General features: G+C 44.3%; 1 protein-coding gene across 1 annotated transcript; it reads right to left on the minus strand.

Moving 5' to 3' along the window:
- Positions 1–17,458: 17,458 nt before the first annotated feature.
- Positions 17,459–27,031, minus strand: LOC141244782 (cell division cycle-associated protein 7-like). The gene is made up of 7 exons (XM_073669018.1): positions 26,788–27,031; positions 25,920–26,000; positions 23,969–24,130; positions 23,145–23,288; positions 21,705–21,854; positions 19,746–19,882; positions 17,459–17,501 (listed from the first exon to the last, which is right to left on the minus strand). The coding sequence occupies exons 1-7, from the start codon at positions 27,028–27,030 to the stop codon at positions 17,459–17,461; spliced, it is 960 nt and encodes a 319-aa protein (XP_073525119.1). The 5' UTR covers position 27,031.
- Between the last annotated feature and the right edge of the window lie 45,058 nt (positions 27,032–72,089).

Consider the following 72,089-nt stretch of genomic DNA (forward strand, 5'->3'; position numbering starts at 1 on the left):
GAGATGGGTCGTGGCTGGGTCTTCCAGCATGACAATGACCTGAAACACAGCCAGGGCACCTAAGGAGTAGTTCCGTAAGAAGCATTTCAAGGTCCTGGAGTGGCCTAGCCAGTGTCCAGACCTGAACCCAATACCAAATCTTTGGAGGGAGCAGAAACTCAATGTTCCCAGCAACAGCCCCGAAACCTGAAAGATCTGGAGAAGATCTGTATGGAGGAGTGGGCTAAAATCCCTGCTGCAGTGTGTGCAAACTTGATCAAGGACTACAGGAACCGTCTGACCTCTGTAATTTAAAACAAAAGTTTCTATTAAGTTCTGTTTTTCTATTGTATTACATACTTATTTCATGCAATAAAATGCTCATTAATTATGTAAAAAAAATTCATACAATGTTATTTTCTAGAATCTGTCTCTCACAGTTGAAGTGTGCATATAATAAAAATGACAGACCTCTCCATTCTTTGTAGGTGGGAAAACTTGCAAAGTAGTCAGTGTACGAAGTCCTTACCTGCGATGCTTGGCCGTCCATCTGTAGTGGCTGCCACGGGATACTGCACATCCTCCTCCTATTGAATTGAATGGGAAGCGGATGTGTAGTACCCTGCGGCAGCCACTACCACTTGACAGCCAAGCACAGCAAGTAAGAACTTCCGGGTGGCGGCACCGATAACATCTGATTGGCGGGGGTGCCGCATGTGACGCGCCCCCTGGGACATATTCCTTTTTGAGGGGAATACCCGGCACCGGATCAGATGGGGGGTTGTAGTCTCCGAGCGGCTGAGACCCGGTCCCGTGCCCAGGGCGTCAAGCTATGTGTTATGTGGCAGTCCTTACTGATGTTATAAGAGTTCTTTTGTGTCGACTACGCCACCCGTTGTAATGCGGTCACTGTGGCCGCCGCTGCAGCAGGGTCCGCTGAGGCTGATGGTAGATGTGCAGCTTGGTGGGATAACCCCCAACGGGAGGGGTATAGCCTCAGAGGGGACAGGCGCAGAGGATGGGGGTTGTGGTGGTGCGGTGCAGCCGGCAATGAAGACAGACTCGGGTTGTGCAGTTAAGGGAGTTTACTTACTGCTGATGTTTCGGTCACTCCAGCTGTTAGTGACCACCCGAGCCGTGCTGCGTCCACCAGGTCCTGGATCCGGCCAACCCCCAAACAAGTCCGGAGCGTGGCCCTGAGCTCTCCCTCTGTCCTTTCTTCAGCCGTCCCCACCAGTGATCCACCTAGGTCCAGCTCCCTCGGGCCTTCTGTTGGGCAACCCTTGGCCTTAGGTTCCCTGACCCTCCATGTGGTATGCCTTCAGGGTGGATGTAGTGGGTGGCCGTGGCAGATGCTGCCCACAGCCTCCGGTCTCTGGCTAGGGATGTTTTTGCCCCCACCAGCTTGGGTTCCGGTACCCTTGTGCTGACTCCTCACCCGGTGCTCTAATTTGGGTTCTTGGGTCCCTTCAGTCTTCCCCCTCTGGGTCTTTCTCTTTCTTTCTCCTCTCTCTCTCTCCAGGGCTGCTGTTTCCTTCTCTCTCCTCTCCAACTGACTTGTTCTCAGCGTCTGACCCTGATCTAAGTTGGTGCCCTCCTTATATATCCCTCTATGTGTGAGCTCAGGTGACCAGCACCCAATGAGCTCCTATCACTACCCAGACTGCTCCCCCTATCTGCCCCTACACTACATGGGATGTACCACCCCCCTCCCACTCCAGCCAGGAACAGGCTCGGTTGTACCTGCACATTTCTAAGTGGGAGTACCGTCGGCCTGCTCCTCTGGAATGGGATGTATGTAGTGCATGCAGTCTATCTGAGCTCAGTTCCACACTCCTTCCTTACCCGGGAGTGGAATATCACACCTCTGGGTTGAGGTGCAATACCCCTGTAGCAGCCGAATCCTCAGGGTGCTACATTCCCCCCTGGTAAATCACAGCACGTCCTCGGGCTGCAAGACAAAACACCAAAACATACAAAATTTTTATATGAACATATAAAACATGTAAAACATTATATATATAAAAACTTTTTCATATAAACATTCTCGTCGTCTCTGGTTTCAGGTTCCTCCTCCGGACACTGTGCAACGTGTGTCCGGGAAAAGTGCGACAGTCTTTCTAGAAAAATGGTTTCTCCTATAAAACCGGTAGGGGGCGCTTTAGGAAGCGCAACTATATACAGGGAAAGTTGAAAGTTGGCCGCTCTCAGTCCTCGGCCAGGTAAAGGGAAAGGGATGGCTGCTCACAGTCCTCAGCCTGGTTTGGGTAGGGGACACACGGGTTAAACTGTTCACTGGTCCCAACGGGGACTAAACTTTAAAGCAGCCACGGTTACTTGGGTACCCCGACAGGTAACTATATACAGTCCTTTGTACTATCTCAGTCATAGTACCTTCTAGCCTTGAACCCGTCCGGGTCTTCTGGCTCCTCCTCCCTACACCGCAACTCCTCCTCTGTCAGGCGATGCACGTGGAGGGCGTAAGGTCCCTTGGCACACTTGTGCCGGGTGAACGTTACCTCGTCACCGACGTAGAGGTCACGGCCTTTGTGACCCTCTGGCAGGTGGGACTCGACGTCCCGTCGGGTAACGAAGACGTCACCCATGGTGTTCCGGTCCTTTATGAAGCCCCACCCATGCTGCGCATTAAACTTTATTACCGTCCCGATGGTACGGGGACGATTTGCTGCATAGGGGTCCCTTCTGGTCCGACTCTTTTGCTCCGCGCTGCGGGTCTGGGCCCATTGCTCTCTGACCCGCCTCTCCTCCCGTTCTCTCTGAAACTCTGCCAGCTGTTGACGGCAACACTCTGTGCGTTCAGCTGCAGCTGCCCGAGTCTCTCCGGTGAACCCCATCAAATCTTCTCCCGTGGGGTCCCACACGAATTGGGCTTCTTCTAGTGGAGGCGAGACCCGAGTCACGGGCTTTGGAGCCGGGATCAGGGGCTCACACAGGGGACCTAACTTCTTTTGTCGCTCCAGTTCCAAGAATTCTTCGGGCCAGATGAAAGGCCGCCCGTCCGGCCACGCCAGCTGGCTGAAGGGGTCCTCTCCCAGATATGGCACCCTTGGTGTTTCGGGTGCGGGCGTGATGGTGGGGGCGCCCAGGTTACCCAGGCCTTACGGCCAGGCCGGGGGCATCTGGAAGGTAAATGGAACTGTTAACACGGCGGCGCCCTGGGCTACCTGGCCTTGCGACCAGGCCGGAGGCTCCGCGGAGGTAGATGGCTCTGCTGGGGATGCGGCGCCCGGAAACGCTAGGCCCTGCGACCAGGCCGGAGGCTCCTCTTCCTTCGCCACGCTCCGGGTCACGACGCGTGACGTCACCGGGGTCGCGACGGCGGCTTCCGGTCGGGGCCTAGTCGGTGGCGGTGTCATGGCGGTCTCGGGTACGGCCGGGGGACCTTCGGGCTCTGCGACGGGGAGCTGGGGCAGATAAGCGGTCTTCCGGTATGGGGTATTGGCGTCCCCCTTACCTGCTGCCATGCGTCTCGCTCCCTCTTCTGCGCCGTCTCCGGCCTTGGGTCCTCCCGCGTCATCCGCAGAGGCAGTCGGTGTCTTCTTCCAAGGGAGCGGGTTCCGTGGACGGGTTCCAGCTTGCTGGGCCATCTCCCGGCCCCACTCCGCCAGGATCTCCCTCTGCACTCGGGCCATCCTTCCCGCGAGGCCCTCCAGGGCACTCCGCGCGCACTCCCGATCTCGGGGAAGCTGCGCCAGGATCTCCGCTAAGCCTAGCGGGGTTGTTGACTCCAGCAGGCTCCTGACCATCGGGTCGGTGCTGCTCTGCTCTCCTCTTTCTTCTTCCAGCAGGCTCCTGGCCAGCGGGCCGGTGCTGCGCTGCTGCCGCTTCATTCCCGGGTCTATTCTTCCTCTCCTCGACTCCGGGTGCTCTCGCTCTGGACACCTTGCCTCCGGGTGCGCTCGTTCTAGACTGCTCCAAGCGACACCCATCTTTTCTCTTCTCTTTCGTCTCCTCCCACTTCGAGGGCGGTCCCGGGGCAACTCAGTGACTGTCAGCTCCAGGGGGAGTTCTTTCACGCTGACAGACACCTCCAGCATCACAGTCTCTGTTGGTGGGGGCGGTTTCCACTTTTGGCGCCATTTTCTGTCCTGGCCCACGATGGGAGGTGGCCTCTTGCCCTCCTTTGGCACGCCCATAATGGCGTCCGCTGCTCTTCCAAGGCGGGAAATCTGCGGTTTTGGCGGGAATCGCTTCCCAGTGGCGGGAAACTCTGCAGATGGCGGGAACAAGCTGGAAATGGCGGACAATCGGCGGGAAATGACTGATGATGGAGTCCGATGGCGTGGACCCTCCGGAACCGGCAGGAGTCTTCTTTCTGAGGTAAACTTGCACTTTTCTTCAGGCACGCAGTACCCGGGTGTTGCGGGCACGTAATCCTGCCTACTACGCCAAAGTTGACGCGCCCCCTGGGACATATTCCTTTTTGAGGGGAATACCCGGCACCGGATCAGATGGGGGGTTGTAGTCTCCGAGCGGCTGAGACCCGGTCCCGTGCCCAGGGCGTCAAGCTATGTGTTATGTGGCAGTCCTTACTGATGTTATAAGAGTTCTTTTGTGTCGACTACGCCACCCGTTGTAATGCGGTCACTGTGGCCGCCGCTGCAGCAGGGTCCGCTGAGGCTGATGGTAGATGTGCAGCTTGGTGGGATAACCCCCAACGGGAGGGGTATAGCCTCAGAGGGGACAGGCGCAGAGGATGGGGGTTGTGGTGGTGCGGTGCAGCCGGCAATGAAGACAGACTCGGGTTGTGCAGTTAAGGGAGTTTACTTACTGCTGATGTTTCGGTCACTCCAGCTGTTAGTGACCACCCGAGCCGTGCTGCGTCCACCAGGTCCTGGATCCGGCCAACCCCCAAACAAGTCCGGAGCGTGGCCCTGAGCTCTCCCTCTGTCCTTTCTTCAGCCGTCCCCACCAGTGATCCACCTAGGTCCAGCTCCCTCGGGCCTTCTGTTGGGCAACCCTTGGCCTTAGGTTCCCTGACCCTCCATGTGGTATGCCTTCAGGGTGGATGTAGTGGGTGGCCGTGGCAGATGCTGCCCACAGCCTCCGGTCTCTGGCTAGGGATGTTTTTGCCCCCACCAGCTTGGGTTCCGGTACCCTTGTGCTGACTCCTCACCCGGTGCTCTAATTTGGGTTCTTGGGTCCCTTCAGTCTTCCCCCTCTGGGTCTTTCTCTTTCTTTCTCCTCTCTCTCTCTCCAGGGCTGCTGTTTCCTTCTCTCTCCTCTCCAACTGACTTGTTCTCAGCGTCTGACCCTGATCTAAGTTGGTGCCCTCCTTATATATCCCTCTATGTGTGAGCTCAGGTGACCAGCACCCAATGAGCTCCTATCACTACCCAGACTGCTCCCCCTATCTGCCCCTACACTACATGGGATGTACCACCCCCCTCCCACTCCAGCCAGGAACAGGCTCGGTTGTACCTGCACATTTCTAAGTGGGAGTACCGTCGGCCTGCTCCTCTGGAATGGGATGTATGTAGTGCATGCAGTCTATCTGAGCTCAGTTCCACACTCCTTCCTTACCCGGGAGTGGAATATCACACCTCTGGGTTGAGGTGCAATACCCCTGTAGCAGCCGAATCCTCAGGGTGCTACACATGCGCATCAATGTAAAAATAGTGGACAACCCCTTAAAATTGGACAGTGTCAGCTTTAAAGGACTTCTGGAGAATCCATCATTTACAATTCTTATTTCCAATTAAAATACTTTGTGTTTGGTGATGGCTACGTACATTACCTTTCTTCTGGGAGTGTAATAAAATACTTGTTGCTTGGGATCTAAGGGCAGACACGAATTGTACACTCAGACTCTGGCTGTGTGTCATTTTCTTTTCTCCAATGCATCATATGTAATTTGAAACAGAAACGGCAGATTTGAAGAATTTGTATCTCAATCCAAATTAGCTCTTCTTGGAAGGGGCTACCACAACAGGAAAATTTGGATCACATTTATCTGGTTCTCTACGCTGAGCACTTATATCGGGGTTTCCATCTAAATCTTCGAATGACGTGATTCAGATGAAACCCCCAAGGGATCCATTCACTATAATAAGGCAGCAGAGTTACTCTGGACTCAGTCTGGCCTCTGTTCAGTGTTGTCCTTTTCAGAAGTGCACAAAACTGTGGCCGACATCACTTTTATGCACTCCTACAACCCCTGGCAAAAATTATGGAATCACCGGGCTCGGAGGATGTTCATTCAGTTGTTTAATGTTGTTGAAAAAAAGCAGATCACAGACATGGCACAAAACTAAAGTAATTTCAAATGGCAACTTCAGGGCTTTAAGAAACACTAAAAGAAATCAAGATTAAAAATGTGGTACTCAGTAAGGGTAATTTTTTTAGACCAAGCAGAGGGAAAAAAATATGGAATCACTCAATTCTGAGGAAAAAATTATGGAATCATGAAAAATAAACACACAAAAGAACACTCCAATACATCACTAGTATTTTGTTGCACCACCTCTGGCTTTAATAACAGCTTGCAGTCTCTGAGGCATGGACTTAATGAGTGACAAACAGTACTCTTCATCAATCTGGCTCCAACTTTCTCTGATAGCAGTTGCCAGATCAGTTTTGCAGGTTGGAGCCTTGTCATGGACCATTTTCTTCAACTTCCACCAAAGATTTTCAATTGGATTGAGATCCGGCCTATTTGCAGGCCATGACATTGACCTTATGTGTCTTCTTTCAAGGAATGTTTTCACAGTTTTTGCTCTATGGCAGGATGCATTATCATCTTGAAAAATGATGTCATCATCCCCAAACATCCTTTCAATTGATAGGATAAGAAAACTGTCCAAAATATCAATGTAAACTTGGGCATTTATTGAAGATGTAATGACAGCCATCTCCCCAGTGCCTTTACCTGATATACAGCCCCATATCATCAATGACTGTGGAAATCTGCATGTTCTCTTCATGCAGTCATCTTTATAAATCTCATTGGAACGGCACCAAACAAAAGTTCCAGCATCATCACCTTGCCCAATGCAGATTTGCGATTCATCACTGAATATGACTTTCATCCAGTCATCCACAGTCCATGATTGCTTTTCTTTAGCCCATTGTAGCCTTGTTTTTTTCTGTTTAGATGTTAAGATGGCTTATGTTTAGCTTTTCTGTTGTAAATCCGATTTCCTTTAGGCGGTTTCTTACAGTTTGGTCAGACATTGACTCCAGTTTCCTCCCATTCGTTCCTCATTTGTTTTGTTGTACATTTCCTGTTTTGGAGACATATTGCTTTAAGTTTCCGGTCTTGACGCTTTGATGTCTTCCTCGGTCTACCAGTATGTTTGCCTTTAAAAACCTTCCCATGTTGTTTGTATTTGGTCCAGATTTTAGACACAGCTGACTGTGAACAACTAACATCTTTTGCAACATTGCGTTATGATTTACCTTCTTTTTAGAGTTTGATAATCCTCTCCTTTGTTTCAATTGACATCTCTCATGTTGGAGCCATGATTCATGTCAGTCCACTTGGTGCAACAGCTCTCCAAGGTGTGATCACTCCTTTTTAGATGCAAACTAACGAGCAGATCTAATTTGATGCAGGTGTTAGTTTTAGAAATGATAATTTACAGGGTGATTCCATAATTTTTTCCCTCTGCTTGCTCTGAAAAAAATTACCCTTATTGAGTACCACATTTTTAATTTTGATTTCTTTTAGTGTTTCTTAAAGCCATAAAGTTGCCATTTGAAATGACTTTAGTTTTGTACCATGTCTGTGATCTGCTTTTTATCAACAACATTAAACAACTGAATGAACATCTTCCGAGCCCGGTGATTGCATAATTTTTGCCAGAGGTTGTAAAAAGACGGACACTACCGGATCACAAGCCAGATGGCATCCACAATGCCTTATTATAGGGAATCTTCTGCCGGGGGTTCCGTCTGAATCACATCTCTTAGAGATTTATACGGAAACCCTGGTGTAAGCGCTCAGCGCAGGATAAAAGTGAGCCAAGCCTTACTGCGATCTTTGGGGGGAGGCAGAATGAACAAGTCAACAGCAGGTGAAAAATTGGATTTATTTTATGCCATTCCTCGTGCGGTATAAGTGATTAGGCTACTTTACTCTTCGGGTCGGTGCGATTATAGCGATACCAGATTTATATTGGGTTTTTATGTTTGGCTTCTGTCACATACTAAAAGATGCTTTTTATTGCAAAAACAAGTTTTTGCATTGCCATATTTGAGAGCTATAATTTTTCCATATCTCGGCTGTCAGTCATATGTAAGGTCACGTGAAATTTTTTAATAGCTTTCTATTCTGCTTTTTGGGAGGCAGAATAAACAAAAAACAGCAGTTCAAGAATTGTTTTTTGTTGTTGTTGAGGGGTGTGGGAGAGGGGGGGGGGGGGAAGAAATATGCTGCGCCGCGTGTGGTAAAATTGATAAGGCAGCTTTATTCTTCGGGTCAGTATGGTTACAGCGATACCACATTTTTTTTTTTTTTTTTGTGCTTTGGTGCTTTTATACAAACTATTTTATAGAAAAAAAATAGTTATTTTTTTCATCGCTTTATTCTGAATGCTATAATTTGTTTTTCCGCTGATGGAGCTGTGTGGCGGCTTGTTTTTTTTTGCGGGACAAGATAACATTTTCAGAGATACCATTTTTATGTACATTTGTCTTTTTGATAGTTTTATTCCACCTTTTGTTCGGCGGTAGCATGATTAAAAAAAAAATAAAAAATAAAAAAAAATAAAAAAATCGCTGCTTTAACGGTGTTCACCGAAATCTCTATTTTTTTTCTTTTGCTCCATTTAGTTTACCTTTTCACTTTGTCCCACTATGGGACTTACTTTTTTCAGCTTGACTGCTTATAAAGCATAGGGATAATAATAATCTTTATTTATATAGCGCCAACATATTTCGTAGCGCATTACAATTCAGAGGTTCATATTCAACAGTCATAAGTAACATAGCTAAAGAGAATACAATAATTAAAGCAAAAATAATAACGACCCTGCTCGTAAGAGCTTACAATCTACGATGGAGGTGGGGGTGACACAAAGTACAGGGGCTTATTTACAATTATGGTATAGCCATCTGGAGGGGATGAGGGATAGATAAAGGCTGCATGAACTCATCACCAGCCAGTATCTGCAGTGCTTTTGGGTTCGGTGGAGACTTATGTTTGGAGAAATAAGAGATGGGCTATAAGAATATAAAAGGACTTTGATTAGGGAACATGATAGGCCGCCCTAAACAGGTATGTTTTTAGAGAGCGCCTAAAACTGTGTAAGTTGTGGTTCGTCCCAATTTCTTGGGGGAGAGCATTCCAAAGAATAGGTGCAGCTCGGGAGAAGTCTTGAAGCCAGGAGTGGGAGGTACGAATTAGTGCGGATGTTAGTCGAAAGTCACTTGCGGAGCGTAGAGAATGGGTAGGCCAATAAACAGAAATAAGGTAAGAGATGTAGGGGGTTGCTGCACTGTGGAGAGCTTTGTGGGTGAAAACCAGCAATTTAAATTGGATCCTATAATTCATGGGTAGCCAGTGCAATAACTGGCACAGAGCGGAGGAGTCTGAGTAACGATTAGCCAAATAGATGACCCTGGCTGCAGCATTAAGGATGGACTGGAGAGGGGAAAGTCAAGTGAGGGGGGAGGCCAATTAATAGAGAGTTACAGTAGTCAAAGCGGGAGTGGATCAGGACAACAGTGAGGATTTTTGTTGTTTCCAAGGTGAGAAAGGGGCAAATTCTAGAGATGTTCTTCATGTGCAAGTGACAAGAGCGGGCAAGAGATTGTATGTGGAAGGTGAAGGAAAGATTGGTGTCAAATACAACGTGCCTGCTGGCTCGGCGTTATTGTGGTGCCACACACGGAGAGAGAGATGTCAGATTTAGGGAGGTGAGTAGACGGTGGGAGCAGAAGAAATTCAGTTTTGGAAAGGTTTCAGAGAGAGCAGACATGCTATTAGAAAATGCGGCCAGACAGTCACTGGTGTTGTGTAGTACAGTGGGGATAAGGTCAGGGGATGAGGTGTATAGTTGTGTGTCATCAGCATAAAGATGGTACTGAAAACCAAATTTGCTGATGGTCTGTCCAATTAGGGCTGTGCAGCGAGAGTAGAGGGCCAAGGACTAAACCCCGAGGAACCCCAAAAGTGAAAGGGGGAGGTGGCGCCCCTGCGGGTTCAGTCGCCACAGAGGTACTGCATCTCCCTCCTTACTCTCAGGTAAGGAGGGAGTACTACCCGGGACCCACCCACCTACATCCAACATTACACCACTCCAGACCAGCAGGACGGGCAAGATGCACTTATCCACTGCTGAGCCCTGTCCCTGGTTGGAAGGGGGGAACCAAGAGAGAGGGAACCATGTAGTGGGTGTGGGTGGAGGAAGTAGATCAGGGGAGCACAGACAGGAAGAGTATAAGAAGAAGGGGAACAATCTAGAAGGAGTCAGTTCAGAGTTCAGAGCAGGAGCTCAGGAGTAGTGAAGAAAGGAGTCGGGCCTAGTCTGAGAGGCCCAGGAGAGAGAGGACGGGAGCAGAGGGAAGGCTCCAGAGACAGAGCAGATCCCAGGGACACGGTGAGTGCAGGAAGCCACCCGTGTGCCCGAATCTACACGGACATGGAGGGATCAGGCCGCAGAGGGGACCGGCCCCTAACTAGTGGAGAACAACCAGGCTCAGCTAGATAACCGGAGGCTGCTGCATTTTCAGGGTGCTGTAGCCAACAGCCACAATTACAATCGCCAAAAAGGTGGCCGCATAGGGTCCAGGGGACTGCACAACGCTCGACAAGGCCTGAGGCCACGGGCTTGGGACACTGATTGTGAGGCGCAGGGCAAGAGGGCGAGAACCAGCGCAGGGAAGACAACCGTGAAAGGAACATAGAACGGGGTCTCGTTTAAGTACTCCTGAGAGACTTGAGAGTTGCTGAACCCCTTTTCCCTGGTGAACACAGGACGACGTGGGAGGTTACACACTGGCTCTGGTAACCTGGAGTCTTGAACAACTGTGAGTAAACCTTGAAGACTGCACCCCCACTGTGTCCGGGAATTATTGCTGCGCCATCACCAGTCCTGCACTACACAGCACCAACAACATCTACCTCATTAAACCTCTATATCCTGCCCTGGAGCTTAGCTCTGCCTGTGGAGAGCTGAACCAACTCTGCTCCGTCACCATCAGCTCCAGAGGATCTACACCACAGCGGCGGCTCCATATAGCCGCATACCACAGGTGGCGTCACGAACATTATCTCTATAAAAACTTTATTCCCTTTTACTTTACCCCTTAAATTGACCGCCCTGGGTCACTGCCACCGTGACATCCCCCAGCATCGACCGGCCAGCTACCTAGTACCCCACGGCCCAGGGGACATGCAAGAAGGAAGGAGAAGAAGTGGAGCCAGCGAATGATATACTGAAAGAGCGGTCAGATAGGTAGGAGGAGAACCACAAGAGTAGTGCCCTTTATGCCGATTGAGTTGAGCATAGAGAGTAGGAGGTGGTGGTCAACGGTGTTGAAAGCTGCAGAGAGGTCAAGAAGAATGAGCAGAGAGTAGTCACCATTACGTTTTGCTGTCAGAAGGTCATTGGTTACTTTGATGAGTGCAGTTTCTGTAGAATGTAGGGAGCGGAAGCCGGACTGTGATGGGTCTAGAAGAGAGTGAGTGGAGAAGTAACTGGTAAGGCGGGAGTCCACCAGGCGCTCCAAGAGTTTAGAGATGAAGGGAAGATTGGGGACTGGGCTGTAGCTTGTGCAGGAAGCATCAAGAGAGGGCTTTTTTAATAAGGGAGTGTTTGAAGGAGGAGGGGAAGATACCAGAAGAGAGGAAGAGGTTGAAGATTTTAGTTAAGCGAGTAGTGATGACTGAAGAAAGAGACTGGAGTAGATGTGAGGGGATGGGGTCAGTGGTGCATGTAGTGGGATGAGAAGAAGAGGAGCCTGGAGACTTCTTCTGTGACTGGATCAAATGTGGAGAGTGATCCAGAGGGGATGTGGGGAGGGATGGGAGTCACAGCACTTGGTGGCTGGTGTCTATTTTTATCTGTGAAAATTGGAGGAGCTTTCCTATGCCTTATAAACTGTCAGTGCTGCACTGACACAAACTTGCTAGATCATGCACTGTGCATGATCTAGCAACTTTGCTAGCTCTGGTGACTCTGATGTCAGCATGCCGACATCGTATCACCATGGCAACAATTGGGCCTCGCGATGACACAGTGGGGTCTCTGATCCAAGGGCGGAGGTTTTTTTTCCCCCCTCAGCCTGCACACTAAATGTGACGATCGCAGGATTTAGCAGGAGCTAACTGTCAGAATCAGCTGACACCTGGTGGCGATCACCCACGCACAGCCCCCTGTGCGCAGGTGATCGCCATAACATGTATATATACTGCAAATGTCGGGAAGGGGTTAAGTATAAAGTGTTGAGGATCTAATGATCGGTCTAAATGAAAGACCTGCTTAATCAAAGCTTGTACATTTGTCCAGAATGGTCTTCAGGGAACAATCCCAGAATAGATGGAATATACAAATAGATCCTGTCAACAAGGCCCAAATAAAACACGGGGGGAGATCATACATATTTTTATTGGGTTTTAACATTGATATGAAAGAAGAGCACTCCAATTTCCAATTAATATACGCTCTTACAAGAACCAAATAATTGTGTGTGTGCATGCTAGAGGAATGTAAAGAAGAGAGGAGGGCAGAACGAGAAAGAATGAGAAGGAAGAGAAGGGGCAAAAAAACTAAAAACCGGCTTGAGGAAACCACATCTACCACGACATTCTATTTTAAGTATTATTTTCTGACAACCAGGTTATTTCCTTCACTAAATAACATCCAACAAGTACATTGGCGATGAAAATCTTTTAGGCGATTGTTATCATGTTTTCCAATTTCATAATATTATTAACCTCTTCTATCCATTCACCCAAAGTGGGAGTTTGTGGATTTCCAGTGATGTGGAATAATTCACTTAACAGCTGTGAAAGTACCTAATATTTTTATATTGGAAGGATCTTTCAGTCCACTTTTGCCCTTCCCATCCGCTAACCAATACTTACACCATGATAGAAAATAAGACGGGGTTATACATAGCTTCTTCATTTATATATAAATTACATTCTGTCCGGAACCTTCACTTGAATCATACACGGCCTTAAATAGCATAATATCTCAATCGTTAATGGGTGAAACTTCTACTGTGACCAAGCTATTATACTCCAACCCTTACTCTCTCAACTAGTTTCGACCCGGTATTTAACCTGATATATATTTTCCAAGATACTTGTCCATATAAAACTATTAGAATCTCAGGTCAATTATTTGGCGAGTACAACCATTAACAATCTTAACCATGTCAAGTTACAGGGGCCAAGCCTGGGAAATCCAGCCATGGAGTCCATAATTTTTCAAATTTAAGTGGGACTCCTCTCTTTTGAAAACACAAACCTCTCAAGACGAAGCATACAATTAATATTGGGAATGTATTCTTGTACAGTGGGAGGGTCAGCATCCTTCCAATGCTTTAGATTGGTATTGTTGCTTTCAGAAATGTCCAAACGTGATTTTTTAAATTTTTTTATTATATTTTCAATGGGGCAAAGGGTGGGGCGATTTGAACTTGAAACTTGAGCTTTTTATTTTTTTTTATTTTTACACCGTCTTCAATAGTACCCTTAGGAGACTTGAAGCTACGATCATCCAATCACCTATGCTATACGTAGCTATGTATAACAGAACCTATATCTATAATACACTGCTCAAAAAAATAAAGGGAACACTTAAACAACAGAATATAACTCCAAGTAAATCAAACTTCTGTGAAATCAAACTGTCCACTTACGAAGCAACACTGATTGACAATCAATGTCACATGCTATTGTGCAAAAGGAATAGACAATAGATGGAAATTATTAGCAATTATTAAGACACACTCAATAAAGGAGTGGTTCTGCAGGTGGGGACCACAGACCACATCTCAGTACCAATGCTTTCTGGCTGATGTTTTGGTCACATTTGAATGTTGGTTGTGCTTTCACACTCGTGATAGCATGAGACGGACTCTACAACTCACAGACGTTGCTCAGGTAGTGCAGCTCATCCAGGATGGCACATCAATGCGAGCTGTGGCAGGAAGGTTTGCTGTGTCTGTCAGCATAGTGTCCAGAGGCTGGAGGCGCTACCAGGAGACAGGCCAGTACACCAGGAGATGTGGAGGGGGCCGTAGGAGGGCAACAACCCAGCAGCAAGACCGCTACCTCCGCCTTTGTGCAAGGAGGAACAGGAGGAGCACTGCCAGAGCCCTGCAAAATGACCTCCAGCAGGCCACAAATGTGCATGTGTCTGAACAAACGGTTAGAAACCGACTCCATGAGGGTGGTATGAGGGCCCGACGTCCACAGATGGGGGTTGTGCTCACAGCCCAACACCGTGCAGGACGCTTGGCATTTGCCACAGAACACCAGGATTAGCAAAGTCGCCACTGGCGCCCTGTGCTCTTCACAGATGAAAGCAGGTTCACACTGAGCATATGTGACAGACGTGACACAGTCTGGAGACGCCATGGAGAGCGATCTGCTGCCTGCAACATCCTTCAGCATGACCGGCTTGGCAGTGGGTCAGTAATGGTGTGGGGTGGCATTTCTTTGGAGGGCCTCACAGTCCTCCATGTGCTTGCCAGAGGTAACCTGACTGCCATTAGGAACCGAGATGAGATGAGATCCTCAGACCCCTTGTGAGACCATATGCTATGCGGTTGGCCCTGGGTTAATCCTAATGCAGGACAATGCCAGACCTCATGTGGCTAGAGTGTGTCAGCAGTTCCTGCAAGATGAAGGCATTGAAGCTATAGACTGGCCCGCCCGTTCCCCAGACCTGAATCCGATTGAGCACATCTGGGACATCATGTCTCGCTCCATCCACCAATGTCACGTTACACCACAGACTCTCCAGGAGTGGGCGGATGCTTTAGTCCAGGTCTGGGAGGAGATCCCACAGGAGACCATCCGCAACCTCATCAAGAGCAGGCCCCGGCGTTGTAGGGAGGTCATACAGGCACGAGGAGGCCACACCCAATACGGAGCCTCATTTTGACTTGTTTTAAAGGACATTACATCAAAGTTGGATCAGCCTGTAGTGTGTTTTTCCACTTTAATTGTGGGGGTGACTCCAAATCCAGGCCTCCATTGGTTAATAAATGTGATTTCCATTGATGATTTCTGTGTGATTTTGTTGTCAGCACATTCAACTTTATACAGAACAAAGTATTCAATGAGAATATTTAATTCATTCAGATCTAGGATGTGTTATTTGAGTGTTCCCTTTATTTTTTTGAGCAGTGTATATTAAAAATCACAATCGCCCATGGCCACGAGCAGGCTTTCATAAGAGATTCACAATGACTGGCACGGGGGTGCAGACCCCCGGCTGTCAGGACAACCCATCGGTGCCCCACGATCATGTGATAGGGGGTGCCGATGGGCGGGATTTGTGATGCACGTTAAATCCAGCTGTCAGTGATTGACAGCCAGATTTTACAGGTTAGCACTGCTCCACCCGTGGCTGTTAAAGGCACATAACAACTGATTAAATCAGCCATCAAGTGTTTGAAAAGATGCAATCTCAGCTCCGGAGACCACAAAGTCAGAGACATAATTTTTGATGTAAATATATATGTCAAAGGTCATGAAGGAGTTACGGTTTCAAACAGCAAGAGTTCATCCTTTAGACTAGTCAGAGATATGCGAGAATTTATACACGACCCGAGCTGGAACTATGGCAGCCAGAATAGACACTTAACTGTACAAGAGTCACCAAGTTCTGTAAATGAAGGAAAAAAAAATCTTGATCCCATGAGAATGTGTCTCAATACAACCCTATAAAAACTGTCCCATATTAGAAACAAGTCCACACCTGAAGTAGAGGGGGGAAATCTGGGTTGTCAAACAAGGGCGTTAATGGACCTAACTTACATGATCTAGATTATGAGTTTAAGACTTGCCCCCATGTTGGCAAAAAGTTGAGTGAGTATTCGTAATTGTTTAGTTTGTACATGTATTTTGTCGATTCACAGTAGAGATGAGTGTCCAGGGAGAGAGGTCCCCATCCATTTCACCCATTACTTATATTCCACAGACCTGAACCAGTCCACTGCTCTTGTAAGAATTACAGACTGATGATTTGTTGTTTAGATCAGGCAGACCAGTACCCCCTTTAGTCTTAGGAAAACAATATTTTAAAACTTATCGTAGGACTCAGCGTTCCCAATACAAACTTGCTAATATCCTTGTTGAGACATCAAAAGAGGTCTGAGGAACGCAGACAGGAATAGTCTGGAAAATATTAAGTAATTTTGGCAAAATGTTCATTTTGATCACATTATATACAACCAAATGTTTGAAGTTACAATTCATTAGATTTTGAAGCGTTTGGTCAAGGATGGGGATATAATTTATACGTTACAGATCAGCCAAGTTGCCCAGAATTTGTGTACCCAGGTACTTAATTGCATCTGTTTGCCACTTAAAGGGAAAGTTAGAAATTAGTTGTTGTGTCAGTTCAGCATTAAAAGTTGTGTTCATGGCTTCTGTTTTAGAGTACTTAACTTTTAAGAATTTGCTCATGAAGCAATTTTAAATACCCTTATGGGAAAATTAGATAATTGGGTTTGAAACAGAGCGAGAAGTCATCTGCGTATAGAGTTAGTTTATAGTAATGTGAGCCCATAGTAACTCCACTATGATCTGGATTTTTACATAATGCTACCGCTAAATGTTCCATCACCAATGTGTATAGGAGAGGCGATAAGGGACACCCTTGCCTCGTTCTATATCAATAGAAAAGGTGTCAGATAGAAGGCCGTTTACCCCAACTTTATCCTTATTCACTGACACTAAAGCTAAAATTTTAGCTAAGAAAGGGTCCAACCCAATTTGTTGTAGGGTGCTCTTCAAGAAAGTCCAATGCACTGTCAAACGCTTTTTCAGCGTTGACAGAAACAAGACAGTGGGATTCCCTGTTTTATTGGATGTGAAATTAACAGTTTTATTTGTATTATCTCTGCCCCTAACGAAGCCAACCTGATTGTTGCTAGCAATTAAGGATAGGTAGTGGGAGAGCCGTGTTGCAATTATTTTAGAGAATATTTTGACATCTACATTAATGATATTGGATGAAAATTAGAGCAGGCATTTGATTTTCCAGGCCCTTTTTTTTTTCTTTTTTTAATTATATCGAAATCACTTGAGACTCACATAGCGATTTTAAAGTCCTTTTCTCAGTGTAATCTAAGTGTAATTATGCACATCCAACATGAACAGTTCAACCAGTCCTGAAGAACTGCCCCAACTTTACCCTTTAGGGCACCTTCATTACATCCCCAATATAAGGTAACAATATTTTAGATGAAATTATATAACTAAGCTTTATTAATGTCTAAAGTAAACATGTATAAAAACAAAAACAAGAGCAAGGCTTCCTTATGACCAGTACTAATCATCTTCATCACTCTCCTTATCATTTCTGTTATGCAAGCTGGGGAGAAAGTAAAAAAAGCCCACGTTATTCATAGACATAAGTCATCTGCAAGACAATGTATAGAACACCTTCCCACCCCCTTTCACTTCTCAGTGACAATGTCAGGGAGGAGGCACCCTCCTGAGCAGTTTATCCAGCTTTATGCATGCCTATATAGAGTGATACTTTGGAATAAGACATTGGATCATAGATATCAGAAACACTTTTTCCTATGTAAATGAGCTGTTCCAGGCTATGGGCTGGACACTGATCTGCATGAGAATCTGCCTCCAGAGATTATTTTAAATGAAAGCGAGCATTTTTTTTTAGTGTGAGACATTGAATGACTTACACTTTTCTCTGAAATCACACACAGCTCTGCTGTGGTAGCAGAGCTAAAAGTACAGCAGAGCCAACCTTTGTCTCATTACAAGCATTTGCAGCAGCATTGGTCCTCTCAATGAGGTGAGTGTAAAGGAGTGGAGAAGCAGTCAACACTCCTTTGAAGATCTTCTGGTTGTATAATGTTGTTGCATCTATTTTGTGATCTTCAACAGTTAGCCACAGACAAGGTTAACTATTCGGGCCAGCCCATGGGGGAGAAGGCGTTACATGGGAAAAGGGGACACCATTCCTGTTAGGCAGATAGGGAAGAGTACTGAAAGGAGAAGGAGCTATGGTCCCAATGTTATCAGACATTCATTGAAATAAGTGTGATGTTTGAAGGGAAGCCAAACTCTGATAGCACATTCTGAAGTAACAAGGATCTCTTATCTAGGGCAAGTGGGGCCTACAACAAATGTTGTTGTTATCTATACTAAATAAGTTGCGAAAGTGTAGCCTGACCTGAGGGTCATAGAAGGAGAAAATGGCCAGGCTGGGACACAAGTTCTCCTATAGGGAATTGAAGATGAAGTGGCACAATAAGAAGCATGTGGTCAACATCAAATGGACTTTGGATGCAACTCACGGCCACCCCGCCTGTTACATCAGATCTGATTACCCTTCCCCCACACTGGCTGCCTGTAAGATGGAAGATGAATTATTGAGAGAGGACAAGTGGTGCTGGAAAATGTTTCTTTGTAAGAGACAAACTTCACTTTTGCTGTACTGTGCTGGCTCTCATAATCACACAGCTCTGCAGGGCGATCAGAACTAACAGTGCTGCAGATACAAGTGGTAGTCATTAGACTGGTAACGCCTTCTTGTACTTAAAATAATCTCTGGAGGCAGATTCTCGGGGAGATCTGTGTCCTGCCCATAGATCGTAACAGCTCATTTACATGAAAAGGAACAAAAAAAAAAACAAGAACTGGTTTTCTTTGGAATAAGACCTCAAGATATCATTTTATTCCGCTTCCTGTGACCTGCATGTCCATATAAACAGCTTAGGAGGGTTGATCCTATTGACAAATTACCGTTAATGTGTAGTCATTCCTAGGTTTAGCATTCGCCTCTGCATTTCAGCTGTCGTTTCTTTACCCTTCCATTTAGATGGCTGCACGAGATCTTGTTTTATGCAGAAGCAAGTCAGGATTATACGTAAAAATTATGTAGTATGGACAACTAATTAGAAAAGTTGTTTTTTTTTTACCACTCATGTCACTACCTGAATATCCTGTTAAGGCCATGGCCCCACTATCAGTATTTGGTCATCATTTTTTCCTCAGGGGTGGGAGCCCAAACCAGGTGAGTAACAATCAGAGAAAAGGTATAATAGAAACAAGTCACCAATTCTGCATTTATCACCCACTCCTAAGAAAAAAATACTGACCAAATGCAGATAGTGGGGCCATGGCCTAAAAGTAGATTTAACATGTAGGTTTTTAGGTGTTGTGGGCAGATGGAATTTTATTAAAAATTTATTACTTCAATGAATCCCATTAAAAAAGAGATTAATAATGGAAAATCAATATATTTTGCTTGTGCCACTTATTGCTGAGTGTTGTCCTTCCAGTACAGACCTCTTGGGGTCCTTTAAAGGTTCCCAAGGGTTACTGCAGAGGGATCTCCCATTCCACAGTTTTTCTACTCTGGAAATAATCAAAAAGGAGAGAATCATGCAGCAGTGACTACTGACCACAGCGATTGCACCTGCCTCCGATCTCTGCCATTAGAGCAGGAGAATGTGCAACATCTTACTCAGACAACAGTGGCGCCAGAAGACATTGCTGCAGACTGAGGACCGGCACCTCCTCCAGTCAAGACAAAGCTGGCCAAGGGCCACACATCAGATCAGGCTAAACAACCGACAGACGTTACCTGGTAAGATAGGAGTGTACATCACTGTAGCCACGGTAACGAGCCAGAGGAAACAGTATGCCAGTAGCACAGCGTCCATCCCGTTGGCGACAGAAGCTACAGTTACAGATCCCTCTGCAGGGAGGGCAGGTCCACTTCTGATGGGTAGAAGAATAAGAAAAATCACCCAAGTGCCATATGAGAATAACCTTTATTTCACTTAAGACACCAAACTTTGTATTGATTTAGTCTTGTGGTGAAAGCTGTGCCGAGCAGCCAACGCCTTTCCCTTGAAGAAGTTTTGTTGCAACTAATGCCATGTTCACATATCCAGTAATCATCCTGTAGAACGGATCCAGCAGCACTCATTTGACAAAATTTGTGCAGGCAACTTTTTTGTACACCAAAAAAAAAAAAAAAAAAAGATAATAATAATAATTTTTCTTTAATATTAGTGCCTTTGGAAAATGGATCTGTTAAATAGCCATCTGATTTTCTCCCATTTGAAAAGGCTTAGAGGTGGAAAAATATTTCACATACACTACTGGACATGTGAACTTTCAAGTAATCAACTATTAGAAACTGATCCAGTAGGCAAATAACAGATCCTTTTCAAATGGGAGAAAAACAGATGGGTATCTAAAGATCTGTTTTCTGTAGACTTCAGTGTTAAAAAAACAGATCCAGTTGAAATTGTTTTTTCCCAGGCAGACAGAAAAAAACGAACCTGCACAATTTTGTCAACCAATTGCTGCTGGATCTGTTCCGAGGAGGATTGCTGGACATGTGCACATAGCTTTAGGCCTCATTCAGACATCTGCGCTTCTTTATGCAAATAGTGTCTGAAACTCTGACCTAACAGCATCTAGTTTGCCGGTGTAAAAAAAAAAAAAAAAAAAAAAAAAAAGGACACGGTTAAAAAGTGAACATGTGAATAAACATTGCAAAGGATAGGAGAAGCTTTTTAATTTAATTATGGACCCGTACACTTTCATCTGCGATTATGCACGCGTTTCATGTTCACCAACCGCAGCCAACAAATAGCCAGATACAAAATCTAATCAGTGGTTATTTACACCAGCTGACCACAATTGTAACTTGCACAGAATGATCATATTGATTGTTAAAGCACCACTCCAGCATTTTTGTTTTCAGTGCTGGAGTGGCGCTTTAAGTGTAAGCCCCCCGGCCCCAGTGATCAAGTATATCACCCTCCGGCATCTTCCCTGGTTTTCAGCACCGCTCCAGCCCCATGGCGCCATCTTGCGCGTGCAGCTTCTGACAGTCGGAAGTTAGACCCTACGTCACAAGCTCTCAATACAAGTGTAGTCTATGAGAGCCAGAATAAGACTCTCAGACTTGTACTGAAAAGTGACCCCCGACGAGCGCTGGCAGGTCCTTTTTTCACAGAAGACAGACTGAAGCAGCAGGGGGGGGGACTAATGAAGGAGTGTATGAGACAGGGGGCAGGGGCCTTGCATTATAGCACCACTCCAGCGGTGCAGTATATAAAAAAAAAAACAAAAAAAAAAACAAACACTGGAGTGGTGCTTTAAGTGTACAAAGAAATTAATTTTAATCAGTAGCTGACATTCTGTGTACACCGGGCAGTGTGCTGAAAATAATGATTTTTTTAATTATAATAATCGCAGCTGACAAATGCATGTTTTTTTTTTAGCAGCATGTGTACATGGGCTGATACTCGTGAACAAGCATTCCCATATGGACTCATTGAAATGGGTCCCAAGACAAATCATATTGAGTTTCTAAAATACCAAAAAGGCTCATGTAACAAGTAATATTGCTCATGAAAGTTTTGGTAATAAAACTGCAGTCCATTCTTCAATATTTAGTAGTTTTGTTTAGTAAGGTTAATATGTAATCATCCAAGGTGTAACATTTACCAATGGACGTACTGGCTGATGGTGCAGTTCTGCAATTTGTCAGGTTGCAAATCACTTTAATTTTTTCTCTACTTACAGGATCTAAAAGAGCCTTGCGCACATCTTCTCCATATCGGTTCCTGAGACAAGGCCCACAGAACTGTCCTTGGATTCCATGACACTCTTCATTGCGGCAGTTTGTCTTTGTGTCTATAGTCTTCTGCCTGCACTGATGACACGTGGACCCCTATAAGAGGTCAAACAAAGCCATGAAATTGAGCATACAGTGGACAGAAAAGGGTAGGTCCACCTTTCAAAATATCTATGTGTCATCTATTGGTGCTGCATTTATAACACTGCTAGGAAGTGGAAAGAGAATTTTTTGGCACACATGAGGTGTGGTATTTTTACCTACATCAGAATACTATAAAGCGCTTCACAGAATGTAAATAGCTGTAGACATTGGATCAGAATGGAATATTTTACCTCTAAAGGGGCATCAACTTAAATAGTAACAATTGCAAAATGCTTGTATAAATCAAGTAACTTTGCATTTTACATCTCTTTAAAAGTATATACTCCTCAGTCAAGATCGGAGGGATGTTCAGTTTTGCAGTAGACCAAGTTACTGGCCAACTTGCAAGATCGCTGGGTCTGGCCAGCTTTAGTGCCCCTGCATTTTTAAATAAGGTAAAAATGCCTTTTTGGGAGCGATGTGCTCCTGAAGACAGAACTTGAGAAAGCCTGGATAATTCGGAACACCGTAGTGGACTTAATCTAAGATCAGTGCAATTAAAGATTAATTGCAACTTGGTACATTTACATAAAACAACAAGCAACAGAACACCAGTTTACATACAGTAGTACTTTAAGTGGTGGACTATGCTGTCGCATTCCTACCATTGAAGACACCAATTGAGCTATGAATAATGTTAGAGTTTTATATACATAGGATGTGTACTGTGAATTAAGTCCTGCAGTTTTTAGTGTGTATTGTGAAATAGACATAGGTTAGATTTTAGGACGTAAGGTAGTGACTATAGGACAAAATACTTTGGTAAGAATAAGTGTAATGTATTTGTTGTATACGAATGCAATGCATAATGTTTGTAAAAGTATATCTGTCAGCTACAGACATAGCTAAAAGTTCTCCACTATGGGCCAGTGCAGGGGAAAAGTCTCAGTAAAAAGGGATTGCTTCCTGATAGGGAAGTTCGTTAACCAAGGTCAAGTTGCAGTGAGCTGAAAGTGAAAAGTATGGATCTAATGTTCGGGACAGTGGGAAGACTTACTGGGATCCCTTGCGGACATTTCTGCAACGTCCGGAGCTCAAGGCTCGATACAGGTACTACGAAGAGTGCCTTATCCTCTGGTGTACTGGAGACAATGGATGTGGAACCATGTGAAGGGAAGGCAATGGATCCCAAGTGTTCTGCAGAGCTGGACAGTAAATCCCTGGGGCTGACTGAGCCAGTAAATGTAGTGATAGGAGGAACAGATAGCAATGCTGAAAAATCATCTGATAAGTGCTTCTCACATTCACGGTGTTGTACACCTTCTCCTTCACATTATCAGCAACATTATTCAATTCATCTTCTGTGATATCCTCCACTGGTCGCACAACATGGGGAATGACATGAATGCTGGACCGAGTAATTCGCCGCCTTCCTATTCTTTCGCTCTGTTTTAGATAAAAACAAAGCAATTAAAAAGTAGCTTCAGAATTATACACAAGTGTGACTAAAAAAAATAAATAAATGCCAGTGACTATTCACAGACTATCCCACTGGTCCTGCCCATCTCTGGCTTCTGCACTGATAGTGGTCCCGTGCCTTACGTACTAACGAGGCCAGTGATTGGCTGCAGCACTCACATGAATAATGGAATCAGTGGCACTGGATGTCATCACTGCAAAACCAGCAAGGGACTACAGTAGCAACAGCAAGGGATTCAACGGTTATTTATTCACATTACCTACCCAATAGGAAAGTTTTATAAAAGTCCTTTAATTGCATCATGGGTGTCTAGAACATTTTATATATGACATATGGGCCTCTATATCTGAAAAAAACGATCTAAAAACAGCATCATGCAACTAGAGTGCTGATGAAATCTCAGTGATTACTTAATATCTTGGGAAAGCCCCAAAGGGGCATTTTTAAAAAAAAAACAAAAACAAACACTACATTATATAGTAAATTAAAGGATGGCAATGAAAAGTACAATTGATCCCACAACAAACCCTAACACATAAGATTTGTTTAAAATTCACAAACCATGCACAGTGTATGTTGTACTATAGTAAGCTCCTCAGAGCCAGCTAATTAAAGGACATTTGTCTACCATAGGTTAGGTTCTTACTTCCTCCACCAACTGATCCTCAAGACTCTGCAGCTTTTCCTCCTTTTGCGGAGATTGAGGCAGCACTGCTCCCATAGAGCGGGTCACACGCCGAGCGGCTCTTTCTGGATTCCTTCTAGGTTCAACTTTAGGTAGAGATTCACGTGAACGCCTTTTGTATTTCTAAGTGAAAACACACATACATATTACTGTACAATGGATATCCAGTACACAGAATGGGGGAGAACTACTGAAAATTGCCATTTTTATGCTAGGAAATAGAGTTATGCATTGGGGCAAGAGCTTAAAGAGTTGTTCCCAAAATTACAATGATCTTATAATATACATTATTCATTTTATCCAGTTACTGTTAAGTCTGCCCCATTTTGAACATATCACCTCCATTTTGGATGCCCCTACAGTTTCCATTGGATCAGTCTTGCTGTTATTCCACAGCTTCTGGTCAAGCATATGCAGTGGAATCTTCCAGCATGGCTCCTCTAGGTCTCAAAAGTGTACATTCTGTTTAGTATACACCTTATTCTGTGCATTTGGCACATCAAGGTAATCTGTTTAGAACACACTATATGTCTGTGCACCGTATGATCATGTACACAACATCACATGAAGGATCTCTTCTGCCATCAGAGCTAGTCTGATTACTGTATGTGGAGCTGGGAAGGAATTCTCCCCCCTCTCCCTCCAATATGGAGCCATTAGTATCTGACCCTGACCCTACACAAAAAAAAAAAAAAAAAAATGAACATTGACTTGTTAGCCATTTTAAAGCAGGGCACAACTGTCCTGCACTGCAGAGCTTGGACAAGTAGGCCTGAGCAATGTTTGATGCCTGCTGCAAACGCCACTGTCACTGACCTATCCAGATAGAGCTGACCTCTGATGCCTGCTGCAATTATTTAAAGCTCCATAATGGAGGCATAGTGTAGTACAGGAGAGTTGGGCTCTGCTTTAAACCAGCTCACAGGTCTATCATGTAAAAACAAAATACACAGCTTTGTTGATATAGATGGCAGAAGATGAAGTCCTTCCGGCAGAGTCATGTAACACACCATTCAGTGCACAGAAAAATAGGCAGATTAGCTTGATGTGCCAAATATCTGTGATAGAGGCAGCAGAACTGAGCGCAGCCTGTGTTATTTTACAAATTCGTCAGTGTCCAGCACAGAACTGAGTCATCAACTCAAGGTTGAGGAGAGTCAGGAGAGGAAGGGGTCTGAAGCACTGTGAAGCTGTATGCACAGGACCAAACATAAGTAAAAGGTACAAGAAAGATTATGTTGGGCTTGGTCTGTATATGAACAATAAGTATGCATTTACTGGGCTTTGTGAAAATTATTGCAATTGTGGGAATAAATAATCATCTTTAGTTATAGAGCACCAACATCTCACAATCTACATTCCCCATCAGTATGTCTTTGGAGTGTGGGAGGAAACCGGAGAACCCGGAGGAAACCCACGCAAACACAGGGAGAACATGCAAACTACTTGCAGATGTTTTCCTTGGTGGGATTTGAACCCAGGACCCCAGAGCTGCAAGGCTGCAGTGCTAACTGCTGAGCCACCGTGCCGCCCAAACCCTTTAATAGGCAGTATGCAAGGTCTTTCTTTTATCCTTTACAACCCACATAATCTAGCAAGTCCAGTTTGCAGAAAAAAAAATAAAAACCCAAGGCCTTCATGCTTTCTACTGTATTATCTATCCATTTTACAGATCCCCAATTCTATGCCTATAATGACCCAAGGACCATTGTGTACCTAGGATTTTTGTTGGATTTATAAATATTTTTACCCTCAAGTTCTGCAAAACAATTTTGGCAAGACTAGTGTAAACCTAAATACATAAGAACTTTGGTGAGTACTGCCTAATGCTCTGCCCATTAAGGTACAATCTTGTACTAATTATGCCAGAATCCCCTTTCAGATACGATAGCTCATTTGGTAAGCATCTTACCTGGGTGTTGCCATCTTGCGAGGTAGATGCTGACTGCAGATTTCCTGGGAGTTTTTCCAATTCTGCCATAAGTTTGGCGAGCTACAGAGATCCAAGGATAGCATGCAGACATAAAATACAAGAATTGTAACATACAAGACATTATCTTTAACTAGTGTGTGCAATGAGGTACTTCTATAGAACATGACAATCTAGGAAGAGAAAACATGGCTACATGGTTCCAGAACAGCCGCGTGTGTCCAATCTGGTATTTGAACTCTGCTCAACTGTATTGAATGGGACTCAGCTGCAGTAGTTTACAACCCATATTAACAGGCATACCATTTTAGAGGAAAGCAGAAGATTACAATATACATTAAAAAGGGAATCGCCGCACTACTGTACAGGTGCACGAGTAGGATCCAAAACCAAGCATATAAAGAATAACCTCGGCACTCAGATATGAAAAATGAATGTAGAATTTATTAGTCCAAACAAAAACAGACATTTCGGCCTGAATAGACGGCCTTCATCAGTGTGGTCAGACTGTTTGGAGTCAGGAGTCTAGGGAGAGTGGGCAAAGTGCCTCTGGGAATGTGTGTCAATCCTGTTTGTCTGTAGTAGAGGTCTTAATGTCAGAACACAGTATCCACCGCTGGTTCAATGTATACACAGAAACCAATATTTTATAGACCCTTTTGATATATTCTGAGATTACACCATCAGTTACGTAGAAGATATTTTAGGCGGTCATGTAGACAGCAGACACTAGTCTAAGTGAGGATGCAATTCAGGATAACCCCCCCCCCCCCCATTTCCCTTCCACCATCATGGCTTCCAAAATACCTTTATGTAACCACAATATTGAAAGTACAATGCTGGAACAAACCATGGCCTTATTATCTTTGATGTTCTTTGCTCTCCTCTTTAAGAATTCATTTGGTGCCTCTTCGTCAGATTCACTTGATGGCACCACCGGTGGTTTCGCCACTTCTGAATCCGAGGATGAGGAACTGCTTTTATATTCTTCAGACTCGCTGGTGTCAGAAACATAGTTCGCCTTCTTCATTGCCACCCTGAGCGAGTACCTGTGGCTTTGAGCAACAGAAACTGTAGATGACTTTCTAGGCATGATGTCCTAAAAGCGAGAAATGGCAATAGTTGGAGTAAACGAGGCTCATCCTATAGATCGGGTTTTGCGAAGCTCGTGTCAGGAATGTATTAAATTAAACCACATTAGCTGACAGTTATTTAGCCACATTACTTACTTCTCATGTTAATTTTTAATTGCCACATTGTTTTGCAACTAGAACTGTTTACCAGGAAACTAGTATTATCAGTCTGAAAATTTCAAGTCATCTTGGCCACAACCTGGCCACTAGGTGTGAGCTTAACCTTAGTCAAAGACTTTCTTAAAAAGGAAGCATGTCATAAGCTTTGACCATCCTAAACCACTCCATAAGGGTTAGAGAGAATGTTCTGCACATATCCAAGTATGGCAGAATGAAAAAAAACAAAAAAAAAAACTTAACTTTTTATAGTATATTAATCACTGCTCCTGCTACACATTGAGGTGCGCTGGAAATTACATTAGCCCCTAGTTAGACATTTAGGTTATCCAAATCTGATAACAGGTTCCCTCTCAGGATAAGGTCACACAGTGCAGTTTTGATGGAGTCAAAACTACATGCAGTTTTTGTATAAAACTGCATGGATTTAAGGCCCCATACCAATATATTTTCTCAGAAAATCTATCAATTAAAAAGGTCTATGGTGTTATTCTCATGGCCTTTTTTTTTTTTTTTGGGAAAAAAAAAAAAAAAAGGGGGGGGGGGGGGGACAATTTTTTTTTTTTTTTTGGGATCTGAGCCACTCAATAAAAATTATCCATACAAATCTATGGGTCTGAAAATCAGGCAGTAGACAAATGGCATCTGTGGGCAATGATTAAATTGCTTGATTTGGGGAAGAGCAAGCTGCAATACATATTTCATAGAGGAGAAGATTATAGAACTGGTAATTGGGGTCTGAGCAGAGAGAACACGGAAAGGAAAATGAATGATTCCAAACATTGGGGCACTGGATTTATCTGTACAATTTACACATTGTATGCAGAATGCTTGTGTATTACTAATATCTACCACTATATGGTCAATTTATGAAGGTAATATTAGGGTTACTGCGAGTCAATATTATCTGTACTCATTGTGCGATCTGAAGTTAGAGGACTGCGGGTCAGGTTCAGTACATTATCTCTGCTCCGTGTTCTGTGGTATTACATAGGACTGCAGGTGACAAGGTAACATTCCTTGGTTAATGTTACCCTTAAAATAAGAAGGAAGGGGCATGACTTGAAGTTGGAAAGTATGCCAATATCCATCAAACCGATTAATCAGAACATGAGGTGTATAATATACTGTTTTATCTGCAGAAGCAAATACAGGTGGGGGGAGAAACACACACCTAAAATTCCCAAAAGCAACTAGATAAGATAATGATAATCCAGGGCATGAGAAATGAGAAACACATCTGAACATCTACACTACCCAACAGTATGTTTCCATTATCTGTGTCACCCTCTGCCAGGATTCACTGACTTTATGATAAAGCCTTGCAGAATGAGCCATATGTGATTTATGTAAAATCTGCCAATGCTTCACAGTCTTCCTCTAATTTCACAATCACTTGTACCCGTTACAAATTCTATGAGTTAGAGCAGTTACTGCACACAGAAGAATAGTACACAATAGCAAAATCAAAGTGGGTACGTACAGTTACTTTACACCAATGGCCACTTCTCCTTTGCTATGCAGCTACCCTGGTTTTAGAACCATCCACCAAGCAGCCTGATCTTATACACAAGTGCTGATAACCCAGTGATGAGAATCCCCAAGTATTGGCAACAGCTGGGTCACTTTTTACCATCAATCCAAGTTTGCTTTCTCCAAGCTAAACACTAGGTGGCGCGATTCCCTACTATTTCTTTGTATATGTTTTCTAGGGATAGAGCTTCACAGAGTCGGCCATCAGTGTCAATAAAATTACAGGATGAGCTCAGCCTCTACAGCAGCTTCAAGTGACTGCAACTACTGCAGATGTTTTTGTCCAGCTCTTACTTAGGTCACATTCACACGTTCAGTATTTGGTCAATATTTTACCTCAGTATCTCTAAGCCACAACCAGGAGTGGGTGATAAATGCAGAGGTGGTGACGTGTTTCTATTATACTTTTCCTCTGATTGTTCCTCACCTTATTTTGGCTTACAAATACTGATGTAAAATACTGACCAAATACTGAACATGTGAAAGTGGCCTTATGGTGAGGTTGCATATATAGCATTTATCTTTTTAAACATACAAAGTATAGGTTGTGTCCTACCGCCAGTAGTGTGCACCCAGCCTTGTTGGTGTGGAGCAATTTGTGATGTTCAGTTAGAGCTTATTCACACCTGATTATTAGCAATCATTCACTGAAATAGCTTTCCCGATTTGAGTGGTAAGCCACGGCCCCACTCTCAGTATTCGGTCAGTATTTGTTCTCAGGAGTGGGAGCCAAAACCAGGTGAGGAACAATCAGAGAAAAGGTATAATAGAAACAAGTCACCAATTCTGCATTTATCACCCACTCCTGGTTTTGGCTCCCACTCCTGGGAAAAAATACTGACTGAATACTGACCAAATACTGACAGTGGGGCCGAGGCCTTAGCTAGTTGCCAGTGGTCATAACCTTGGATACCTAAGGTCCTGCAATGCCTGCACATGAGGAAAGAGACATAGTGAATCTATACCACACTTCTAATTGGAGGTGTTTGGTAATATTATTATTATTATACCTACTACATATTGGAATAGGATCTTGATAAACAAACGTCTGAATGAGGCCTTAAATATTTGATAATCACGTATGAGGGCTCATTTAGAAGTCCATTTTTCACATACGTGTGTTATCCGTGTTTTTCACGGATAGAACACGTATACATTATAATCTGTAGAGCTGTTCACATGGGTGCGTTTTGCGGAGCACGTGTACACTAAAAAAGTCATGGAGACACCACAGGCATACGAGAAAATCACTGATGTTAAAACCGGACACACTGACACTGAGGAAAATCGGATCCAGCACCCTGATGGTTTTTTTTTTTCCACATACAAGAAAAATAAAAATAGATGTCTGAATGAGCCCTAAGACACTTCACGATTGAACAGGATGCATCAATATATTATTATTATTATTATTATTACACGTACTACCGTACATATTGGGATATGATCTTGGAGATGGGAATACCCCTTTAAGGCTGCATTCACACATATGTAAATGTGTTACCATCCAAGAGAAACAGACAGCTTTTTTTTCTCAGGTATCATCCAAGTTGCTTCCGTTTTGTTTTTTTCTCACTATTTTAGGCTGAGGGTTGTAATGAAATTTTATTTATCCATTGACTCTCTTGGAACAGTGAAAATAAAAATAATGACTTCTGTTTTTCATCTATGTCTAACAGTTTCCCATAGACTTTAAATGCCGAGTCTGATCTCCAAAACAGATGAGGATACGACGTGCGCTGAGCCTCACAGACTGGACACAAGGATTGATTTTAAACCTGATGAATGTATGGATCTATGAAACTCTCTATGGATGCATGTGCAGTGCAAGAAAAAAGGAACTGAAGCACAAACAGACATATAGGACACGTGTGACTGCAGCTCAAGAGTAAATGCCTATTTTGATTAGCAGAAATATATGAAAACTGCATCATGATGACATAATATGGAAGACTATTATATATAATACTACATTAGGGAAAATTGTATACAGTTTACAATCAGTTAAATAAATCCAATATTTATAGCTTTTTTTTTTTTGCAATTGCAGTTTTCTGGGCATTTAATGGAGCTAATGTCAGATCAAGAGAGTGTTCCCATAAATAGTGTCAACAGGAGCCACAGCCCTTAAACAATGGGCCCAATATGTTCATTTATTCTAATATGTACAGTCCTGTTTCTTAGGGCTCATTCACATGTCTGATTTTTCCAAGTACAAGAAAAATTGACTGATTTTTCTCCTTAGACCTTGATCAGAGTGTGGTCCGAGTGTCACCCGTTTTTTTTGTACATGAAGAAATTAAAAAAAAATTTCTTCACTTATTCCATTCTGACAGTCCATGAAAATTGGGCGGCACTCAGATATCATCCAAGTGCAGTCCGATTTTTTCATCAGTCCATTGACTTACTTTACCTATTTTGATCCATCCCTTGGATCCAAATTGTTATGTAAGCAACCATAGCACTACTGGACTAAAGTGCACAAGTAGGGTCCAATACCAAATGAGTAGCAAGAAAAACTTGGCACTCAGAAGGATCGGCAATTCTTGGAACCAGCGGTGGATGCCGCATTCTCTGCTATCTGATTTACCTCTCTATGTGGACACTGAGTCCTTTTCCTCTTCTCTCTCACTTTTATCTTCAGCAGCCGGTACACTGATGAAGGTCGTGTAGACCGAAATGTCTGTTCTTACCATCTATGGACTGCAATTAAAATTAATAAAATTTACATCCCTCTGAGTGCCAAGTTATTCTCTCTACTCATTTGGCTCTAAATTGGACACGTCTCTGCATTTTTTCACGCTCTCTTCATCCACAATAAATCATGAGCGTGAAAGACACGGACAGCACTTGGACATGAAAATTGGACATCTAAATGAGCCCTTAGTGTTAATGTCTTCAATAGGCTACCCTTCTAAATAATGACAACCAGAGAGTTATTATTATTTAAATAACGGCCTTTGACTCGATCTCGAGCCATGGCAACTTGATGGATGAACGATCTATAGGAAGATCGATCTTGTGCAAGCCTAGATAGGTCCACCAGTGTCTTCTCTGCCGTTATGTTGATAGTATTAAACCATCAGATTGCTGGTCTTCTTCACCTTGTTCCTTCTATTCTTCCAACCATGATATCCTTCTCCAGTAATTGCTCTCTTTGCATGATGTGGCCAAAGTAGGCAAGTCATGGCTTGGTGATCCTTGCTTCAAGTGACATGTCTGGCTTGTGTTGTCCCAAAATTAATTTGTTTATTCTTCTTGTCATACCGTCACCAGGTCAAAAGTGGCCAATATTTGCTCTTATTTTATTCCCACCTCTCTCTCAATTATTCAGGGATTTTTTTTTAGATCAAGCGAGTATACCTTTATTATTTTGAAGCCGCATGTCAATTTAGTTTCTTGGCTCGACAACTCCATCATCTTGCCTTTTTTGGCTATATGTAGATGTGGGGGTGGAGAGGATGATTTTGCACTTCTATGGAAACCCCTGTTATTTTAAATGTACTGTATTTTATGTGTTACCCACTGGAGGCTGCAGTTCTTGCTAGTCAGGCGTGTTAGGGTTAACTGTAGGTCTAGCCCATAGTTGGGGGGAGGATTGGGGACCTGTGTGTCTGTTCTATTTTGGTAGAAGTAATTAGTAGCATAGAGACAAGAAATGACACCCTGAGTGGAAGGTGAGCAAGAGAATTCCAGTGGTGGCAGTGTACTTCCTTAAGCAGGCAATTCAGAAGGACCTACAGCAAGAAACTTCTAGGAAAGTCTCTAAGGGTCTATTGGGGACATCTTAGTGTCAACCAGACCTTCGAAGCTGCGGTCAGAGACAGAGTCAGCAAGGCTGGGGCACGTTTAGTAAGGTGACAGACAGAGGTCATTACGTGATTCTCAAGGAGCGGCTACTGAAGTGTAGTGGTCACAGCGAAAACCACAGCTTTCGGTGGTGCTATACTAGACAAGGATGGAGGTCCTCACCCCAACCTCTAATTCTACAGTAAACTCTATTTCACCAACTGTGACACTGTCCATAACCAAAGGGAATGTGCCTCTGTATTGTACAGAACATGGCGAGCTCACCTCGTGCTACTCTCTGTGTATAAGTTTGGTTGTCATTAAAAAGGACTTTGTTTTTACAAGCTGATGTGGTTTTCTTATAATGGGGTCAAAGGGGACCGGCGCCACGCAAAGAGTGGCAGAGCTGAACTGGTAGATGTCCAAAACAGAAACACGACTGCACGCACATACCGAATCAGGACCCCGTTTTTCTGTAGCGTGCCGGGGCCTGGAAGATGAGTACCTCTTCCACAGCCACCGACCCGAGCCACGTAAAGACATGGCATATTTGTTGCAGATTTTAACTGTAAATTTGGCACAAAATTCTGCAACAAATTTAGAGCTGAATTTAGACATGCACACACACAATACGCAGACATGCACGTACATAGTACACAGATATGCACACATACAGTATGCAGACATGCAAACACGCAGACACTAACATACACAAACATATACACAGATACGTACACATACAGACATACAGTACAGACCAAAAGTTTGGACACACCTTCTCATTTCAAGATTTTTCTGTATTTTCATGACTTTGAAAATTGTACATTCACACTGAAGGCATCAAAACTATGAATTAACACATGTGGAATTATATACTTAACAAAAAAAGTGTGAAACAACTGAAAATATGTCTTATATTCTAGGTTCTTCAAAGTAGCCACCTTTTGCTTTGATGACTGCTTTGCACACTTTTGGCATTCTCTTGATGAGCTTCAAGAGGTAGTCACCGGAAATGGTTTTCACTTCACAGGTCTGCCCTGTCAGGTTTAATAAGTGGGATTTCTTGCCTTACAAATGGGGTTGGGACCATCAGTTGTGTTGTGCAGAAGTCAGGTGGATACACAGCTGATAGTCCTACTGAATAGACTGTTAGAATTTGTATTATGGCAAGAAAAAAGAAGTTAAGTAAAGAAAAACGAGTGGCCATCATTACTTTAAGAAATGAAGGTCAGTCAGTGCAAAAAATTGGCAAACTTTGAAAGTGTTCACAAGTGCAGTTGCAAAAACTATCAAGAACTACAAAGAAACTGGCTCACATGAGGACCGCCCCAGGAAAGGAAGACCAAGAGTCACCTCTGCTTCTGAGGATAAGTTTATCTGAGTCACCAGCATCAGGAATCGCAGGTTAACAGCAGCTCAGATTAGAGACCAGGTCAATGCCACACAGAGTTCTAGCAGCAGACATATACCTACAACAACTGTTAAGAGGAGACTTTGCGCAGCAGGCCTTCATGGTAAAATAGCTGCTAGGAAACCACTGCTAAGGACAGGCAACAAGCAGAAGAGACTTGTTTGGGCTAAAGAACACAAGGAATGGACATTAGACCAGTGGAAATCTGTGCTTTGGTCTCATGAGTCCAAATTTGAGATCTTTGGTTCCAACCACTGTGTATATGTGCGACGCAGAAAAGGTGTACGGATGGACTCTACATGCCTGGTTCCCACCGTAAAGCATGGAGGAGGAGGTGTGATGGTGTGGGGGTGCTTTGCTGGTGACACTGTTGGGGATTTATTCAAAATTGAAGGCATACTGAACCAGCATGGCTACCACAGCATCTTTCAGCGGCATGCTATTCCATTCGGTTTGCGTTTAGTTGGACCATCATTTATTTTTCAACAGGACAATGACCCCAAACACACCTCCAGGCTGTGTAAGGGCTATTTGACCAAGAAGGTAAGTGATGGGGTGCTACGCCAGATGACCGGGCCTCCACAGTCACCAGACCTGAACCCAATCAAGATTGTTTGGGGTGAGCTGGACCGCACAGTTAAGGCAAAAGGGCCAACAAGTGCTAAGCATCTCTGGGAACTCCTTCAAGATTGTTGGAAGACCATTTCCGGTGACTACCTCTTGAAGCTCATCAAGAGAATGCCAAGAGTGTGCAATGCAGTCATCAAAGCAAAAGGTGGCTACTTTGAAGAACCTAGAATATAAGACATATTTTCAGTTGTTTCACACTTTTTTGTTAAGTATATAATTCCACATGTGTTAATTCATAGTTTTGATGCCTTCAGTGTGAATGTACAATTTTCATAGTCATGAAAATACAGAAAAATCTTTAAATGAGAAGGTGTGTCCAAACTTTTGGTCTGTACTGTACGTACATACACATATTTGAAGACAAAGTTTCAAAAAGCACTGCAATTTTAATTATGCTTGTGTGTCAGCCCGGTTGCGTCACTACTAGTAGACACAGCTGCATAGTGCGCAGCCATGTCTGCTAAAGTGATGGCCATCAAACAGAGCCGGTAGCCCTGCACAGCTGCTAGAGGAACGGCTCGGGCCCCAACAGCGAGTGGGCACCCCCGTTTGTCCAGGGCCCCGGGTGGCGATGCCCGCCCTGTCCGAACCCCCCATAAAATGAGATTCGGACATATGTTTCGACGGGGCCATAGACTATAATGGTGCCGGCAGAGCACATGTTCACTCAGAAGTAGAAGACTGCGTCTGAGTGTCGCCTCCAGTAGGTGCACCCACCGAAAATGATGCACGACAGAGGGCATGTTCGCTCTGCAGGCACCATTATAGTCTGACACATACGTCCGAATCCCGTTTTGCAGTAGTTCGGACGTAAGTCAAGATGTGAGCCACTGAACGGGTGCCTAAACACAATATGAAAGCACCCTTATCCATACAGATGATTGACATTACATGTGCTTTATACTATATGTTTCTATATTGTGTTGACAAAACACAGTATTTATTTTGCCATTTATGTGTCTTTCGTGCCCCTGAGTACATGCAGACGATATTAATACACTGAGTTTTAACAAAGTTTTTCTCTTTTAATCTTACAATCATCATTTGTCTGTATTCTTGTGCCCACTGACGTAGGGTCCTTTCCTCCTTCACAGTGTTCCCAGAAGAACAACTCCCCCAGCATATCGCAATGGCCAAGATACGCCCCTTGTTTGGTATCTCTGTCCTTCCATCCCAGACCTGCTAACTCAGGTTTAGAAGCAAGATACATGAGGGTTATATGTGAATTAATAGAACAAGGAATAAAAAGTATAGGGATCTTAGGAGAAGAAAAAAAGGGACCATAGGGACAACGACCAATGATCTGCAATCAGAGCCTACATTACCTCAGCTGGTGATAGGAATGCCACACACCGGATTGAACGCTACCATTTACTTGATCCTCCTTTTAGCTTTTATGCCAGGTAAGGGTTAATATTGGGCATAGAGTGACAATATATGCCAACCCTTTAATCTTGTGACTCTTCCATTTCTCTAGATGTCCATCTTAGAGGGATATCATGTGCTTTACTTGATGATCCGTCTTATTCTGTTGGGGTACCCCTTGCTCAATTTGGAGATATAACAGAACCAGGAAAGATACATTGCAATGAAAGCAAATGTTGTATGGGGACGTGGGTTATCAGCGATGGCAAGATTCAGCACACTGTGTTAGGTAAGTTTATGATGCAAGACATTGGAATATCATTGCTTCCAGAGGGCCTATTATCCATTTATTTCCAATGTAATTTCTTCTAGTTATGTGATAAAACTATTTAATACTTGTAATGTTAATATACTATAAGATGATGGTATGTGTATCAAAGTGATGAAAAACTGAATGGTACAGCAAGTTATATACACAAATTTCATATCCAGTTATATACACAAATAAGTTTCATTAGTTTTTCTCGTATGCAACAAAAACTGATGAAGGCTTCTACAAGCAAACATGAAAATCGGACAGCAGAATGCAATAAGCAGATATGTCTGATTTTTTAGTCACAGATCAAACATATATTCAGGTCTATGTGTCTGTGAAACACTTGGACAGCACTCGGATGCGATTCCTGTTACATTTTAGCGCTGTCCGCTTTTCATGTTCATTTGTTAAGAGAAAACTGATGAAAATGATGATAAATCTGACACACTGACCGAATACTGATGAAATCTGGGTCTAAAATACTGATGAAAATTGGTCCTCTTTTTGAATGCAAGAAAAACATAATAATTGACTAAGGCTATATTCACACGTTGCAATTTTGCTGCATTTTTTTCATGCAAATTTTAAGCTGCATTTTACAGTACCAGCAAAAGCTGTGAGATTTCAGAAGTCTCATGCACACACCTTGGGTTTTTTCCCTGACTGAGATGGAAAACTGCTGCATTTTTGCAAACTGCAGCATGCCACTTCTTTCAGGGTTTTCGCAGTGTTTTTTCACCCATAGAAAGCAATGCAGCAGCAAAAAACACTGCAAAAAATGCAGGTATTGCTGCGTTTTTGATGCAGAAAACTCAGGAAATAGCATTATGTTTTTTTGGGGCACTAAACTTTGTCAGCAAGCACAAGAGACAAATGTACCTGACAGAAACGCAGCCAAAAACGCAGCAAATCTTCAGCAAAAATTGCAGCAAAACCTGCTTTTTGTAAGCAGCTTCTTTACTGCCAAGAGAGCAGGTTTTGCCTGCAGAAAAAAACACAGACAGAAAAAATGCAACGTGTGAACATAGCCTAATGAGTGGTCAGTCAGCTTGTTCTGACGGGGAGTTTGTACCTCTGCCTTTGGCTGCGTGCCCACTATGTGTTTTTCAAGCGTTTTTAATGCGGAATTTCTGGAGTGGAAGCGCTTTAAAAATGCTTGGTAATACGTGCCCCATGGTCCCCAATGAAAATCCGCATGTTCTGTGCACATGCTGCGGAATTCTCCGCAGCGGATTTTCAGTGCGGAAAAATCTGCAGCATGTCCATTATTTGTGCGTCTCCACATGTGGATTTGTCAAATCCTCATGTAAAAACGCTGCAAAAACGCTTAAAAAATGCGTGTAAAATCCGCAAGCGTTTTTACTGCCAAGGACATGCAGAAATGCTGCGGAAATTTTCTGATTCAATTCTGCATCGTGGGCACATAGCCTTAGGGTGCAATCAGACAGACGTATTTAGAGCTCATGTGCTGTCTGTGTTGAAGATATACAACACAACATGAAGCCAATGTAAGCCTATGTGCTAGTTCACGGTGGACTATTTTTCAAATGGACCTCAGGTTAACAATCTCAGCATGCTCTAGTCTGGCCTGATTTACGGACAAAACTAGTGTGTGTGTGTGTGTGTGTGTGTGTGTGTGTGTGTATATATATATATATATATATATATATATATATAGCAGGCAGCTCCTACGCTCATCCACTTTGCAGATGGACTGACAGCTGCACATGGAGCCATTGTTGATGTGGCCGAGCAAAGTTTTAGCCTTTGGCTATGTACATAGGGCAATTGTAAAACACGGGGGAGGCACGTCCAAAAAAATGTTGAACCTGACCGGCTCCATGTGCTGTTCTGTGTGCCCTTCCACATAGAGGAGAAGCACAGGTGCTGTCTGCTATTTATATGCACTAGTCTGGTCTATAAATCAGGCCAGACTACTGCATGCTGTAAATTTTGTTTTCCACCTTAACCCGAGGTCTGTTTGAATAAAAGTTCACATGCTACTTCACATGGACTAATATTGGGTCCGTGTGTTGCCTGTTTTCTAAACTTAGCAGTATATGGACTTAATAAATTTTTCTGAACTTACCCTTTTACCCCACAGACCACATCAATGGAGAACTGAACTTTCATGTGACCATAAATCAGCTTGCAAAGTTCAGTAAAAGACAGATAAAAAAAGTTACAAACTTTCTGTCAAAATGGGCTGACTGACGATTCCTAATTAACTCATTCTGCAGCCCCAGCAAAAGACAGTGCAAGAGAGAGAGTTTAAAAGGAAAGAGTGCAAAAATTTTAGCCCAAAATTCAGGCATTTTAGAAACAAAATTGTCCCTGAAGGTGTCCAGGTATCCATAATATTGAAAGTTTTTTTCTCTAGTATCAGAATCTGACATGACATGAGGGTATGTGCACACATTCAGTATTTGCAACGGAAAAATTTGCTACAAATACTGATGTTGGCAAAAATGTGATCATTCACATTTGTATTGAGCGAGGCGCCCCGTGTAGTGACGCGGCCTTACAATGGGTGTGGATGACTAGAGGGCATGGCCGCGCTCAATACAAGTGTATGGAGCAGGGCCATACCCACTAGACGGACTCTGGCCACATACCCTCTGGTTCTGGCTCAGAAACCGGTGAATCTCCACAGCACACAGTACATGCACTGGAGGGATTCATAAGTCTGCAGTCACAAAGAGTCACTGCCGACTTAATCAGTTTGGACCGGACAACCCCTTTAAGGATTTTGTGATAAATCTGCACAGAAAAACACGACCAAAACTTGTCAAGAATGCAAAGTGTGCACATACCCATAGGATAGACCACCAATATCAGATGAATGTGAGCCTGACTCTTGTAACTGTCGCTGATCAGCCCTTTTAAAAGGGCCACGGATATTGTTCGAACACTGCAGCATCTTTAATATTTTACATTGTGCCCTCTACTATAAAAATAGTAGATAATCTCCATTGCTGCTGCTAAGTCGATGATGGGAAAGTATGTGGCACAATCTAAAACATCGAAGAGACTGCAGCACGAGCGACGTGGCAACTTCAAATAGCTAACCGCAGGGGTACCAAGAGTCATACCCTCATTGGATACTGGTTGATATTGGTGGCCTGTCCCAACCATAAACCATCAATTTGTGTAAATATAATACAACCACATAGTGGTAAACTACATGTAAATTGACCAACATGTGCAGAAACTCAACAAATGTTAAAGGGAACCTGACACTAGATTCATGCTGCCCAAATCACGGCTTGGCTGTGTGATGATAGCCCCATATGTTTTACTTTGTTACTTTGAATTGTCGCAGCATTTCAGAGAAGACATATTTTGGGGACTACAGGGAGTGACATGATTAGTCCAGTCCCTGGCCGGCTTCTACCTGTACTGGTCCAGTTCATTATAAGGTCTCTCCATATATGTACATGACTTGTCAATCACCTGGAGCTTCTCAAACTATGTGATTTGGGCAGAATGAATCTATTGACGAGTTCCCTTTATAGAAGTCAGTCCAAAAAAAAAGAGGTGTGTGTGTGTGTGTATATGTGTGTATGTGTATGTATTTTATATGTGTGTGTTTTACACATATATACACTGCTCAAAAAAATAAAGGGAACACTTAAACGACAGAATATAACTCCAAGTAAATCAAACTTCTGTGAAATCAAACCGTCCACTTAGGAAGCAACACTGATTGACAATCAATGTCACATGCTGTTGTGCAAAAGGAATAGACAATAGATGGAAATTATTGGCAATTATCAAGACCCACTCAATAAAGGAGTGGTTCTGCAGGTGGGAACCACAGACCACATCTCAGTACCAATGCTTTCTGGCTGATGTTTTGGTCACTTTTGAATGTTGGTTGTGCTTTCATACTCGTGGTAGCATGAGACGGACTCTACAACCCACAGAAGTTGCTCAGGTAGTTCAGCTCATCGAGGATGGCACATCAATGCGAGCAGTAGCAAGCAGGTTTGCTGTGTTTGTCAGCGTATCACCAGAGGCTGGAGGCGCTACCAGGAGACAGGCCAGTTCACCTGGAGACGTGGAGGGGGCCGTAGGAAGGCAACAACCCAGCAGCAGGACCTCTACCGCCGCCTTTGTGCAAGGAGGAACAGGAGGAGCACTGCCAGAGCCCTGCAAAATGACCTCCAGCAGGCCACAAATGTGCATGTGTCTGCACAAACGGTTAGAAACCGACTCCATGAGGGTGGTATGAGGGCCCGACGTCCACAGATGGGAGTTGTGCTCACAGCCCCACACCGTGCAGGACACTTGGCACAGAACACCAGTATTGGCAAAGTCGCCACTGGTGCCCTGTGCTCTTCACAGATGAAAGCAGGTTCACACTGAGCACATGTGACAGAGTCTGGAGACGCCATGGAGAGCAATCTGCTGCCTGCAAAATCCTTCAGCATGACCGGTTTGGCAGTGGGTCAGTACGGTGTGGGGTGGCATTTCTTTGGAGGGCTGCACAGCCCTCCATGTGCTCGCCATAGGTAGCCTGACTGCCATTAGGTACCGAGATGAGATCCTCAGACCCCTTGTGAGACCATATGGTGGTGCGGTTGGCCCTGGGTTCCTCCTAATGCAGGACAATGCCAGACCTCATGTGGCTGGCGTGTGTCAGCAGTTCCTGCAAGATGAAGGCATTGAAGCTATAGACTGGCCCGCCCGTTCCCCAGACCTGAATCCGATTGAGCACATCTGGGACATCATGTCTCGCTCCATCCACCAAAGTCACGTTGCACCACAGACTGTCCAGGAGTTGGCGGATGCTTTAGTCCAGGTCTGGGAGGAGATCCCACAGGAGACCAACCGCAACCTCATTAGGAGCATGCCCAGGCGTTGTAGGGAGGTCATACAGGCACATGGAGGCCACACACAATACTGAGCCTCATTTTGACTTGTTTTAAGGACATTACATCAAAGTTGCATCAGCCTGTAGTGTGTTTTTCCACTTTAATTTTGGGGGTGACTCCAAATCCAGGCCTCCATTGGTTAATAAATTTGATTTCCATTGATGATTTTTGTGTGATTTTGTTGTCAGCACATTCAACTTTGTACAGAACAAAGTATTCAATGAGAATATTTCATTCATTCAGATCTAGGATGTGTTATTTGAGTGTTCCCTTTATTTTTTTGAGCAGTGTATATCACTGGCAGTCACACACAGAAGAGGGCCCCTGTGCAAAAAACGTGTATGGGCCCTTTGTTGTCCACTAACTCATCATAATGCACAATTCCACCAGCTTTGGAGCTGGATGTGGGCCCCCTACCTCTTGGGCCCCTGTGTGGCTGGCTGCACAGTTTGCACCAATGGTATGCCCCCCCTTGAGATAGAGTACAGACCAAAAGTTTGGGCACACCTTCTCATTTAAAGATTTTTCTGTATTTTCATGACTTTGAAAATTGTACATTCACACTGAAGGCATTAAAACTATGAATTAACACATGTGGAATTCTATACTTAGCAAAAAAGTGTGAAACAACTGAAAATATGTCTTATATTCTAGGTTCTTCAAAGTAGCCACCTTTTGCTTTGATGATTGCTTTTCATACTCTTGGCATTCTCTTGATGAGCTTCAAGAGGTAGTCTCCGGAAATGGTCTTCCAACAATCTTGAAGGAGTTCCCAGAGATGCTTAGCACTTGTTGGCCCTTTTGCCTTCACTCTGCGGTCCAGCTCACCCCAAACCATCTCAATTGGGTTCAGGTCTGGTGACTGTGGAGGCCAGGTCATCTGGCGTAGCACCCCATCACTCTCCTTCTTGGTCAAATAGCCCTTACACAGCCTGGAGGTGTGTTTGGGGTCATTGTCCTGTTGAAAAATAAATAATGGTCCAACTAAACGCAAACCGGATGGAATAGCATGCCGCTGCAAGATGCTGTGGTAGCCATGCTGGTTCAGTATGCCTTAAATTTTGAATAAATCCCCAACAGTGTCACCAGCAAAGCACCCCCACACCATCACACCTCCTCCTCCATGCTTCACGGTGGGAACCAGGCATGTAGAGTCCATCTGTTCACCGTTTCTGCGTCGCACAAAGAAACGGTGGTTGAAACCAAAGATCTCAAATTTGGACTCATCAGACCAAAGCACAGATTTCCACTGGTCTAATGTCCATTCCTTGTGTTCTTTAGCCCAAACAAGTCTTTTCTGCTTGTTGCCTGTCCTTAGCAGTGGTTTCCTAGCAGCTATTTTACCATGAAGGCCTGCTGCACAAAGTCTTCTCTTAACAGTTGTTGTAGAGATGTGTCTGCTGCTAGAAATCTGTGTGGCATTGACCTGGTCTCTAATCTGAGCTGCTGTTAACCTGCGATTTCTGAGGCTCCTGACTCGGATAAACTTATCCTCAGAAGCAGAGGTGACTCTTGGTCTTCCTTTCCTGGGGCGGTCCTCATGTGAGCCAGTTTCTTTGTAGCGCTTGATGGTTTTTGCAACTGCACTTGGGGACACTTTCAAAGTTTGCCCAATTTTTCGCACTGACTGACCTTCATTTCTTAGAGTAATGATGGCCACTCGTTTTTCTTTACTTAGCTGCTTTTTTTTGCCATAATACAAATTCTAACAGTCTATTCAGTAGGACTATGAGCTGTGTATCCACCAGACTTCTGCACAACACAACTGATGGTCCCAACCCCATTTATAAGGCAAGAAATCCCACTTATTAAACCTGACAGGGCACACCTGTGAAGTGAAAACCATTTCCGGTGACTACCTCTTGAAGCTCATCAAGAGAATTCCAAGAGTGTGCAAAGCAGTCATCAAAGCAAAAGGTGGCTACTTTGAAGAACCTACAATATAAGACATATTTTCAGTTGTTTCACACTTTTTTGTTAAGTATATAATTCCACATGTGTTAATTCATAGTTTTGATGCCTTCAGTGTGAATGTCCAATTTTCATAGTCATGAAAATACAGAAAAATCTTTAAATGAGAAGGTGTGTCCAAACTTTTGGTCTGTACTATGTGTATATATATACAACAAGGGGCCAACAAGGATCGGATGGAGGTCGCCAACATCAGGATTCGGGATCAGCGGCTACTGGGTTCACAGCACCTAGGCAGCCAGGTGAGTCGTCGCTAATTTTTCCTTTCAGGCCCCCGTTACCTTCTTTGGTGTTTAATAGTCAGGACATTTCTAGGGGGGTTAGCGGGGGTATTGGTATGCTGATGCAAGGTTTAAGGGATTTAGCTTTACTACTGGCGACGGGGACGAAAACGTCACAGGGCATAGTGTCGCCTACCCCTGCGTGGCTGGGTAATTTTCAGTCGGCCCAGTTGGATAGGCTGTAATAACATTGAGTTTTTGAGGGGCTCTAATACAGTGGGCGCAGGGAGAGGAAATTTGTCAATGAGTGAATCTAGCACGGGGGTATCAGGAACAACACAGACTGTGCGGGGCAAGGGCGACAAGGACAACGATGACAATGTAAGGCTAGACGATATGGCAAAAGGGGAAGTATATGTTTGTTTTGAGGGGCCTTTGGAGGCACATTTGAAGCCCGAGGTGAGGGAAAAAATATGGAAGGGGGAATATGTAGAAATATTCTCGTTACTTCAATTGGAACGTTTTAACCTAGACAGGCCTAGAAAGGATGATTCCAAAGAAGAGGATGAAGAAAAACGAAGGTACCATCTGATACCACGGACCTTTACGAACTGGTTACAAGCATTTGCGATACTAGTCAGTGTGATAGGCGAAAAAGCTCCAGAAAATTGTTCAGGGCTTTTTTGTTACGTGGATGCAATTGGAGAGGCATATAGGGTGTATGGGGGACAAGGGTGGCTACGTTATGACGAACAATTTCATCAGAGGAAAGCGGTACGATATAGTATCCTTTGGGACCATAAGGATATTGCCTTATGGCTGAGGGTAACAGCGCCGAGTAGAAGTGGGCAAACTAATCAGTTGTTTCTCGGGAGCAGCGGCGGTCTGGGCCAGACGGGACACTCGGCAGCTGTTCAAAAAGAGTTATGTTTCCTCTTCAATGAAGGATCTTGTAAATTCGGAAATGAATGTAAATTTAAACATGACTGCTCCTCATGCGGTGGCAGCCATAGCGCATCCAAATGTTTCAGAGGGGGAAAGTTCAGAAGCAACGAGGGTATTGAAAAGAAGGGTGACACCGGTGCGACTGGCAGAGATGCAGCTATTCCTAAGTAGATACCCGGACAGGGCGAAGGCCTCGTTAATAGAAGAAGGTTTTGAAGTTGGTTTTAGGATACCGTTTATTGATAGCGAAGTTCAATTTAATGCAAAAAATTTAAAATCCGCGTTACAGTTTCCTGAGGTGGTTGCGGAAAAATTGGCAAAAGAGGTAGCTTTAGGGAGAATGGCTGGTCCTTTCATTTCAAAACCCATAAAGAACTTGGGGGTGTCTCCGTTAGGCATTGTCCCAGAAAAGGAACCGGGTAAATACAGGCTAATTCATCACCTCTCCTTTCCAAAGGGCACATCGGTGAATGATGGTATTGATCCAGATTTGTGTTCGGTGAGTTATACTTCCTTCGACATGGCAGTTAGTTGGGTCCGTTTTTTTTGGTGAAGGGGCATTATTGGCAAAGACTGACATAGAGGCGGCTTTTAGATCGTTAACAGTACACCCGGAAAGCATGCACCAATTGGGTTGCTCTTGGAACGTCAGCTTTTTTGTAGACCTGTGTCTCCCAATGGGTTGCTCGCTGTCCTCAGCGTACTTTGAAACTTTTAGCACATTTCTCGAATGGGTTGTTAGGGATGTTTCCGGTCTAAATTCCTGCATCCATTATTTGGATGATTTTTTGTATGTTTGTCCTGCTAATTCTCCCGTCTGTTCTGTGTTGTTGCATACAATGGAGAGCGTGGCTAAGAAGTTTGGAGTGCCTTTGGCAGTTGAAAAGACCGTGGGTCCGGTGACGTCTTTAAGTTTTCTCGGGATTTTAATTGATACAGTCAATATGGAGTGTAGGCTACCCGTTGATAAGGTAGTTGATTTGTTGGGAGAGGTAGCCAGAGTTAGAAAGCTGCATAAAATTACATTGCGTGAATTACAGTCTCTTCTCGGGAAATTGAATTTTGCGTGCCGTATTATGCCAATGGGCAGGGCATTTTGTAAGCGTTTGTCATTAGCGACGGCAGGAGCAAAATCACTTCATCACTTCATTAGGTTGCGTAAGGAGTTGCGGGACGATTTGGGAGTTTGGGCTCAGTTTTTGGAGACATATAATGGCAAGTTGGTTTGGATTGCTCCGGTGGTGAATGCCAGCGAATTGGGATTGTTCATTGATGTGTCGGGACTGCGTGGTTTTGCTATCTTTTTCCGAGGTAGTTGGATTGAGGAGAAATGGCCAGCGACATGGCGTGATCAGAACCTGTTGGGTAATCATACATTGATCAACCTTTTTCCCATCATGGTCTCTTTGGCTCTATGGGGAGAGTATTTTCAGAACAAAAAAAAATCTGTTTTTCCTGCGAGAACCAAGGGGTAGTGTCTGCTATCAATTCTCTGTCGGCTACATCGCCATTGGTGGTGAAAGTACTGCAAAGGCTGGTGCTAATGAGTTTATCGTTGAACATGTGGATAGTGGCAGAGTTCAAATTGGTCCCTTTAAATCCTATCGTCAATGCTATTTCTCATTCGAAGTGGGATCAGTTCCGGTTGCTGGCACCTCAGGCGTCATCGACAGGTTTGGTATACCCTCCAGAACTATGGAATCTTCCCTTGGAGCTGTAAGAAATCTGATCGGTCAATCATTATCTACGAGGACCTGGTCATCATATGAGGTCGCTTGGCAGTTGTGGGAGGAATGGAAATTTGCTATGGGAGACCCTTTAGAGAGCGACAACCTATTTTTATTATTGGTTGGTCATTGCTGGGAGGAAGGTTGGTCGGTGCAAAAAATAAATTATTTTATGGCAGGTTTGGCCTTTGTCTTTAAAATAAGGGGTCTTCCGGACGTAACCAAAGCAATATTGGTACGCCAGGCACTAAAAGGTTGGGGGAAGGTTTGGAAGGTGAGAGACTGTAGGCGGCCCATATCATATGGACTATTGTTAACACTGGGGCAGCTTCTCGCGTCAGTATGTAAGTCCCCATGGGAGATCAGACTATTTCGGCTAGCTTTCTCTCTGGCTTTTTTCGGGGCCTTACGTTTGGGTGAGTTAGTTAGCCCATCAAGATTCATCAGTGGGGGTCTTTCAAAAGAGGACGTGAATTTATATTTGGATAGAATAGAGGTATTCATTCGTTTTTCAAAGACGGATCAATTTAAGAAGGGGTGTAAAGTGGTGCTGTTCGCAGTGGCCGGTTCCGACATGTGTCCGGTATGCTGTGTGAGAGAATTTGGTTTGGGTACAGGGGGCACAAATCACTGTTGTTGGTTCACGAGGATGGCTCCTTTTTATCTCGCTAACAGTTTTTAGCAGTGCTAAAAAAGTGTCTTGAGGCTGGCGGTATCTCGCCAAAAGAGTATGGCAGTCACTCTTTCAGGATTGGGGCAGCCACTAAGGCAGCCAGTAGGGGGCTGGATGACAAGTTAGTCAAGAAGATCGGACGGTGGGAATCCATATGGTTTAGGTCTTATATACGCTCGGCTTGGTTGTAATCAAGAGAATGTTCAGAGTTCTTGTTAGATGTTACCGTTTCTTAGATTTGTATTATGTTTGACTTGACAGATGAAAGTCCCCGGCTCGTATGGATCATCGGCCATTCTTTTGTCTTCTGGGCTGCACTTCGGGCAGCAGTGAGGCCGGCCGTCAGTTAGGATTCTTGGAGGATGAAGCCATTCTACGGTGGATTGGGAAACGGGGAATAGTGTGGCGGCAACTCATGGCTGAATTCCATCACTTTGTGAGGCTTGATCGGATCCCTGATTTGTTAATGCTACATTTGGGGGGCAATGACCTGGGTAAGAGGTCTTGTAGGCAACTCATAAAGGACATCAAATTTGATATACTGAGATTGTGGGCAATGTTTCCAAAGGTTTTGGTTATTTGGTCCGACATTGTTCCACGACAAGTCTGGCGAGGGGCCCGATCAAATGAGGGAATCAATAGAGCCCGGATAAAAGTAAATAGGGCGGTGACGCGTTTCATGGTATGAAATGGGGCTTTGGCCATACGCCATACAGAACTTGAGTCTGGAGAAGGGGAATTTTGGAGGAGGGATGGGGTGCACTTAAACGCGGTCGGTACTGATATGTGGTGCCTGGCAATTCAGGAGGGCATAGAAAAAGGTTTAAGAGTGTGGAGGGACACAAATATTTGAGGTGTCAGAATATTTGTGCTCATGGCATGGGGGGGTCCTCGAAGTTGGTGATCATGGTTAATGGTGGATAAGTGGGGGGGGGGGACCTCAGGAAGTTCTGGACCCCCCTACATGGTATTCAGTGGTCTTGGGTGGTTGATCCCATAGGAATGGATCGGAGGGCCCATGGTTTGAGGCATGTTTCATTGGCCAGGCTGTTTGAATTGGTCCCTCCGAGCTGGTGCTTAGCGGCTGGAGGTAATACGCAATCTGGCCTGAGACAAAGACACAATTGGTTTCTTGGTTTAAAATAGTTTGGGGCTTCGAGGACCACCCCTATAGGATGTGGTTTATAATGTTTGTATTTATATATTAATAAACGGCTGCTGTGGCCAATTTAATCCAACAAAAAATGTGTGGTGTGTTTATTTTAAAAGGGGGATGGAAAATTATAGTAAAAGGGTACTATTAACCCCGTGACTCGCAGATACCTGCTGTCATGGTCCGGTGCGTCTTATAGTCCGAAAAATCAAGTATGTATACAATATTAAATTCTGCAAGAAGCAATAGAGGAACTCCCTGGCTCATACAGATACTATAACCGTAATTAAGCAGCTAATCTATATAATTGTCTTATCCCACTGTCTGTCTTTCTGTCTCAGTCTGTCTCTCTGTCCTGGAAATCCCGGGTCGCTGATTGGTCTGGCCGCGGCCAATCAGCGACGCGGCATTTCAGAAAAACATGGCGGCCATTAGCGGCTCATGTGAGGCACGGAGGTCAGCGGCGATGCAGCCGGGAGATGCAGCCGGCTGCTCGCAGCATAAGTCCCCCGACCGCAGGCGCCGCTGACCTACATGCGGCTATCGTCGGAAGATCAGCGGCTACAGCCGCTTATCTCCCGAGGACAAGTGTGACGCCCCTCCCCTCCTTTCCCCTCCTCTCCCCTCCCCTCTCCTCCCGACCCTCCCCCCGCTCGATCAGGACCCCGGCGTCATACTTACCCCTCCCCTCCCCTCCTCTCCCCTCCTCTCCCCTCCCCTCTCCTCTCCTCCCGTCCCTCCCCCCGCTCGATCAGGACCCTGGCACCCGGCGTCATACTTACCCCTCCCCGTGCCTTCTCAGCAGCTCCTGTGTCTTCCGCTGATGCTCTGTGACGTTTCAGGTCAGAGGGCGCGGTGACGTCTTTACACCGCGCTCTCTCCTGACCGATCACAGTGCACAGCGTGAACATACCGGCTACGCTGGAGTCCAGAGCAGCCGCTGAGAAGTGAAGTGAGTATTGGATTTTTTTTGTTTTTGTATGGGGCCATAGGGGACCTGCATGGGGCACTATGGGGGGATGGGACATCCTGCATGGGGTATTATATAGGGGGGATGTGACAGCCTGCATGGGGCATTATATGGGGGGAGAGGTGACATCCTGCATGGGCCATTATATGGGGGGAGAGGTGACATCCTACATGGGGCATTATATGGGGGAGAGGTGACATCCTGCATGGGGCATTATATGGGGGGAGAGGTAACATCCTACATGGGGCATTCTATGGGGGAGAGGTGACATCCTGCATGGGCCATTATATGGGGGGAGAGGTGACATCCTACATGGGGCATTATATGGGGGGAGAGGTGACATCCTACATGGGGCATTATATGGGGGAGAGGTGACATCCTGCATGGGCCATTATATGGGGGGAGAGGTGACATCCTGCATGGGGTATTATATAGGGGGGATGTGACATCCTGCATGGGGCACTATAGTGGGATGTGACTTCCTGCATGGGGCATTATATAGTGGGGATGTGACATCCTACATGGGGTATTATATACGAGGGATGTGACATCCTGCATGGGGTATTATATGCATGGGGTATTATATACGGGGGATGTGACTTCCTGCATGGGGCATTATAAAGGAGGGTCGGGAGACATATGCTAGAATACCCGATGCTTTAGAATCGGGCCACCATCTAGTTTGACATAATCTCACAATATAGAAATTGTACCATATGTAGTAACAATATAAAATACAAGCGCAGAGCAGAGCATCAAAACACTGACTATATCAGCATCTCAAAAGTCTTAGGCCTAAATTAATGCTGTACACTGCAGTGCTCTCTGGGAAGGGCAATGTCCCTGTGACTTTCTTATACTATGGGTCTGTTAAGTTCACATGTAGTTTATGGACTGTTTTGTTCTTTATATTGTTATCACAATAATTGCTTAATTCTGATTGTTTTTCTAAAACAAATCTTGTTTTGTATATTTTTGGATGGTGATAAACTATAATGAAAAATGTACATTTTTTTATTTTTGCATTGGCCCTGCAGACCCGGATATGTTCAGTGCTCGTACATTATGGTGTCCTAGTGAGGATTTGAAGTCTTTGCACTGGTGCAGTGTTTACTACATGGTGACAAAGTGTGCCCCATCCTTGGTAACAATAAGGCACCGTTCCACCAACATCAGCACCGCTGTACCCGGCAGTGACGTTACTATGTCACGTGTCAGCAGCAGCAAATCAGTGGCCGCTCTTTGGCTGCAGCTCATAATCCGCCAAGGCGGATGTCTGCCCTGATAAAATAGTAAAGGCTGCAGCTGACGAGCAGCCGCTTATTGGCTGCAGCCAGCACATGACACAACAACATGTCACCAGTTGTGGAAAACCCCTATAAGTGCCTAAAACTTGGATAATACTGATAACCCAGTATCTACTTTTTTGTCCTCTAATTCCATCATTGTTATAAGGTTGCAAATACTTCCTCTTTAAAAAATGTACTTAAAGATGTCTCATCTTGTTAAATGGGTAAAAATTGCAAGTGCTTGTAAAAAGAACGGAGGGAATTTTAATTCTAAAGTTCAGGTTACTGGCCTCCTCTGTATGCACACGCAGAGCTTGCAATTGCTTCCCTGAAACTAACAGGATCGCTGGATCTGGCCAGCTTCAGTGTCCTCGTGCAAAGTTACCTCTGCTAGCAGCATGGGAGAGCGCGCAGTTTGTGGACCAGCAGCGGGACCATGCCGCTAGTCTGAACTGTCAATCTTCAGAAGCACACAGCACCCACTAGTCTCTTAAGCTGGGGAACGGTGTGCTCATGAACACAGAAGATGAGTACACCCCTCTAAGATACTTCATTAGAAGAATCATTTCTGCTCCTTGACAAGCAGGCCCTGAAATCATTGTTTTCTGAAGCATATCGCCCCATGTAAACAGGGAATGTCCTGCTGTCAATAAGCATAATGAATGGAAGCCCAATAATCGTTAATGCTATAGTTTGCTGCTCTTCTCAGTTGTCTTGTATACTGAGGTTTTGATAAGAATTTATTTTCGTCTTATTTTGTAGGCTGTTTCCCTTCACGTGCACGTGCCGTATGCAGACCTGAAATTTGTCTACCCATCTACAAGCAAAGCAGATACCATTGCCTGTGTTCTTCAGACATGTGTAATGCCAACATCAGCTTTTCTCACCAGCAGATTTCTTGTGAGTACATTTATATATTGTGCGAGTGCGAGGTCTGTTGGGATTATCTCTTCTGTTCTGTACTTTGTTTCTATCCTTTACTTTAAAACATAGCACCACCCCAAAACTCCAAAAATATACTTTACATATATATCACCCCTCTGTTCCACCTTATAGCCTATTCCCCATTGTCACATTCACTGGGTTCCAACAAGCTGAGACATAGGGCGTTGCGTGCATGGTCTTTGCACCAGCAGAAAGCTTTGCATGTAACAACTTTATTTCTAACAAAAAAATTGTACTGCAACAAAATATAGAGGTCGATGATACAAAAAAATAAAAAATAAAAACAGACACATGCCTATATGTTAAGGCGCATTTAGACTGGACAATTATCAGGAACGCTCATTTCCCAATCGTCCAGTGTAAACAGGTTGCCAATCACTCAATGTAAGACTAAATAACATGTTCGTTGATTGAAATTATTTTTAAGCTCACTTAAGAATCATCGCACATCATCTAGTGTTAACAGGTCATGTGCTGCCGAGAACAAGAGAACAATAACAGTCTTTGTGCACAGTACGATTCTGTCAGTGATCCTTCTGTGTGCATGAAAGTGTAGTAGGCCTATGTTATATGAAATAGCCCGATAGCAGCTCTTAAACGACCACCAATCGGTGGTTATTTATTAGCTTGTATAGACAGGCTGGCCCCACTTTCAAGCAAATAGAATGCCCACTAACACAATAGTTCTGCGCCATAGAATACCATTGTACTCGGCAGCACATGTCCCGTTTACAAAAGACCATGTTCCTATTCACCCTATGGAGACAAATAAGTGTAATTTTGGCATTTGTATATTTTTTATAAATCACTTTAATTTTAGTGTATGAAATAGTTTAATCTGTACTATCTAAAATGGAAGTTTGGGTATAGATTGTGGTGGAGTTTAGCACAAGGAGTTGGGCTTCTTTCAGTGGATATAGCATTGTAGATGGAGCATTGAGGGACAATTACTACTACAACAGGCTGCCCCCCCAAGACAAACTAGTAGGAAGAATAGAACGATGTTAAGAAAATACTTATATTAGCTGTAGCTAAACCTGAATTTGTAATGTTTTAAATAAAGATACTGTAGGTTTAAAGGTAAGGTGTCATCAGAAAATGATTGAACGTTTAAGTCATGTTTTTTTGTGATAAATATATTATTTCAATTTGTTGCTCACATCAGTGATTCTAAAAAGGGTAACTACAACGACTAAGTAAATTAAACCCTTAAAAACATAAACTTTATTCAACAATTAATTATTAAAAACTTCTCCAAATAGGTAAATGACATATATACACAAAAAAAATGAATATTCACACATATAAGTTAGAAAATAATTACAGCGATATAAGACATACCAATCACCTAGGGTGTTGGGATCCTGTCTTTATTCTATCAACCCTGCCTACCCGCGGAGGTTGGCACCCTAAATTCAGTGCAAATGGCGCACCCATTCAACAGTGACTCACCCTAACGTAACTTAGATAGTCCTATATTAATTCCAGATATTAAAAGGTACTATTTGTGTATATAACACTGTAACTGATGTCTGGCCTGTTATCTCACTCAGATAGTCAGGGTCTGGGCTGTATACCAGGTGTAGTCAATTACTTCATTTCATTTCCTTAAAGTGAATCTGTCAGCAGGTTTTTGCTATGTAATCTGAGAGCAGTATGATGTAGGGTCTGAGACTCAGATTCCAGCGATGTGTCACTTACTGGGCTGTGTGTTGATGTTTCAATACAATCAGTGTTTTAGCAGCAGGAGATTATCACTACAGGACTAGATGTCTCGTACCCCGTAATGATGAAGGTATTTACCAAAAAGCGTGGTGGGGTGGGCGCCACACTCATCAGTGGGATCCTACACCGGTATATAGCAATATGATTTTCCTTGACTCGTGTCCAATTATTGCTATTGGTATATAGTACAGACCAAAAGTTTGGACACACCTCATTTAAAGATTTTTCTGTATTTTCATGACTATGAAAATTGTACATTCACGCTGAAGGCATCAAAACTATGAATTAACACATATGGAATTATATACTTAACAAAAAAGTGTGAAACAACTGAAAATATGTCTTATATTCTAGGTTCTTCAAAGTAGCCACCTTTTGCTTTGATGACTGCTTTGCACACTCTTGGCATTCTCTTGATGAGTTTCAAGAGGTAGTCACCGGAAATGGTCTTCCAACAATCTTGAAGGAGTTCCCAGAGATGCTTAGCACTTGTTGGCCCTTTTGCCTTCACTGTGCGGTCCAGCTCACCCCAAACCATCTCGATTGGGTTCAGGTCTGGTGACTGTGGAAGCCAGGTCATCTGGCGTAGCACCCCATCACTCTCCCTCTTGGTCAAATAGCCCTTACACAGCCTGGAGGTGTGTTTGGGGTCATTGTCCTGTTGAAAAATAAATGATGGTCCAACTAAACGCAAACCGGATGGAATAGCATGCCACTGCAAGATGCTGTGGTAGCCATGCTGGTTCAGTATGCCTTCAATTTTGAATAAATCCCCAACAGTGTCACCAGCAAAGCACCCCCACACCATCACACCTCTTCCTCCATGCTTCACGGTGGGAACCAGGCATGTAGAGTCCATCCGTTCACCTTTTCTGTGTCGCACAAAGACATGGTGGTTGGAACCAAAGATCTCAAATTTGGACTCATCAGACCAAAGCACAGATTTCCACTGGTCTAATGTCCATTCCTTGTGTTCTTTAGCCCAAACAAGTCTCTTCTACTTGTTGCCTGTCCTTAGCAGTGGTTTCCTAGCAGCTATTTTACCATGAAGGCCTGCTGCACAAAGTCTCCTCTTAACAGTTGTTGAAGAGATATGTCTGCTGCTAGAACTCTGTGTGGCATTGACCTGGTCTCTAATCTGAGCTGCTGTTAACCTGCGATTTCTGAGGCTGGTGACTTGGAGAAACTTATCCTCAGAAGCAGAGGTGACTCTTGGTCTTCCTTTTCTGGGGCGGTCCTCATGTGAGCCAGTTTCTTTGTAGCGCTTGATGGTTTTCGCAACTGCACTTGGGGACACTTCCAAAGTTTTCCCAATTTTTCGCACTGACTGACCTTCATTTCTTAAAGTAATGATGGCCACTCGTTTTTCTTTACTTAGCTGCTTTTTTCTTGCCATAATACAAATTCTAACAGTCTATTCAGTAGGACTATCAGCTGTCTATCCACCAGACTTCTGCACAACACAATTGATGGTCCCAACCCCATTTATAAGGCAAGAAATCCCACTTATTAAACCTGACAGGGCACACCTGTGAAGTGAAAACCATTTCCGGTGACTACCTCTTGAAGCTCATCAAGAGAATGCCAAGAGTGTGCAAAGCAGTCATCAAAGCAAAAGGTGGCTACTTTGAAGAACCTAGAATATAAGACGTATTTTCAGTTGTTTCACACTTTTTTGTTAAGTATATAATTCCACGTGTGTTAATTCATAGTTTTGATGCCTTCAGTGTGAATGTACAATTTTCAAAGTCGTGAAAATACAGAAAAATCTTTAAATGAGAAGGTATGTCCAAACTTTTGGTCTGTACTGTACCTATTAAGCTATGCACTTCTAGCACTTTATTCATTTTTTAGCTATTATACTCTAGCACTTGTCGTTTTCATATGTAACTATATGGCCAATATATAATCTATCTATCATATATATACATAGATATACCTCACAGCTTGCCCTTGCACATGTCATGTGTTTTCAACAAAGTTTTTTTTATCATCTTTATAAGACTACACTGTTTTTTTCTTTTGTCTCTTGTCTCCTGCTCTGTGTAACCCCGCCCTCATCAATAGGTTAGCATCTGTCAATCAGTGGTGTGGGCGGGCTTATACAGGGCTCAGCATTCAGAGACCTGCTGGATCAGCTGCAGCAGAGAAAACAGTGATTGTATCAAAATGACAGCATGTAGACCAGCAAGTGATACATCACTGGAATCAGGGTCTCAGTCCCTTCATTAAGCTGCTCTCAGATTACATAGCAAAAACCTGGTGACAGATTCCCTTTAAGGCTCAGCAACTTTCTGTTTTCAGTATTACGTTACTTTACCATTAGAATACGTGAATGATTGATCCACGCAACCAATAAAGAATTTGGACCTTGAGCTTTTTTTTATCAAACTGAAAAGGAAGTGAAACGTAGCAGGCTATAATTATCAGATACATAAGCTAGAACAGATTTCATGCCCTGCAAGCAAAGGAGGGGCGATCAGTTAAACCATTTAGGGGGTTCAGAGCAAATCCTGACAACAAACGCAGTTTGGCCAACGTGACATCCCTGACAAGGTGGCATGTACCCATCAGAAATATTGCCCAGGCACTGCCATCAACAATTACAGTGTAACACCAAACAGGGTCCATGTATCAACCATTTATAGCCAATTGTGTTTTTTAATAGCTAGAATGGCCTGTAATCTCAACACTGTAGTTATATTGATTTTGGTCATATGGGACTTACCTTACATCTATTTATACGTTACCTTTAAAAAAAAGTATTATTACCCTTTTCTGTTTTTACTGTTTAACAATAGTAATTCAAAGTGGATTTCTTTTGGGGTCAGTGGAAACATTTTTATTGGGTTTTGTCTCGTAAAGAAATCTACTGTCCATATGCCATGCCAGGCAAATGGATGCCACAATCACCTGATCCAGAGTCTGAGCCACTAAGTGACACCCTGCACAGCTCCTGGCACTTTATCCCCCTAAATGCTGCAATCCGTATCGATCGCAGTATTTAGATAGCAGGCAGAGGGAAGAAGCCGCCTCTGCCCTCTGATCGGCGCCCCCGCGACATCATCGCGAGGGCCCGATTGTTGCCATGGTGACCCGATGTCGTCATGACGACATCTGGGTCACCAGAGCTAGCAAACATGCTACACCATGCTCAAAGCATGGTGTAGCAAGTTTGTCTGTCAGTGCAGCCGTGACAGTTTGTACAGTATATGAATGCTCCTGTGTTCCTATGCATTTTAAGTGATCAGCCTGCAAAAGTTGAAAGTCCCATAGTGGGACAAAGTAAAAATAAGTGAAAATTTTTTTTTTAAAAAATATTAAAAGAAAATCACAAAATAATAATTAAAAAAATAAAATATATTGTACCCATAAATATTTTTATGAAAAAATAAATAAACTAAAAAAAGTACACATATTTGGTATCACCACATCCAGAATAACCCAACTTATAAAACTGACCCACTAGTTAACACCAGAAAAGAAAACACAAATGATGCTTTATCATTATACCGCTAAACAAAAAGTGGAATAAAACACGATAAAAAAAGACAAAAGTAAATAAAAATGATATCACTGAAAAAGCCATCTTGTCCTGCAAAAAACAAGCCGGCATACAACTCAATCAGCTGAAAAATAAAAAAGTTATAGCTCTCAGAATAAAGCGATGCAAAAATAATAATTTTTTCTATAAAATAGTTTTTATTGTGTAAAAGCTCGAAAACATAAAAAATTATATAAATATGGTATTGCTGTAATCGTACTGACCAGAAGAATAAAGCTGCTTTATCAATTTTATCACATGCAGAACGACATAAAAAAACAAACAAATAAACAATTCGGAATAGAAAGCTATCAAAAAATGTTATGTGCCCGAAAATGGTACCAATAAAAACGTCAACTCGTCCCGCAAAAAACAAGCCCTCGCATGACTCTGTCGGATGAAATATAGAAAAATTTGAGTCCTCAAAATATGGCGATGCAAAACCTAGTTTTTGGAAAAAAAAGTCTTTTAGTGTGTGACCGCAGCCAAACATAAAATCCAGATATAAATCTGGTATCGTTGTAATTGCACCGACCCGAAGAATAAAGTCATCTAATCACTTATATTGCACGAGGAACAGCGTAAAAAATAAATCAAACCAATTCTCCACCTGCTGTTGGTTTGTTCATTCGGCCTCCCAAAGATCGCAGTAAGGCTCGGCTCACATTTATTCTACGCTGAGCGCTTACACCGGGGTTTCCATGTAAATCTCTGAAATACTTGATTCAGACGGAACCTCCAGTGGAAGATTCCCTGTAATGAGGTAGATGGATGCACTGTGGACCTGTGATCCGGTGGTGTCCGTCTTTTTAGGCGTGCATAAAAGTGCAGTCGGCCACGGTTTTGTGCACCTCTGAAAAAAAGAACAACGCTGAACAGAGGCCAGACTGAGTCCAGAGTAACACAGCTGCCTCATTATAGTGAAAGGATCCCTCAGGGTTTCATCTGAATCACGTTATTCAGAGATTTTGATGGAAATCCAGATATAAGTAAAGCGCAAGATAAATGTGTTCCCAAACGTTATGTAAAATGTTCCTAAGAAAAGCTTTAAATCAATTCACAAAAAAAAAACTCACTCAGGTCTGTCATCTGTCAATGAAAATATAGGGGTTTGCACTTTACTGTTACTGATTTCTGCTCTCCCACATCCAAATACCCCCCTCCATTCTGAGCTCCACAGTGTGCCTAAACCGCAGTTAGCGTCCACATGTTGGGCATTTCTGTAGTGACGCGAGCTCACCTAATTCATGAGTGCATATCTTCAGAACCAAAAGCTGGGCACAACGTACTGGTCACTATAATGTATTGGTCACTACAACATACTGGTCACTACAATGGCAGTTTGCAATTTTCACTCAGCAACATCCACTACTGCTTGTTTCTGGAAAACACCCATGGAGTCAAAATCGTCACTACACCTGTACACCTGTAGATAGATTCCCAAAGAGGTATAATTTCCAAAATGGGGTCACTTGAGGTGGGGATTCTGCTCGTCTAGCACTTAGGGGCTCTGTATATGGAGTCCGCATACTATTCTAGGAAAGCCTCAGCTCTAGGAGGCAAATAGCACTCCGTCCTTCCCGAGTCTCACTGTGTGGCTAAGCAGTACTGTACAGCCACATATGGGGTATTTCTACATTCAGCAGAAAGCGTGGGACAAATTTTGGTGCCATTTTTACCCATTGGCCTGTTTGAAAATGTAAAATCTGGGGCTAAAACAAAATTTTGGTGGTAAGAATGTAATTTTCTCTAATAACCCCCCACGACAGCACACAGGAGGATGTAACCCCACCCTAATAGGGACAGGAAATATGAAGAGGTTTAAATAGCCCTCCCACATCCTCCCTCAAGTGTTATTTCCTGTCCCTATCAGGGATGAAGAGGTCATCCCCGGTGTGCTGGGTCGGCGACAGGCACTGGGCAGAAAACTGTTAGCCGGGCAGCGGAGAATCGAGAGGTTTACCTCTCCTCCTCACATGCGCTGCTCCCGTTTCCTCCGGATTCGGGACCCCTCCTCCAGTTCGTGCTCTTGGGCAAGGTCTGCAGGATCTTCTGGCCGGAGGCCTCTTTGAGCTCTCCGGCCCATCTCCTCCTCCTCCCCCCCGCTGGATGCGCAAGTGCTGGAAGTGACGTCGGACACCAGGCGGTGGATGATGACGTCACTTCCGGCGGTTTTGCGTTCCACGGTGGAGCGCAGCAAACGCAAGGAGGGAAAAGAGTAGTGATCACCTGTCTACACCTGGATACTGGGGGAGGATCCCTCTAATCAGAGGGAGGCGCTGGTCCAGTCGCCCATAAAGGAGCCCTGGACAGGAAGACATCTGCAGGTAGGACAAAACCATGTCTGTTGAAGCATCTTCTCGCTCTGCATCGGTAGAGCCCAGCGCCGGTCCGGACCCAGTAAGTATGGCACTGGTAGTCCATCTCCCAGATGCAGGTAATAGCTCCCTTCTCCCCTCTCTTGTAGGGGGACAAGGAACCAGCACCTGGAGACAAAGCTAAACTGTCACGCATCTGTACAAAAAAGATATCGTCCACTCATAGAAAGCCCCTATGCAAGGATTGTACAGAGAAAATTATCAGGCAGGAACAACCTTCCTTAATGGAAGAGATAAAGTGGATTGTACGTCAAGAGATCAAATCCTCCTTAGCTTCAGTCTCTCTCCCTATGCCCTCACCTAGTCAGGATACTACATCTACTCCCTCAGCAGCCAAAAAGAGGAAGATCAGCCCGCCAGAGGGAGGGGAGGAAGACTCTCAAGAGGAGATATATATATCTCGGAAGATCTTCCAGAGGAAGGTGAACCGAGTCCAACTCCTGATAACTCCCAGCGAGAGAGATATTACTTTCCATCAAATAGCTTGGAGGAACTCCTCATGGCAGTAAGGAGAACTATGGAGGTCGAGGAAGAAAGGTTCAGACAGTACAGGATCAGATGTTTGGGGGGCTGCGTTCCAGGAAGAAATTAATGTTCCCTATACACCAGAGTATTAGAGACTTAGTCTTAGAGGAATGGGAATCTCCAGAAAAGAGGTTGAATACCCCTGCGGAGTTAAAGGATAGATTTCCTGTAGACAACGAGACTGCAGAATGCTGGTCTGAAGTCCCAAGAGTGGATATCCAGATTGCACGTGTGGCAAAGAAAACCACACTGCCCTTTGAAGATTCCTTTCAATTAAAAGACCCCTTGGAACGCAAAATGGAGGAACTACTCAGAAAGTCCTGGGAGACCTCGGCAGCACTATTAAACACCAACGCAGTCTCTACGGGCATAGCACAATCAATGGCTTGTTGGCGAGATCAACTGGAGGAAGACCTAGTCTCGGGCACCCCCAGAGAAGACATCTTAGCATCCCTACCGCTTCTACAGAAAGCTACGGGGTTTTTAACAGATGCTTCTGCAGCATCTGTGAGAGTGGCGACAAGAGCATCTGGGTTATCAAACTCCATAAGAAGGGCCCTATGGTTGAAATCCTGGAGCGGCGATGTGGCATCAAAAGTGAAATTGTGTTCCATCTCCTTTAAAGGGAAATACATGTTCAGGCCAGCCCTAGATGATCTTCTAGAGAAAGCCTCAGACAAGAAGAAGGCCCTCCCGGAATCTAGAAATGTAAGGAAAAGGCCTTTTCGTCCCTCCCAGGAGCAGACCCCTCAATATTGGGGTAAAGGGAAAACAGGACGGCAAGGTAGAGGAGGCAAGAATATTTTTCTCTCCCAAAATCAACGGCAGATCAAACCATGACGTCAGGACAGTCGGGGGCCGCATCTCGAATTTTCTCCCTCAGTGGAAAGAAATCTGCTCAGACCCATGGGTCCTGAGGTTATTCGAGTTTGGAGTAAAAAAAATTTCTCCTCCTATCCTCCACAGAGAATAAAGTTAACACAGCTCTCTTCTCAGAGTCGGCAGGCCACCCTGATATCAGGTCTAACAGACCTATTGTCCTCAGGGGTGATATCCCTGGTTCCTACAAGGGAGATAGGCAGAGGACATTATTCCAGACTCTTCCTAATAAAAAAAAACAAATGGCTCACACCGAATTATAATCAATCTAAGGCCACTGGATCAGTATATTCACTACCAGCGATTCAAAATGGAATCCATAAGATCGACGGTCCCCCTGATAGGACAGGACCATGTCATGGCCACAATCGATCTCCAGGATGCATATTACCACATCCTCATACTTTACAGGAGGTTCTTAAGCTTCGCAGTGGCTCAAGGGGAACAAATAGTCCACTACCAGTTCAATGTTCTCCCATTCGGGATATCATAAGCCCCGCGAATATTTACAAAGGTCATGGCAGAAATCATGGCTTATATCCGGGGTCAGAATATTTCAATAGTACCATACCTAGATGACCCGTTATTAATTGGGCTTTCAGTACCATTACTCCAAGAACATATACAGTTGACCACTCAGATCCTATCTTCTCTGGGCTGGTTAGTGAACCACAAAAAATCGGATATGGTTCCCTCCATGACAAAAACGTTTCTAGGAGTACTAGTGGATTCCCACAGCCAGATGTCATTTCTGCCCAAACAAAAACAGGTCATGCTAAAAGCAACGATCAATGTCCTAAGAAGCAGGAGATCAGTATCATTGAGAGATGCCATGTCGGTCCTCAGGTCTATGACATCCTGTATCCAGATGGTGGCCTGGGCTCAGGCACATACCCGAACATTACAGACCCACATCCTTACGAATTGGGACCGATCTCCACAGTCTCTGAACAGGAGAATCCCTATACCACCTCGGGTAAAGACCTCTCTATTCTAGTGGCTGAGCGTGAAGAATCTGAACAGAGGAGTACCATGGATCCAGAATCTGCTGGTAGCCATAAGAGTGGTTGCCAGCGGGAAGGGATGGGGAGCCATGGTCTCCCAAGAGCTATTCCAGGGTATATGGACCAAAGAGGTGAGCAAGCACTCATCAAATTTCAGAGAATTAAAGGCGATAGAAGAAGTCCTCAGAGCAGCAAAGCCTCTGGTTCAGAAAACCCACATACACATATTTTCAGACAACATCACTACAGTAGCCCACCTTCGTCATCAACGGGGCACAAGATACAAAAGCTTAAAAGCAGTCTCTACGAGAATATTTTCCTGGGCTGAAGAACATCTTCTATCCCTGTCGGCTCTTCATATCAAAGGTTCAGTCAAGATTCATCCAGGAGAGTGGAGCCTAAACCCAGACGTCTTCCAGATGTTAGTCGAGAGATGGGGCTATCCAGAGGTAGATCTCTTCGCCGGACACCAGAGCGCGAAGGTACCTCAATATTTCTCCCTGGATCCAAACGGCCCTTGCTTGGGCGTGGACGCATTCGGTCACCAATGGGAATTCAAATTAGCATATGCCTTTCCCCCACTGCCTATCCTTTCAAAAACCTTACAAAAGATAAGGACCGAAGGGACCAGAGTAATCCTAGTGGCTCCTCTCTGGCCAAAAAGAAGTTAGAAGTTGGTCTGAGTGTGGAGAGCCCTCTCATCCTTCCTCCTATCAAAGATCTCCTTCTCCAGGGACCAATTCACCATCCGGATCCCGAGAGACTACACCTAGCTGCCTGGCTTCTGAATTCCTGATATTAAAAACAAGAGGCCTCTCAGAGAAAGTCATCAATACTCTCCAGAAGAGCAGGAAACCTGTAACGAACACCATTTACCATAAGATCTGGAAAACCTTCTTAAAGTGGTGTGCACCCACACCCTCATAGGGCTGATGTGGCACAGATTCTAGATTTTCTACAAGAAGGTCTGGACAAAGGTCTCAGACCTAGTACTCTTAAGGTCCCAGGTAGCAGCGTTAAGCTCATACTTTGATCAAAGACTAGCTGAACATCAGTGGGCGAAGAGATTTATGACAGCAGCCACCCGCATCCACCCTAGAGTAACAGACTCGATTCCCCCCTGAGATCTTAACATTGTTCTGAAGGGGTTAACCCTTTCACACTTTGAGCCCTTATCAGCCATAAGACTGGACAGGCTGACATGGAAAACAGCTTTGCTGGTGGCAATAACTACAGCCAGAAGAGTGTGTGAACTACAGGCCCTTTCGGTCAACGAACTCTACCTGAGAATCTTGAAAGATCGTCTCATTTTCCAACTTGACCCTTCATTTCTACCTAAGGTGGTCTCAAATTTCCACAGATCTCAGGAGATAATTCTTCCATCATTTTGTGACAACCCAAAAGACAAGAAAGAAATGGAATTCCACACTCTGGCTGTTCAGAGAATAGTACTGCACTATCTTCAGGAAACAGAAGAAGGAAAGACAAGAACCTATTTGTCCATACACAAGGTCCAAACAGAGGAAAGAAGGCAGCAAAATCCACAATAGCCAACTGGATTAAGAGGGCAATTACGGAGGCTTACCAGATCCCAGATCCAAGATCTGCCTCCTCCGGCAAAGCTCAAGGCCCATTCTACAAGAGCAATATCTGTCTCCTGGGCTGAAAAAGCTAGCGCATCCATCAAACAGATTTGCAGAGCTGCTACGTGGTCCTCGATTCATACTTTCTCCAAACACTACAGACTAGATCTAATGTCTGTTGGAGATTTAGCCTTCAGAAGGAAGGTCCTTCAGGCTATTGTCCCTCCCTAGTATATCTTTGGTATACCTCCTGTGTGCTGTCGTGGGGGTTATTAGAGAAAATAGAATTAGACTTACCGGTAATCCGGTTTCTAATAACCACGACAGCACAGGTAATCCCCCCCCCCCTCGCTTATTGTTTCTACGACAGTCGGATCAGTAGAAATAAAAATTAATTTGAAGCATCTATACTCTTGTGGTCCTTTGTAATAACACTGGAGGGAGGATGTGGGAGGGGCTATTTAAACCTCTTCATATTTCCTGTCCCTATTAGGATGGGGTTACATCCTCCTGTGTGCTGTCGTGGTGGGTTATTAGAAACCGAATTACCAGTAAGTCTAATTCTATTATTTTTTCTTCACTCCCCAATGGTATAAAATTCTGTGACACACCTGTGGTGTCAATATGATCGCTGCACCCCGATGAATTCACTGAGAGGTGTAGTTTGTAAAATGGGGTCACTTATGGGGGTTCTGCTGTTCTGGCATCTCAGGGGCTCTGTCATTGTGACATGGCACCCTCAAACAAGTCCAGCAAAATCTGAACTCCAATATGGTGCTTCTTCCCTTCTGAGCTTTGCACTGTACCTCAAAAGTAGTTTTTGACCACATATGGGGTATCGGCATACTCAGGAGAAATTGCACAACAAATTTTGGGTTCCATTTTATCCTGTTACCCTTGTGAAAATAAAAAATGGGGCTAAAATACATTTTTTTTGTGGGAAAATATATATTTATTATATAAATATATATTTTTCATTTTCAGAGATCAATGTAAAATTCTGTGAAGCACCTGTGGGTTCACGGGGCTCACCACACATCTAGATAAATTTCTTGAGGGGTCTAGTTTCCAAAATGGTGTCACTTGTGGGGGGTTTCCACTGTTTTGGCACATCAGATGGCTCTCCAAAAGCGACATGCCACCAGCAGAACATTCCATCAAAGTCTGCGTTCCAAAATGTTACTCCTTCCTTTCTAAGCCCCCCTTGTGCCCAAACAGTAGTTTTCCCCCAAATATGGAGTATTTGTGTACGCAGAAGAAATTGTACAACAAATTGTGGAATCCATTTTCTCCTGTTACCCTTGTGAAAATGTAAAATTTGGGGCTAAAAAACATTTTTGTGCTAAAAATGTGTTTGTTTGTTTGTTTTTTTTTAATTTTTTATTTTCACGACTCAACATTATAAACTTTTGTGAAGCACCTGTGGGTTCAAGGTGCTCACCACACATCTAGATAAGTTCCCTGAGGGGTCTAGTTTCTAAAATTGTGTCACTTGTGTGCGGTTTCCACTGTTTAGGCACATCAGAGGCTCTGCAAACACGACATGGCATCTTCTAATTATTTGCATTCAAAAAGTCAAATGACACTCCCCTTCCAAGCCCTGCTGGGCGCCCAAACAGTAGTTTTCGTCCACATATTGGGTATTGGCTTACTCAGGAGAAATTGTACAACAAATTGTATTGTGCAATTTCTCCAGTTACTCTTGTGAAAATGCAAAATTTGGGGCTAAAAAACATTGGGAAAACGTAATTTATTTTATTTTCACGGTTAATGTTATAAACTTCTGTGAAGCACCTGGAGGTTCAAGGTGCTCACCAAACATCTAGATAAGTTCCCTGAGTGGTCTAGCTTCCAAAATGGTGTCACTTGTGGGCGGTTTCCATTGTTTAGGCACATCAGGGACCATAGGCGGATTATAATAAGGGCAATCCGGGCTACCGCCCGGGGCCCCGAACCTCCAGGGGGCCCGGGGCTCCGGGGTGTCTATGGCCAGATTGCCCTCATTATATGTGCGGCACCACGGCACATACCGGCAGACAGCGGCGGGGGGGCCCCCGGACTGCTCTCCCCAGCAGTGGCGCACGGCCGCTGCTTCTTCTTCGGCCGGGCCAGCACTGCAGCAGTTAACTTCCCTGTGCTGGCCCGGCCGCGTTACTGCTAGGAGACACGGCCCTGTGTGCAACCATGTCTCCTAGCTGTGACGTCACGCAGTGCGCACCTGGCCTGCAGTGCTGCATCGGAAAAGAGCAGGAGGACTGGAGCCGAGCCGGGGGATGGTGAGTGTGTGTGTGTGTGTGTGTGTGTGTGGGTGTGTGTGGACAGATATCATTGTGTGATGTCTGTTTATATGTATTTTTGTGTTTCAAATGTGTTTATGCGTGTATGTATATGTCTGTATATGTTTGTGTGTGTGTGTGACTGCGTGCGGCCTCCTGCTGTCTCTGGGGGGGGTGTGCCGTGCGGCCTCCCGCTGTGTATAGATGGCGCCGTGCGGCCTCCCGCTGTGTATAGATGGCGCCGTGCGGCCTCCCGCTGTGTATATGTGGTGCCGTGCGGCCTCCCGCTGTGTATATGTGGCACCGTGTGGCCTCCTGCTGTGTATATGTGGCGCCGTGTGGCCTCCTGCTGTGTATAGGTGGCGCCGTGCGGCCTCCTGCTGTGTATAGGTGGCACCGTGCGGCCTCGCGCTGTGTATAGGTGGGGCCGTGCGGCCTCGCGCTGTGTATAGGTGGGGCCGTGCGGCCTCGCGCTGTGTATAGGTGGGGCCGTGCGGCCTCGCGCTGTGTATAGTTGGGGCCGTGCGGCCTCGCGCTGTGTATAGGTGGGGCCGTGCGGCCTCCCGCTGTGTATAGATGGCTACGTGCGGCCTCCCACCGTGTATAGATGGCTACGTGTGGCCTTCCGCTGTGTATAGATGGCTACGTGCAGCCTCCTGCTGTGTATAGATGGCTACGTGCGGCCTCCTGCTGTGTATAGAAGGCTACGTGCGGCCTCCTGCTGTGTATACATGGCTACGTGCGGCCTCCTGCTGTGTATACATGGCTACGTGCGGCCTCCTGCTGTGTATACATGGCTATGTGCGGCCTCCTGCTGTGTATAGATGGCTACGTGCGGCCTCCTGCTGTGTATAGATGGCTACGTGTGCTCAATATTGAGTCATACAATTAATGTAAGGCTATGTGCCCACAATGCAGAAATGCTCCGGATTTTTTTTGAGCGTTTCTGCATCTCCCTGGCAGAAAAAAAGCATGCGGATTGTACATGCGGATTGTACATGCGTTTTTCCTGCCAGGGACATGAGGATGTGAAGCGTTCTTCACATGCATTTCTGCATGCGGGTTGACAAGCGCTTTCCAAGCGATTTTAGCATCACTTGGAAAGTGCTTGACAACTTGGTCACACTATATAAATCCATGCAACCGGCATGGATTTATATAGTGTGACCGTAAAAGAATGGTAAAAAATAAATATATAATTACCTTCTGATGGCCTGCCGACATCAGCGGTCGCGTGACCCGTCACATGACTAAATGACGTCACGGCAGGTCCTTTTCAGACCATCGCGAGCTGCCGGCAAGCCAGGACGCATCGGATAAAGACACCGGGGGCCATCAGAAGGTAAGTATAATATTTATTTTTTATTTTATTCTTTTTTTACAGGTTCTATGGTATCCGGGTCTGGAGGAGAGTCTCCTCTTCTCCAAACCCGGGTACCATCCACACATTGAAACGCATGGATTCTGCATGTACAGATGCAGTGATGAGAATTCCATATGTTCCAATGCAAGTCAATGGCGGCGAAAGCGCCGCGCTTCCGCAAAATAATTGGTAGTGCTGCGGATTTTTCCGCAATGATAATCCGCAGCAGAAATTTCCGCAGCATGTGGACAGCACATGCGGATTATCATTGGGGAACATGGCAGACCTTCTGCCAAGCGTTTTTTAAGCGTTTCTGCAGCGGAATTGCCGCTGCGGAAACGCTTAAAAAACGCATAGTGGGCACACAGCCTAAAATAAATTATTATAATTAATATTGTGCCAAATTAATTTCACGTGAACTATCACATGATCTATCACAGGGGATCATGTGACATGTGATACATCAGGTGGGTGTGTGTGTGTGGGGGGGGCCCCGCGCCTTCTAAACTGCCCGGGGCCCTTGCTACTCTTAATCCACCCCTGTCAGGGACTCTCCAAACGCGACATGGTGTCCGTTAATTATTCCATCAAATTTTGCATTCAAAAAGTCAAATGGCGCTTCTTGCCTTCCAAGCCCTGCCGTGCGTTTAAACAGCTGTTTTCCTCCACATACAGTTAGGTCCATATATATTTGGACAGAGACAACATTTTTCTAATTTTGGTTCTAGACATTACCACAATGAATTTTAAACAAAACAATTCAGATGCAGTTGAAGTTCAGACTTTCAGCTTTCATTTGAGGGTATCCACATTAAAATTGGATGAAGGGTTTAGGAGTTTCAGCTCCTTAACATGTGCCACCCTGTTTTTAAAGGGACCAAAAGTAATTGGACAATTGACTCCAAGGCTATTTCATGGACAGGTGTGGGCAATCCCTTTGTTATGTCATTCTCAATTAAGCAGATAAAAGGCCTGGAGTTGATTCGAGGTGTGGTGCTTGCATTTGGAAGGTTTTGCTGTGAAGTAAACATGCGGTCAAAGGAGCTCTCCATGCAGGTGAAACAAACCATCCTTAAACTGCAAAAACAGAAAAAACCCATCCGAGAAATTGCTACAATATTAGGAGTGGCAAAATCTACAGTTTGGTACATCCTGAGAAAGAAAGAAAGCACTGGTGAACTCATCAATGCAAAAAGACAACAGTCGTGGATGATCGCAGAATAATCTCCATGGTGAAGAGAAACCCCTTCACAACAGCCAACCAAGTGAACAACACTCTCCAGGAGGTAGGCGTATCAATATCCAAATCTACCATAAAGAGAAGACTGCATGAAAGTAAATACAGAGGGTTCACTGCACGGTGCAAGCCACTCATAAGCATCAAGAAGAAAAAGGGTAGACTGGACTTTGCTAAAAAAAACATCCAAAAGAGGCACAGTTCTGGAAGAACATTCTTTGGACAGATGAAAGCAAGATCAACCTCTACCAGAATGATGGAAAGAGAAAAGTATAGCGAAGGCGTGGTACAGCTCATGATCCAAAGCAAACCACATCATCTGTAAAACATGGCAGAGGCAGTGTGATGGCTTGGGCATGCATGGCTGCCAGTGGCACTGGGTCACTAGTGTTTATTGATGATGTGACACAAGATAGAAGCAGCCGAATGAATTCTGATGTATTCAGAGCCATACTGTGTGCTCAGATTCAGCCAAATGCAGCCAAACTGATTGGTCGTCGTTTCATACTACAGATGGACAATGACCCAAAACATAAAGCCAAAACAACCAAGGAGTTTATTAAAGCAAAGAAGTGGAATATTCTTGAATGGCCAAGTCAGTCACCTGATCTCAACCCAATTGAGCATGCATTTCACTTGTTAAAGACTAAACTTCAGACAGAAAGGCCCACAAACAAACAGCAACTGAAAACCACCGCAGTGAAGGCCTGGCAGAGCATCAAAAAGGAGGAAACACAGCGTCTGGTGATGGCTATGAGTTCAAGACGTCAGGCAGTCATTGCCAACAAAGGGTTTTCAACCAAGTACTAGAAATGAACATTTTATTTATAATTATTTAATCTGTCCAATTACTTTTGGTCCCTTTAAAAACAGAGTGACACATGTTAACCCCTTAATAACATCTGACGTACTAATACGCGTCTGTGCCCTGGGACTTAAGAGCCAGACCCGTATTAGTACGTCATCGCGATCGCGCGCGCACACAGGCTGTGCGGGCGCGATCGCCGCCGGGTGTCAACTGATTGTCACAGCTGACACCCGGTACTATGTGCAGGGAGCGGTCCTGCACCGCACCCAGCACATTAACCCCCGCGATGCCGCGATCGAAGTCGATCGCGGCATTGCGGGGGCAAGGGGAGGTGATCGGCGATACTCACCTCCTCTTCCGGCTTCCAGCGCAGTCTGCAAAGGCTTCCCGGGTGTTGCCATGACGACCCGATGTCGTCATGACAACATCCGGGTCACCAGAGAGCAGGAAGATTGCTTGGACATGCGCAGTGCATCTCCAAGCAATCTTCACACTGTGCACTTCTGACAGCCTTCATGGCATAGGGATGGTGCTCCATTCCTGTGCCATGCAGGCGATCAGAAAAAAAAAAGTGAAAGTCCCAGAGTGGGACAAAGTAATAAAGTGTATAAACTGTGTGAAAGTGGAAAAAAAAAAAAAAAAAAATGTGCAAAAATATTATAAAAAAATAAAAAAAATAATACACCAAAAATAAAAATATAATGTACCCATCAATAAATATTATTATAAAAAAAATAAAAAAAAAACAATAAAAGTACACATATTTGGTATCGCCGCGTCCGGAACAACCTGACCTATAAAACTGTCCCACTAGTTAACCCCTTCAGTGAACACGGTAAAAAAAAATAAAAAAAAAAACGAAGCAAAAAACAATGCTTTATCACCATACCGCCAAACAAAAAGTGGAATAACACGCGATCAAAAAGACGCATATAAATAAAAATGATACCGCTGAAAACGTCATCTCGTCCCGCAAAAAACAATCCACCATACACCTCCATCAGCCGAAAAATAAAAAAGTTATAGCTCTCAAAATAAAGCGATACTAAAAAATAGTTTTTTCTATAAAATAGCTTTTATTGTGTATAAGCGCCAAAACATAGAAAAATGATACAAATGTGGTACCCCTGTAAACGTACTGACCCGAAGAATAAAGCTACCTCATCAATTTTACCACACGCGGAACAGAATAAAAAAAAAACAAAAAAAAACAATTCCTGAATTGTTGGTTTTTGTTTATTCTGCCTCCCAAAAATCGGAATAGAAAGCGATCAAAAAATGTCACGTGCCTGAAAATGGCACCAATAACAACGTCAAGTCATCCCGCAAAAAACGAGCCGTCACATGACTGTCTACCAAAATCTGGAAAAATTATAGCTCTCAAAATATGGCGATGCAAAAACTAGATTTTACAAAAAATGCGTCTTTTAGTGTGTGACAGCTGTCAGTCATAAAAACCCCATATGATTCTGGCATTGCTGTAATCACACCGACCCGAAGAATAAAGTCGTCTAATCACTTATACCGCACAAGGAACGGCGTCAAAAATAAACTCTTGGGTTAGGATTGGGCTAGGGTTAGGGCTGGGTTTGGGGCTAGGGTTGTGCTGGGGCTAGGGTTGTGCTGGGGCTAGGATTGTGCTGGGGCTAGGGTTGTGCTAGGGTTAGGGTTGTGCTAGGGCTAGGGTTGTGCTAGGGCTAGGGCTGGGGTTGGGATTTTTTTCAAAAGTAAGAAAAAAAGATGACGATATGGCGACTAGTGTTGAGAGCAAGTGCTCGCTACTTGAGTTTGCATCGGGTGCTCTGGTATGCATTGAGTATCGTGGGTATTTGAGTGACATGCTCGAGTCTCTGCCCCATATGCTTCGCAGCCAAAAAACTTTACGGGGATTGCCTGCCATGCACGAGCGATCCCCGCATGTTTTTTTTTGGGTGTCTAATAACCGTGAAACATGCGGAGCAGGGACTCGAGCATGTCACTCGAGCACACGCTGTACATGGTGCATACCTGAGTACCCGATGCAAACTCAAGTAGCGAGCACTTGCGCTCAAGAATAATGACAACTTATTCAATATGATGACCTAATGTAAACAAATTCTGTGCCGTACCTCTGGGTTCAAAATGTTCACTATACACCTTAATAAAATCCTTGAGGGGTATAGTTTCCAAAATGGGGACACTTGTGGGGGAGCTCCACTGTTTAGGCACATCACGGGCTCTCCAAACGCGACATGGTGTCCGCTAACAAATTGAATGGAAAATCGGCTCAAATTGTTAGCGGATGCCATGTTGCGTTTGGAGAGCCCCTGTGTGCCCAAACATTGGAGCTCCCCCACAAGTGACCCCATTTTGGAAACTAGACCCCCCAAGGCACCTATCTAGATGCATAGTGAGCACTTGGAATCCCCAGGTGCTTCACAAATTGATTCGTAAAAATGAAAAAGTGAAAAAAAAAACACTTTTTCATTTTTATGAATCAATTTGTGAAGCACCTGGGGTTCCAAGTGCTCACTATGAATCTAGATAGGTGCCTTGGGGGGTCTAGTTTCCAAAATGGGGTCACTTGTGGGGGAGCACCAATGTTTGGGCACGCAGGGACTCTCTAAATGCAACATGGTATCCGCTAACAAATTGAATGGAAAATCGGCTCAAATTGTTAGCGGACACCACATTGCGTTTGGAGAGCCCCTCTGTGCCCAAACTTTGGAGCTCCCCCACAAGTGACCCCATTTTGGAAACTAGACCCCCCAAGGCACCTTTCTAGATGCATAGTGAGCACTTGGAACCCCCAGGTGCTTCACAAATTGATTCGTAATAATGAAAAAGTGAAAAAAAAAAACACTTTTTCATTTTTATGAATCAATTTGTGAAGCACCTGGGGTTCCAAGTGCTCACTATGAATCTAGATAGGTGCCTTGGGGGGTCTAGTTTCCAAAATGGGGTCACTTGTGGGGGAGCTCCAATGTTTGGGCACACAGGGACTCTCCAAATGCAACATGATATCCGCTAACAAATTGTCGGCTCAAATTGTTAGCGGATATCATGTTGCATTTGGAGAGTCCCTGTGTGCCCAAACATTGGAGCTCCCCCACAAGTGACCCCATTTTGGAAACTAGACCCCCCAAGGCACCTATCTAGATGAATAGTGAGCACTTGGAACCCCAGGTGCTTCACAAATTGATTCATAAAAATGAAAAAGTGGTTTTTTTTTCACTTTTTCATTATTACGAATCAATTTGTGAAGCACCTGGGGGTTCCAAGTGCTCACTATGCATCTAGAAAGGTGCCTTGGGGGGTCTAGTTTCCAAAATGGGGTCACTTGTGGGGGAGCTCCAAAGTTTGGGCACAGAGGGGCTCTCCAAATGCAATGTGGTGTCCGCTAACAATTTGAGCCGATTTTCCATTCAATTTGTTAGCGGATACCATGTTGCATTTAGAGAGTCTCTGTGTGCCCAAACATTGGAGCTCCCCCACAAGTGACCCCATTTTGGAAACTAGACCCCCCAAGGCACCTATCTAGATGCATAGTGAGCACTTGGAACCCCTAGGTGCTTCACAAATTGATTCGTAAAAATGAAAAAGTGTTTTTTTTTTCACTTTTTCATTATTACGAATCAATTTGTGAAGCACCTGGGGGTTCCAAGTGCTCACTATGAATCTAGAAAGGTGCCTTGGGGGGTCTAGTTTCCAAAATGGGGTCACTTGTGGGGGAGCTCCAAAGTTTGGGCACAGAGGGGCTCTCCAAACGCAATGTGGTGTCCACTA

This window comes from Phyllobates terribilis, unplaced genomic scaffold (assembly GCF_046119375.1).
Source record: "Phyllobates terribilis strain yellow unplaced genomic scaffold, ASM4611937v1 Scaffold_2__4_contigs__length_985480577, whole genome shotgun sequence".
Classification (NCBI taxonomy): Eukaryota; Metazoa; Chordata; class Amphibia; order Anura; family Dendrobatidae; genus Phyllobates; species Phyllobates terribilis.

Excerpts from the sequence above, each read along its gene's own strand:
- LOC141244782 (XM_073669018.1), bottom strand. The coding sequence starts at position 27,030 with ATGCCTAGAAAGTCATCTACAGTTTCTGTTGCTCAAAGCCACAGGTAC. Across the intron at positions 26,001-26,787 it reads TCAAAGATAATAAGGCCATG|CTCGCCAAACTTATGGCAGA; the intron begins GTTTGTTCCAGC and ends GGATCTCTGTAG. Across the intron at positions 23,289-23,968 it reads AGGATCAGTTGGTGGAGGAA|AGCGAAAGAATAGGAAGGCG; the intron begins GTAAGAACCTAA and ends TATCTAAAACAG.